We start from the raw sequence: 72,089 nt of genomic DNA, 5'->3' as shown, positions 1-72,089 counted from the left end.
CGCACTTAAATCGTGTTGCTGCCAATACGGCTCGTTGACGAAAGTGCGAGATGAGTTGAATTTTAGGTTGGATGTGTACTATATAACCAAAGGTACACGTATTAAACTTTTGTAAGAAAAACTAGGTTAGCTTACCTTCAATTTTAAGTACGTTTCGTTGTGAATAGTGTAAATTGAGCTGTTATAAAATACCAATGAAACAGAGACATCCTCTTATGGACACTCTATACGTAAGGAACAATTTATTATTGTTGTTTTGTGCTGAGAATGAATTTTAGTAGCAGTAATCGATCTAACAACTGCGCCAGACACTTGTCTTATATAGGCGTTTCAGACCGCAGCGCCGTATTTTGCCTCTCTGCATGTGTCTGTATTTGAATACACATGCCTATACCAGTTTCTCTGGCGCTTCAGTGTAGTACGAGAAGGTACCCAAAAAAACGGAATTATTTTTTAAAAGCAATATATTTTCAAGTTGTTTACAAAACAAGCTTATCCCCTTCAAAATACTTTCCATTAAGCCTAATTCATTTGTTCCACCGGTGCCTCCACTGTTCGAAACATTTTTTTGTAGTCATCTTTAGAATTGGCTGACAGCTCCTTCCCGTTTTATCCTTGATTTCTTCAACGTTGTCAGATCGCTGTCCTTTCATATACCCTTTCATGTGTGCAAAAATGAAAAAGTCGCATGGAGCCAGGTCAGGCGAGTAGGGTGTGTGGGGCAACGGAACCATGCCATTTTTAGCCAAAGACTGTCTAACAGAGATGGCTGTGTGCAGGTGCGTCGTCGTGATGGAAGAACCAGTCTCCTGTCTGGCACAAATCGGGTCTTTTTTGACGAACACTCTTGTGTAATCTTCTTAAAACTTCCAAATGAAAGGTTTGCTTGATGGTCTGACCTGGGAGAACAAACTTTTCGTCGATTCGGGCAGTTAATGGACGTGCAGAACAAGGTTTGTCATCAATCGACATGTCACCATTTTTAAATCGAGCAAACCACTCGTACACTTGAGTTTTCCCATAGCGTCGTCTTGGTGAGATGTTTTGAACATTAAAACAGTGCCACAGAATTTTTACCGACCAGAAAACAAAATTTCACAGCTGTACTTTGTTCACTTAAACTTGCCATCATAAAAAACGAAACAAGAACAAAACAATGCTTGCAAAAACAGTCACTGCAGATGAACAGAACAAGTCAGGTCGACAACACAGCCGACACTGAACTGGAAATGAGTTGCGCTATACACGCGTAGCGGCAGAGATGCGAATTACACAAGCTCCAGTGGCAATGTTATGGCGGTATTCTTATATTAACTGCATGCTGCTTGCCTTACTCGAATTGAGACAAGAAAAATGAGTCCACTATGGTAAAAAGAGAGGAATGTAGTTATCAGCACAAAATAAAGCAGGGGTAATGCACTAAAGGTCTAGTCCAGTGGTTTTCAGTTTGAAGTGGACACCTTCCCCCTCCCCTCCCCCCCTCCCCAACCCCTCCACCCCTCTTGGGTGACGGATTGGCGGGGGTGGACATGACAGATTGAGCACACAGGTATTTTGAAAAAAACAGAACCATGTGGTCAGACAAGACAAAAATTTTAAATCCTGATAACAGTTGGCGAACGCATTTTCTGTAGAGCTGCCAGCATCAGCTTTGCCTCGCGCGTCACGAAGTTACTGTTGCCCAAACATATTCTTCAATCTGAACTCTGCAACATTACGCCTGTTGTGCTTTGTAGAAGTAAAATAAAGATGTGGAAAGTATAGCCCAGATGTAAACAATACATTAAGTGTTTAAATAATTTGGAAACAGTTCACTAGCCAAGATCGCATACTGTACTATTTATCCCTGACTAACGTTTCAACAGGTAAGACTGTCATCCACAGAACTTTAAAAAACTTGTTGTTAAACATCCTGTTCCATTATGACGGTATCCCCACATACCATGTTGCCGTTCTAGTGGATATTATGTAGCACATTCCACACAGGTTTGTTAAAATGAAAATAAAAACCAGTTGGTCACGAATAAAAACGATACAATTAACAAGTACCTTGTGTAACTGGGGATGTCCACAATCATAACATTCCACAGATGTTTGTTAGGTGTTGAATTGCGTTACAGTCGACGTTTCTGCCCTTGTTTACATTTGCATGAGGAGTTAAATGCACAATGGATCCACATTCTTTGATATAAACAGTTCACTTCACTGAACTGTGTACCTCAAACAATGTGGATCCACTATGTACTGAATGCGATCTTCGCTATTAAATATTCTCCCAATTTGTTAGGATTCGCTTCTCCTTATCTCTAATTATGAGAAATTTCTATCGAAGTATTTAAGTACGATAGAAAGCCTTTCCTATTTCTGTCACCAAATCCTTTGAAACACTGCGTTGTTTTACTCTACATTTGATATCCCTCTTTTATTAAAGTACCGATTGCTGATTATTGTCAAACAAAATTTTCCGAAAGAAGGAAAAACGTTAATTAATAAACAAATAAAATAAACAAGCATAGGGATACATGAAATATTAGGGGACCGCTAAAGGGGGGAGCAAGTAGAAAATGTTGGGAACCACAATTAGTCCACACACACAAAGAGTCCACTCAGTAAATTATCGAAAATGTTGTATAAAAAATACATAACTTCGACAGAGCATTTAGTGACGTCCTAGAACTGTTATCAGACGCGGCTGGCACGCTTGCCTCGCGAGCAGGATGCTGGGAATCAGTGAAACAAGATGGCGACATTCTTGCAGATTTGTTCCGAAGTGGTGCAGTGGAGTGTCTTTAGATTTCTGTCAGATGGAGGGTTGAAACCAATCGAAATTCTCGGTCGGATGTGTAACCGGTGATGAAGATTCGCCATGCCCAGAGCGCTCTGTTGTGCAGTCAAAGAGAATGACATTGCGAGAGTTGATGAGTTGATACAGGAAATAGGCGTATTACGGTGAGCAACATTGCACATTAGTGTACTGATACACACCAAAAACAGAAACATTACCGTGCCTAATACGTTGTAGGGAAACTGTTGGCATTCAAAATAGCGTCCAGTCGACTCAAAGGAATCTTATACCTTTGTCCCCTGCAAAATAGTGGCAAGTTGAGGCAACGACGATGGAGGTGGAAAGCGAATACGTACCCGTCTCCCAAAAGCAGACCACAAAGGCTGAATAATTTTGAAGTCTGGGGGGATGCGACAGTTCATGCTTGTGTTCACAGAACTGTTCCTGGACGACTCGAGCTGTGTGTACAGGGGCTCTGTCGCCTTGGAACTGGGCATCACCACTGGGGAACAAACACCGTACCATGGGATGGACCTGATCGGCCAAAATGGTCACAAAATCTTTGGCAGTAATCTCACCACGCAGACTAACAATGGGTCCCATGGAATACCACGATATGGCCGCTAAAATCATCTTCGAACCCCCGCCATGTTTCACTCTTAGCAGCAAGAAGTCTGCATCGTAGGTTTGGGACGGCAAACACCAGACGTGAACTTGGCCAGAAGTTGGAAATAGTGTGAAACAAGACTCATCTGACCAAATGACACTCTTCCACTGCTCCACAGTCCAGGTTTTATGGCTTAGGCAATACATTTTCCTGTTACGAGAATTTGAATCTCTGATGAGTGGTCTTGGAATTACAGCTCGCCCTGTTCTGGAGCTTCTTTTGCGTTGCTCTGCTGCTGACAGGGCTCTCGAGTGTGACATTCAATTCTGCAGTGACTTTTGTAGCTGTCGTCCCCTTAGTTTTTGTCAAAACCCTCTTCAATGACTGTCTGTCACGATCACTCAACACGTGTCGTGACTTAGCGGATGATGTTTATCGGCTTTCCTTGTACGCGTTATAAATCTTCTATGCGGTCCCTTTTGAGACGCCAAACACTACGGCTACCTGGCTTACGGAAGCACGCACCACGAGGGTGCCAACAACTTTCTTTTGTGTTAGCAGAAGAGGCAACACCGTGTTACGAGTGGAGGCCGAAATGCACGCGTTTTAGCTCACGCAGGCTGGCGTGATGAGGGAAGAACTATACTGACGTGAGGTCTGGAACATGACAAGGAATGAGAATTCAGAAAGCGGACGTAATTAGTTTGATACTAAACTTTAATCCATTAATGATGAACGTCGCTCTTGAGGGTACATGATTCACAATAATATCTGTTCAGAATACATTCTCGAAGATAGTAATTATAGTAACTGAATATGGCGCCTTGCTAGGTCGTAGCAAATGACGTAGCTGAAGGCTATGCTAAACTATCGTCTCTGCAAATGAGAGCGTATGTAGACAGTGAACCATCGCTAGCAAAGTCGGCTGTACAACTGGGCGAGTGCTAGGCAGTCTCTCTAGACCTGCCGTGTGGCGGCGCTCGGTCTGCAATTACTGACAGTGGCGACACGCAGGGCCGACGTATACTAACGGACCACGGCCGATTTCAAGGCTACCACCTAGCAAGTGTGGTGTCTGGCGGTGACACCACACTTTCTCTTGTTCGAGTTCACTTGGTTTCGACATAATTCACTCACAGCTACACAGAACACCGTTCTGAACCACGACTCACACTTGCAACGTATTGAGGGTATTGCACAGGTGCCGTTCGAGCCCAAAGACAACAGCGCAATCTGCAGGCTTAGCTAGCATCTGCATTTATATTCAAGCATGTATTTATCGCTATGTTCGTCCACCCCACTCCCCTGTGTATTCTAAATAAGTAAATAAATAGAGAGCAGATACGTAGGGGGCTGAATACTTGTGATTTCTGCACTGAAAGATGAGTCTTTTCCAAGCACGTATTTGAGAGTTGTGTGGCCTCTTGCTTCCAGTTCAGCCAATTAATGTTTTCAAAATTTCTGTCACACTATGTCACCACTGAAGCAAATCTCTGACCATTTGTGCTACACTTCTCCCGTTGACAACACTGCCAAACGGGATAGCCATTCCTGATTCACTAAGGAACATAGTACTTTTTTTTAAATACACTGAAGCACCAAAGAAACTGGTATAGACATGCGTATTCAAATATAGAGATATGTAAACAGGCAGAATACGGCGCTGTCGTCGGCAGCGCACAAGTGTCTGGTGCAGTTGTTAGATCGGTTACTGCTGCTACAATGGCACGTTATCAAGATTTAAGTGAGTTTAAACGAGGTGTAGTCGGAGCATGAGCGATGGGACACAGCAAAAAAATTGTTCAAATGGCTCTGAGCACTATGGGACTTAACATCTGTGGTCATCAGTCCCCTAGAACTTAGAACTACTTAAACCTAACTAACCTAAGGACATCACACACATCCATGCCCGAGGCAGGATTCGAACCTGCGACCGTAGCAGTCGCGCGGTTCCGGACTGAGCGCCTAGAACCGCTAGACCACCGCGGCCGGCGGGACACAGCATCTCCGACGCAGCGATGAAGTGGGGATTTTCCCGTACGACCATTCCACGAGTGTAATGTAAATGTCAGGAAACAGGCAAAACATCAAATCTCCGACATCGCTGCGTCCGGAAAAAGATACTGCAGGAACGGGACCAACTACGACTGAAGACAATCTTTCAACGCGACAGAAGTGCGACCCTTCCACAGATTGCTGCAGTTTTCAATGCTAGGCCAACAACAAGTGTTGGCTGACACAACAATTCAATGAAAAATCATCGACATGGGCTTTCGGAGCCGAAGGCCCACTCGTGTACCCTTGATGACATCACGACACGAAGCATTACGCCTCGCCTGGGCCCGTCAACACCGACTGTTGATGGCTGGAAACGTGTTGTCTGGTCGGACGAGTCTCATTTCAGATTTTTTCGAGTGGATGGCCCTGTATGTGTATGGAGACAACCTCACGAATCCATGGACCCTGCATGTCAGCAGGAGAATGTTCAACTTGGTGGAGACTCTGAAATGGTGTGGAGCTTCTGCAGTTGGAGTGATGTGGGACCCCTGATATGTCTAGATACGACTCTGACAGGTGACACGTATGTAAGCATCTCGTCTGATCACCTGCATACATTCATGTCCATTGTGCATTCCGACGGACTTGCGCAATTCCAGTAGGACAATGCGACACCCCACACGTCCTAAATTCCTGCAGAGTTGCTCCAGGAACACTCTTCTGAGTTTAAACACTTCCGCAGGCAACCAGACTCCCCAGATATGAACATTATTGAGGACATCTGGGATGCCTTGCAACGTGCTGTTCAGAAGAGATCTCCACCCTCTCGTACTCTTACGGATTTAGGGACAGCCCTGCAGGATTCATGGTGTCAGTTCCCTCCAGCACTAATTCAGACATTAGTCGAGTCCATTTCACGTCGTGCTGCGACACTACTGCGTGTTTGCGGGGGTCCTACACGATATTAGACAGGTGTACCAGTTTATTTGGCCCTTCAGTGTATTTTAGCTTGCAAAAAGAACGTTTAGTTTTTCCAACAGATACTGCAGGATTGCTGTGCGTAGGCCTAAATCACGATAACTGGACAACAATCCTGCTTTGTACAAGTTTTTAAATCCTACCACCTAGCATGCTGTGACTAATAATTTTGTGAATGTTGATGACTGTTTAGAAATGCAGGACTGTTTCCTGATTAGCTTCTTAGGCTCTACAGCGCCTTTAAATTTAGATTATGGCTTAATTCCTTTCTTACACTGTTGTATACATCACCCACGACGGTGCTTCGTCGTAGTCTTGGCAGTAACGGTTACCCACAACCAGTCCCTATCGTTCTATATGTTCAGTTAACTGGTGTTAGTATCCTAATACAGATTCATATTGATTTGTTGAAGGAGGTAAATGATCCGCATGTCTGTACGTCACAATGATTTTCCAAAAAGTCTTTTGTTGTTTTAACGTAGCGAAAGGCTTCCCTAGACGGATCGATTTTACAAATTTTTTCCGCTTTTATTTTCCTCTTTTATTCTTCTTCATTTTCTCCTATAGTTTTTCTTTCTTGATTTGTGTCGCTATATCGCCCGTAGTTGCTTTACAATATTTTAACGTGTTTGCCCTATAAAAATGCCTGTTTTTGTCACCGAAAGAGTAATGGAAAATATGTACAATTCGTCTTGCTCTCTTAATCGAAACACAGTGTGATACAAAAGACTATTTACTCGCGGTATTTCATGCCTGGTTTCCGCTCAAATCAGGGAACGCCGCTTGTTTGCACGGTTTTGCGTTATTTATTCATTTGGCATTGTTGATTCTGCCCTTAACCCACACTGCTTTGAAGAATTGTGCATTTTTTATGTTACACATAACACAGTGTAGTACTATCATTCTTATTTGAACCCTTCTCATTACATATGTATTGTGTATTTTGTGTGGTGTTGCCAAATTTGCCAGTAGTTTTCTTTGATCTAAATCTTTTCTAATTGTCATCTGTGTGTTATTCCATTTAATTATTTTACTATGTATTTATTTAATGCCTAATGAAAATGAAGGAGTAGTGATGGATTAAAAAATGGAAGCTGTTAGTAGGTGGGGGAGGAGGAAAAGATGTGTGAACAGGAGTGCAAAGTAGTGGGGTGGAGAGGGAGTTGGAAGAGAAGGGTTAGGACATAAGATGAAATGAAAGGAGGAAGGGGGAGAACAGAGTGAGAGAGAACGAAGTGTGGAAATATCTTTTTATTATTTATATGTTTTTTCTGGTTATTTTATTAAGTGCCTGGTTCTCAATATTTATTTAGTAATTGAATAACTGTTTATTGTTTATTAATGGTTTGTGCATACGGAAGTTTTCTTGGTAGGGGAAGAGGCGTCTGTCTTCGCTTACCTTACAGAGCATCTTAAACAGGGATACCATGGACCAAGCGCTATAGAAAAGGATGTGAACTTAATAAAAATCAGTGAAGACAAACATCTTCTCCCTTTCCAACAAAATTTTCATGTATACAAAGCATTAACAGCTATTAAACGGCTACTCAGTGACCAAATAAATATTGCAAACCAGATATTGCATTAAATAATTTAAAAATCATATAGAAATAATTTAAATAATACTCTTTTCCATCCATCACTACCCTCACTCACTCTTCAAATGGTTCAAATGGCTCTGAGCACTATGGGACTTAACATCTGAGGTCATCAGTCCCCTAGAACTTAGAACTACTTAAACCTAACTAACCTAAGAACATCACACACATCCATGCCCGAGGCAGGATTCGAACCTGCGACGGTAGCTGTCGCGCTGCTCCAGACTGTAGCGCCTAGAACCGCTCGGCCATTTCGATCGGCCACTTAGATTTCCTTTACGCATTAAATAAATACATAGTAACGTAATTAAATGGAATAACACACAATAAAGCACAACAGAAAAAAAGAGTAGAACTGCTTTTGATCAAAGGAAAATTACTCACTAAGTTGGCAACACTAAGCATACGTAATCAGAGGGATAGAAATAAACAATGGTGTGCTATATTACGCTGTGTTTAAGATAAAACAATGCACAGTGTGGGAGTATGCCAGAAACAGCGTTGTCAAACGAAGAAATAACCCAAAAATGGGCTTTCCTGATGTGAGTGGAAAACCAGGCATGAAATGCAATAAGTAAAAATCAACCTCTTCTGTAACGAACTGTTTTTCGACCAAGAACGCAAATCAAGCTGTCAATGTCTTCCATTACAGAGCAATGATGATGTTTAATTTCAGTGAAACGATTTGTATTTCGTGACCTAAACACGCATTTTCTTATAGTTTCAAAGACGGACTTAAAATACCCTTAACATTTTTTTTTTCTTCTTTTCCGGAGGTACCTTACCCTCGGGGGCAATGCCCCTGTCGTCCCAGCTTAGTTACACCACTACTGTTATCTCTGGATAGTTTCCTTAGGTGTGCGGTAACTATTTTCCGCTGATCCTCTTAGAGTAAACAATATACGCGGTACATGACGCAGTTCTCAACAATACAGCAGTCTCTGCAGCAGGCCGAGCCGTTGCCTAGCGACAGTTCGAGACGCGACGACTGGCGAGCAAAACGAATGTGTTCGTCCCCAGTCGGCAGAATCACAAGAAACCCGTGAAATGCAGTAAGAAGAAGCGGGACGACAGCGGAAAGAAGGTAAGCCGACAACAAACATCTCGGTTCCGCCAATACAGCTGTCATGTCGATTACAGTTTTCTGCTCACGCGTAACAGAAATTCTCACAGGCCTATGTATGTTTAATGAAATTGGAGATTGTAGTAATTGCAGCTATATTCACGGTTATTTGATACTCCAAACCAGTCATCCAACTGTTTATGAAGATTCGTCTCTGGTAGTTTATTTTTTTTTTTTATTTTAAGACACGAATTTCGTACTTTTTAGTTATGCGTAGATCGGAACACTACAATAACGATACGTTCTCCGATGAAATTCCCGTACCAGGAGCTCCGGTATTCGCTCATATAGGTTGAATCTGACTAAATGGTTCGCATTGCTTACGTCACAACGATTTCCGTACTGCCGGCCGCGGTGGTCTAGCGGTTCTAGGCGCTGAGTCCGGAACCGCGTGACTGCTACGGTCGCAGGTTCGAATCCTGCCTCGGGCATGGATGTGTGTGATGTCCTTAGGTTAGTTAGCTTTAAGTAGTTCTAAGTTCTAGGGGACTGATGACCACAGATGTTAAGTCCCATAGTGCTCAGAGCCATTTTTGATTTTCTTACCGAATATGATCATTCTAATATAGGGAAACACTCCGGTAGACTGATTGATTTTGTAATTTTTTCATTTTAATTTTCCCGAGGTTTTCTTTCTGTTTATTTCCTAAGGCTACCAGGATCTCCTCATCCTACTGGGCCCCATAACATGTCCCGGTTGCTCCGACTTGTCAAGCCTCTGTAAAATTCAAGTACATGATGGTACTGAAAAACTGGCTGAGCGCGGGCAGGACTCGCGCACTGGGAGTTCCCTGCAAACTTAATTGTCATGTATACCGATAGGTCATCCACCCAAGAAATCGAGAATTTCGACGATTTTTGCCTGCTAATGATATAGATACTGGCAAGATATTGGTCCTGGGAATTCCATGTCTGTATCAAAACCTCCACAGTAGTTCCCGAGCCGGCCGGAGTGGTCGAGCGGTTCTACGCGCTACAGTCTGGAACAGCGCGGCCGCTACGAGCGCAGGTTCGAATCCTGCCTCGGGCATGGATGTTTGTGATGTCCTTAGGTTAGTTAGGTTTAAGTAGTTCTAATTTCTGGGGGACTGATGACCACAGCAGTTAAGTCCCATAGTGCTCAGAGCCATTTGAATTTGAAGTAGTTCCCGAGCCTAGCCCCGACGCACAAAAAGATGCGAACAGGTGACTTCAGTTGATACATGTAGAGAGAGAATATTTAATAAAATATTTTTATGTACTTATTAAAAATGACTACAACGTACATTTTTCATGTTTGTATGCAATAATATTTTTCTATTATGCATATGACGCATGATCAATACCAGAAAGATATTTCTGTTTGATGTAATCATTTTTTCCCTTACTTGTACTGTGAAACCTTGCTTCTCGTCTAATTTCATGATTCTACGTCACAGGAAGTACACCCCCCCGCCCCCCAGTAGGTTTTTTCAATGAGATTGCGAGTATCAGAATAGTGTCAGACAATGATTTTACCCACCGCCAAAGACCTCAGTATGTGACATAAATTTCATGAGTAAAAAAGGGTTCTGAACTGTCGGACAAATAGACGTATGGGCAGACAACAATATGATCTAACAAGGGTTCTGGTTTTACCAATTGAGGTACGAAACTCTAGAAACAATCTCTTTTTTGCCTTACAGTGATGTATCGTAAACCATCCCAGTTAATGATCACTAACCTTTGAACATAGAGTAAGTGACAGAGCAGAGTCATCTGAAAAAAACTTAACATGTCTGCAACACTTGATGTCGCAATAGAAGAGTAATGGCACAGCAATAAGTTTTCCTTTTGATTATGATCTTTCCTTTCTTTTGCGTAACTATATTATCCGACACTTTGTTACAATATCAGATCATAATAATATATGTTGTTGTTATCTTTCTTGTCTGAAATATTCAGGTAGTTCAGAAATTTAGGATTCATAACAAAAAATAAAAGGCGAAAGAAAAACTACACAGGGATTAAAAATGTAAAGACTGACATAAGGGACATAGAGAACATCCCACGTCGTGTGAAGTCTACAATCGAATAAAACAAGTTCACTGTTAACAGTCACTGCTTAATTCCGCAACCCGTTTCAATGGTTTAAACCTCCACCTTCAGGAGGAATTATGTGTACTGACATGACGTGTGTGTTGCGTTACGACTTTGGCTAACGTATGGCACTGTTTACAGTAGTCACAAGCTCCTTTTTTCTGCCGTAATATATCACAGGTATGTAATGCCACAAATTCTTCCCAACTTTGTGTTTTCTACATATTTCTCCTTTAGTGATTTCTGTTTTCCTTTTTATTTTGTATTATATCTTCTTGTTTCCTTGCTCAGAGATATTTCAAAAATACTTCTCATTTGTACTTTATAGCCTTCGTACCATCATTATCCCACATCCTCAGCCCTTACTTCCTATGTCATTTTGCTTTTCTGTCAAGACTTGTGTTAGAATGTATTGGAGAGCATCCATTTCATTTTTTTACGCTGTTCAAATGTTCAAATGTGTGTTAAATCTTATGGGACTTAACGGGTAAGGTCATCAGTCCCTAAGCTTACACACTACTTAACCTAAATTATCCTAAGGACAAACATACACACCCATGCCCGAGGGAGGACTCGAACCTCCGCCAGGACCAGCCGCACAGTCTGCAGCGCCTCAGACCGCTCGGCTAATCCCGCGCGGCTTTACGCTGTCTCTTATAGGTGATGTTTTCAGTAGCTCATCAAATTGTTTTTGGTGTAACCAAAGTATACTGATGTTGCGCAAAATGCTTACATGGAAGGCAAGTTCTTTAGTCAACTAATCTATTTTTATTCCATCCGGGTGTTATTCGTATGGACTTCGCTACAAGCTAGCGAACAGATTCATTTTCAGGACAACGAAACACTCTTGCATGTAATACCGTACCAGCCTCAGTGATTTTACAAGGAAAATAATCTACGAGGGTAATCCCAAAAGTAAGGCCTCCTATTTTTTTATATAAATACATAGACCTGTTTATTTCTGCAATGGTTTACATCAGTTTACAGCTTGAACATTTAGCTATTTTCAACATGATTATTTCTGTCGATGCATTTTTGTAGACGCTGTGGCAGTTTTTGTATGCCCATGTCATACCAGCTCGGCGCCAAGCTGTTCAGGAAGTTATGAACCTCTTCTTTCACCTCGTCGTCGGAGCTGAATCGCTGGCACCACAATTAACGCTGACAGGTACTGTGAGACTCTGAAAAAACTCAATCGGGCAATTCAGAACCGAAGAAGAGGAATGTTGAGCAAGGGCGTACACATTCTCCATGACAACGCTCGCCCACTCATCGCTCGGCAACCCGTTGCTCTCCTGCAACAACAGTTTCAGTGGAACATAATCATCCACCCACCCTATAGTCCTGACTTGGCGCCCAGTTACTATCACCTGTTCCCTAGGTTAAAAGAACATTTGAGCGGAAAGCGATTCAGCTCCGACCACGAGGTGAAAGCAAAGGTTCCTAACTTTCTGAACAGCATGGCGGCGAGATGGTCTGACATGGGCATACAAAAACTGCCACAGCGTCTACAAAAATGCGTCGACAGAAATGGTGACTATGTCGAAAAATAGCTAAATGTTCAAGCTGTAAACTGATGTAAACCATTGCAGAAATAAACAGGTACATGTACTTATAAAAAAATAGACCTTACTTTTGGGGTTACCCTCGTATTACTGGCCTGAGGTTCATGACTTCCCACATGAATTCGTGTCTCGCTTTACAGGAACATCATGTTCTTAGTTTTGGGTTGTTTATACACAGCGGTGGCCTGTGAATGAAGACTGCTAATTAAAGTTCTCGACTGTAACTGTGGTAAGGGACAGTCTATGGAGAAACAGAGTTATTGCGTGGAAAACGTGGAAAATTACGTGCTTTCTCCATATAAGTTGATAGGTACACGATAAACTAATATACGGCAGCTCGATTTGAAATTTCAGTTTGTCACTTATGACAACTTTCTCAAAGTGTTGTGTGGCGCATATAGTGTCGGTAGGTGTGTAGGAATATTTAAAACTTCCAATCCTGAGCGCTTATGAAATTATTAAACTCTTTAGCTCGGCTGGAACTACCCACGACAGGGGCTTAATATTTAAATCCCCGAATATGTGTCACGGAATACTGAACTGAAATATTCACTTATATCTACATCTGACCGCCTTAAAGTCGCTTCTTCCCAACGGAGAATTTGAAATTCAATTCCCATCAAGATTATACAACTTTCAAACAATAAATGTTCTTCAGTATTTCAAGAAATTATTTTCAAATGAATTTAAATGTTTCATTGTCTAATCATCATCGAATTAATACCCAGTTCCATTACTGCGTGATAGCAATTAGGATACTATTGAAAACAGTGCTGCCAAAGTAGAGTTACAAAACACAGTCTTCCGAAATGGCTTCACAAAAGAAGACGAAATAAATATTCCAGAATTCGAATCAACAACAGCTGCCAACATGAGTAACGTAGAAGTAAATATCCTCGGAGTAGTGAAGCAACTTAATCACTTAATAAAAGCATGTCTTCTGGTCCAGACTGTATACCAATTAGGTTCCTTTCCGAGTATGCTGATGCATTAGCTCCATACCTAACAATCATATACAACCGTTCGCTCGACGAAAGATCCGTACCCAAAGACTGGAAAGTTGCACAGGTCACACCAATATTCAAGAAAGGTAGTATGAGTAATCCACTAAATTACAAACCCATATCGTTAACGTCAATATGTAGCAGGATTTTGGAACGTATATTGTGTTCGAACATTATGACTTACCTCGAAGAAAACGGTCTATTGACACACAGTCAACATGGGCTTAGAAAACATCGTTCCTGTGAAACACAACTACCTCTTTATTCACATGAAGTGTTGAGTGCTATTGACAAGGGATTTCAGATCGATTCCGTATTTCTGGATTTCCGGAAGGCTTTTGACACTGTACCACACAAGCCGCTCGTATTGTAATTCCGTGCTTATGGAGTATCATCTCAGTTATGTGACTGGATTTGTGATTTCCTGTCAGAGAGGTCAGAGTTCGTAGTAACTGACGGAAAGTCATCGAGTAAAACAGAAGTGATTTCTGGCGTTCCGCAAGATAGTGTTATAGGCCCTTTGCTGTTCGTTATCTATATAAACGATTTTGGAGACAATCTGAGCAGCCGTCTTCGGTTGTTTGCAGATGACGCTGTCGTTTATCGACTAATAAAGTCATCATAAGATGAAAACAAACTGCAAAACGATTTAGAAAAAATATCTGAATAGTGCGAAAAGTGGCAATTGACCTTGAATAACGAAAAGTGTGAGGTCATCCACATGAGTGCTAAAAGGAACTCATTAAACTTCGGTTACACGATAAATCAATTTAATCTAAAAGCCGTAAATTCAACTAAATACCTAGGTATTACAATTACGAACAACTTAAATTGGAAGGAACATAGAGAAAATGTTGTGGGGAAGGCTAACCAAAGACCGCGTTTTATTGGCAGGACACTTTGAAAATGTAACATCTACTAAGGAAACTGCCTACACTACGCTTGTCCGTCCTCTTTTAGAATACTGCTGCGCGGGGTGGGATCCTTACCAGATAGGACTGACTGAGTATATCGAAAAAGTTCAAAGAAAGGCAGCACGGTTTGTACTATCGCGAAATATGAGAGAGAGTGTCACAGAAATGATACAGGATTTGGGCTGGAAATCGTTAAAAGAAAGGCGTTTTTCGTTGCGACGGAATCTTCTCACGAAATTCCAATCACCAACTTTCTCCTCTGAATGCGAAAATATTTTGTTGACACCGACCTACATTGGAGAAACGATCACCACGATAAAATAAGGGAAATAAGAGCTCCTACGGAAAGACATAGGTGTTCATTCTTTCCGCGCGCTATACGAGATTGGAATAGTAGAGAATTGTGAAGGTGGTTCGATGAACCCTCTTCCAACTACTTAAATGTGATTTGCAGAGTATCGATGTAGATGTAGATGTACTATCACGCTAGTATCTGCAGGCTACGAATCAGAACAGATAAATGCTGAAACACACTTCGGATCTGGTTTCAATCAAAAGTTAGGCTAAATGATGTGCGTCTTGTATTTCCCTATCTATCTTTCAAGCATTCAATCATTTCAAACAGTAAATTCTGTGAAGTGTCTGGCGTGGAGCAACAATAGTATTACATCAGTCAGCGAATTATACAGAGCAACGAGTGACGGGTACATCATTTTTTTTGACATCTCGGCAGCAGCATTTTCGTGTCGATGCTACCCTATGGCTGCCGTAGTAACGTGGACCCGTAGTCTACACGTAGTCCTGGCCAGCGCGGCCGTAGCAGTCGCGCTGTCCCAGACTGTAACGCCTAGAACAGACACATTTGAACATTTTTGTTACTATTTCTCCACTAGGCGCTCCACTTTTTAGAGTTAAGAGCTCCAGTCACTATCTCCAAATGACAATTTGTAAACTCAAATAAGGGCAGCGAAGTAAAATAAAAAATGACAGTTGATAAATAGATCCACAGCAACCGGAAGACCAACATGCGAAATAAAAACGCTACGAACGTATGCACCAACCTAATACTGTGTATCTGTACATAAAGTTGGCATACTTGTGAAATGACGATATACAATAACGTTGTTTTACTGTAAAATCTCTTATTCCTAATATTTTTTCGCACTGAGTCCAACCGTCACAACTCTACCGTATTTGTAAATAAACGTCATAAAAACGACCACGTACGGCGTGCACCGCAGAGGAACTTACACTACTGGCCACTAAAATTGCTACACCAAGAAGAAATGCAGATGATAAACGGGTATTCATTGGACAAACGTATTATACTAGAACTGACACGTGATCACATTTTCACGCAATTTGGGTGCATAGATCCTGATAAATCAGTACCCAGAACAACCACCTCTGGCCGTAATAACGGCCTTGATACGCCTGGGCATTGACTAAAGCAGAGCTTGGATGGCGTGTACAGGTACAGCTGCCCATGCAGCTTCAACACGATACCACAGTTCATCAAGAGTGGTGACTCGCATATTGTGACGAGCCACTTGCTCGGCCACCATTGACCAGACGTTTGCAATTGGTGAGAGATCTGGAGAATGTGCTGGCCAGGGCAGCAGTCGAACATTTTCTGTATCCAGAAAGGCCCGTACGGCACCTGAAACATGCGGTCGTGCAATATGCTGCTGAAATGTAGGGTTTCGCAGGGATCGAATAAAGGGCAGAGCCACGGGTCGTAACACATTTGAAATGTAACGTCCGCAGTTCAAAGTGCCGTCAGTGCGAACAAGAGGTGACCGAGACGTGTAACCAATGGCACCCCATACCATCACGCCGGGTGATACGCCAGTATGGCGATGACGAATACACGCTTCCAACGCGCGTTCACCGCGATGTCGCCAAACACGGATGTGACCATCATGATGCTATAAACAGAACCCGGATTCATCCGAAAAAATGACGTTTTGCCATTCGTGCACCCAGGTTCGTCGTCGAGTACACCATTGTAGGCGCTCCTGTCTGTGATGCAGCATCAAGGTAACCGCAGCCATGGTCTCCGAACTGATAGTCCATGCTGCTGCAAACGTCGTCGAACTGTTCGCGCAGATGGTTGTTGTCTTGCAAACGTCCCCATCTATTGACTCAGGGATCGGGACGTGGCTGCACGATCCGTTATAGCCATGCGGATAAGATGCCTGTCATCTCCACTGCTAGCGATACGAGGCCGTCGGGATCCAGCGCGGCGTTCAGTATTACCCACCTGAACCCATCGATTCCATATTCTGCTAACAGTCATTGGATCTCGACCAACGCGAGCAGCAATGTCGCGATACGATAAAACGCAGTCCGCAGCTCGTGGTCGTGCGGTAGCGTTCTCGCTTCCCACGGCCGGGTTCCCGGGTTCGATTCCCGGCGGGGTCAGAGATTTTCTCTGCCTCGTGATGAATGGGTGTTGTGTGATGTCCTTAGGTTAGTTAGGTTTAAGTAGTTCTAAGTTCTAGGGGACTGATGACCATAGATGTTAAGTCCCATAGTGCTCAGAGCCATTTGAACCATTTTTTTGATAAAACGAAATCGCGGTAGGCTACAATCCGACCTTTATTAAAGTGGGAAACGTGATGGTACGCATTGCTCCACCTTACACGAGGCATCACAACAACGCTTCACCAGGTAACTGCTGTTTGTGTACTAGAAATCGGCCGGAAACTTTCTTCATGTCAGCACGTAGTATATGTCGCCACCGGCGCCAACCATGTGTGTATGCTCTGAAAAGCTAATCATTTGCATATCACAGCATCTTCTTCCTGTCGGTTAAATTTCGCGTTGTAGCACATCTACGTGGTGTAGCAATTTTAATGGCCAGTAGTGTATTTCTCCACTAGGCGTTCCATTTTTTAGCGTTCAGAGCTCCAGTCAGTATCACCAAATGACAATTTGTAAACTCAAATAAGGACAGTGAAGTAAAATTAAAAAAATGAGAGTTGATAAATAAACCCACAGCAACCGGAATACCAACATGCGAAATAATAACGCTACGAACTTATGCACCAACCTAATACTGTGTATCTGTACATAAAGATGGCACACTTGTGAAATGACGACATACAGTAACGTTGTTTTACTGTGAAATCTCTTATTCCTAATATTTTTTCGGACTGAGTCCAACCGTCACAACTCTACCGTATTTGTAAATAAACATCATATAAACGACCATGGACGGTGCGTGCACCGCAGAGGAACTTATTACCGTCCAAGACTGTATAATCGTATTATCATGGATAAAAACAAACTCATTTATGAGATCACGTAATTAGAAGTATAACTGACATCTGTGTGAGAATCAGTGTGAACATCTTGAAACTGTAGCTCGTAGTATTTGTGCGTTCTTCTTTATTTTATAAATAAATTTGGTTAGCTATAGTTTCAAGTTGACTACTGAAATAATAATTTCTTGCTGATTTAAGGAAATTGAAGACTTGTAATGAATCGAAAGATAGTTTCATAAAATTTGAGATTAAATGGAGGATGTGCGCCGGCCGCGGTGGTCGTGCGGTTCTAGGCGCTCCAGTTCGGAGCCGCGCTGCTGCTACGGTCGCAGGTTCGAATCCTGCCTCGGGCATGGATGTGTGTGATGTCCTTAGGTTAGTTAGGTTTAATTAGTTCTAAGTTCTAGGGGACTGATGACCACAGCAGTTGAGTCACATAGTGCTCCGAGCCATTTGAACCATTTTTCTTGGAGGATGTGCTGAAGGAATTCTTATTTGGTTTGAGATAAGTCACAAATTTAAATACAACGTCGTATTAGGACGAAGATAAGAAAGATAGCTATTGTCAAAAGAGATTTGAACTAGTTTAACTTTTTATAAATTATTCAGCCCAACATTAAGATTCTTCTGCTTTGCGATAGTAGACTTTACTTTAGAAGACTGAGCTGTATTGTGCTGGCAAAGAGCAATACATTATATTCGATTTTTAATTCGTTTGGCAGTAGAGCAAGGTTATCATATCGCCAAATAAAGAAATATTTAGTTGCACATTTGGATATGTTAAGATTATGTTATACTTTTTCTAGAAAAGCTATTCTTGCTATATTGTATAGAAATTTATAAAATGTTATAGATCAAGTGCAATTAGTATACAATGTTACTTGCAATATTATGTACATAAAATTAAAAAATAAATAACAGTGTTTCCGGAATAAAATGAAAAAGATGAGCATTTTTAAGGTCCTCTTTAACAAGTCGGTCTCCTCTTTTGACAAAATCCTGGCTGCGTCCTTGCTACAATCTCTGTGTCTTCTCCTGACTCTCGTATATTCTTGCATCTTGATAAGCGCTGTTTGTGTGATTGTTTATTGCTCAACTTCACAAATAAATTAACCGGAGTGGGGCAGGAAAATTAATCGCTGACTTGACTTGCCGAAACGTATGATCTTGCCCCGTATTTCAGCAACTTCCTATTTCAAGCGCTTGCACGAGTTCCAAGTTCTCGTCCTCACCGCCCGGCAGCGCTACGTCCCCTGTTCGCAGCGCCTCACGGCGGACTGACGCGAAACCTTGTTGTCCTAGCGCTTTTGCTCCTGCGAATTTACGATCGTCATACGTCTTCCGGTAATTTCCATTATTCCACATACGTTTAAAGCCGATTCATGTTTTGCTGCAGATTGCTGTGCACGGCTTTTAACGCACTGAATTGATTTCGCTGTCTGGGACTTATCCATTCGTCCGTACTATCTTTTGAGTTATGAATATAGAGGAAAAAAAAAAGAAGAAGACCAGAGAAGAGGTGGAAAGCGTCTGAAAGGTAATCAAAACCCGACGGAACAGAAGCAACAGCTTGCTCCTGGAAGGAGAGATTAAGATACCCAACAGGATTTGCTTGATGAGAGATGAGTTAATATAAGAGCTCAAGAATTTTAATATGCAGACTTAAACGAGCAGAATGCTATAAACTGAACTGAAGAAAGAGCGTTGGAACTCTGAAAGAGAAGACGAAAAGCTCATTTTTTTCTATATTTAATCACACGTATACCTGCTCATAAAGTTTTATCTAGCAAACGTTACCTCATGCAACAAGACTCTGCACTTTATAGAAAGAGAGCAACGTTTAGTGCACAGTCTAGGCACATGGAATTAAATCGCAATATTGGTTGCCTAAATCACTTCAGGTAAATTGCGGGACTGTTCCTTGGAATTAGTAGTAGTCTATTTCCTTCTGCACGGGTGAGCAATTAGAGCTAGTACTACGTCACAAATAACCTCGACGTAGACGAGTCTATCTGGTGACTGTGGTAGACGTGAAAAAAAAAAAAAAAACAGAATCACCATTGAGGAACAAACATTGTACCATGACAAGAACATGATCAGCCAAAATGGTCACTGAATCCTTGACAGAAACGCAGCCTTGCAGAGTAACCATGAGGCCCATGGAATATCACTATATAGATACCCAAATCATCACCGAACCTGGTTGTGTTTCACTCTTGGCACATAAAGTCGGCCAGAAGTTGGGAAACGGAATGAAAGAAGACCCACCCGACCAAATGATATTCTTCCATTGGTCCATAGTCCAGGTTTTATGGCTTCGGCACCACCTTTAGCTGTTACGAGCATTTAGAGTGGTTTTGGAACTCTAGTTCGCCCTACAATTCCACACTTATGGACCTTCCTTAATCTTGTTTTGGTGTTGACAAGGTTCGCTAGTGCGACACTCAGTTCTGCAGTGACTTTTGCAGGTGTCATCCTCTTATTTTCGTCGCAGAGCTCTTCAACGACCGTCGTCACAATCAATCACAACACACTTTCATCCGCGTGGTGACATACGAATGATGTTATTACAACAGCCTTACCTAATTTAATTTCATATTCCTTGCTTCAAATATGCACCGCACTTCAAGATGTCTTTAACGCTCATTCATGGCTCCATGTTATTTCTGTGTCAAAATTTATACCATAGCAGCAGATCGCTACGAGTCCGCAAGCTCATGACTTCTCACTACTGGGAGATATCTACATCTACATCTATGTCTACAGATTACAGTTAAGTGCCTGGCAGAGGGTTCATCCAACCACCTTCAAGTTATTTCTCCATCGTTACGCTCTCAAACGGCACGCGGGAAAAACGAGCAATTGAGTCCTTCTGTGTAGCTCCGATTTCCCTTTTTTATCTCGTTGATAATTTGTTCCTATGTAGGTGGGAGCCAACAGAATATTTCCGCAATCGGAGAAAGTGGGCGACTGAAATATCACGAGAAGATCCCGCCGCAACGAGAAATGCCTTTGATTTAATGGCTACCAAGCCAATTCATTTGTCATGTCCGTAGCACTCTCTCCCATATTTCGCGGTAATACAAAACGTGCTGCCCTTCTTTGAACTTTTTCTATATCCTCCGTCAATCCTATCTGATGCGGATCGCACACCGCACAGCAGAACTCGCGAAGAGGGGAGACAAGCTAGGTGTAAGCAGTCTCTTTAGTAGATCTCTTGCACTTTTTAAATGTTCTGTCAATAAATCGCAGTCTTTGGTTTGCTTCCCTCACAACATTATCTATGTGATCGTTCCAACTTAAGTTTTTCGTAACTGTAATCCTTAAGTATTTAAAGTACAATAAAACGTTCGTTCCCCCTCTCACACTTTCAAATCCCGCAGAAACCACACTGCTTACCCTCTACCGCCGAAGTAAGCAGTCAGCTTGACTTATCTCATGGTCGAATTAACCAGTGTCAATTACAACTAAGGGCTTATTAAAGTATTACTGTTTTTGTAACTACTTTTGTTCATTACTGAGTGGGAATACTACACTGTTAAGCAGCTCTCAACGTTACTTGATGTTTATGGATTCGGCTGTTAGTTGATAGACACATACTGTTATAGAATATGGCTGCGAACCGCTGGCAGCACGAATAACCGCGGGCGACTTTTGACGACCGTTATTCTAATACGTTTTGATGCGTTAATAACAAGAATATCCGCATCCAAAAACCTCTGTTCTCATGAGAGGCCCTTTAGTTTCATGAATTTTGTTTTGATAATGTTTTTTCTGTCGTTAGGGAAGACATCCAGAATGAGACGTTCACTCTGCAGCGGAGAGTGCGCTGATATGAAACTTCCTGGCAGATTAAAACTGTGTGCCGGACCCAGACTCGAACTCGGGACCTTTGCCTTCCGCGGGCAACTGCTCTACCAACAGGGCTCCCCAAGCACGACTCGCGCCCCGTCCTCACAGTTTTAATCTGCCAGGAAGTTTCATATCACCGCACACTCCGCTGCAGAGTGAAAATCTCGTTCTGGAAACATTCCCCAGGCTGTGGCTAAGCCATGTCTCCGCAATATCCTTTCTTTCAGGAGTGCTAGTTCTGCGAGGTTCGCAGGAGAGCTTCTGTAAAGTTTGGAAGGTAGGAGACGAGGTACTGGCAGAAGTAAAGCTGTGAGGAGGGGGCGTGAGTCGTGCTTGGGTAGCTCTGTTGGTAGAGCACTTGCCCGCGAAAGGCAAAGGTCCCGAGTTCGAGTCTCGGTCCGGCACACAGTTTTAATATGCCAGGAAGTTTCAGGGAAAACATCCATTGCTCGTTTCTCAAGCCTCATATGTCCGATATGTTCATCTACATCTACATAGATACTCTGCAAATCACATTTAAGTGCTTGGCAGTGGGTTCATCGAACCACCTTCACAATTCTCTATTATTCTTTCTCGTATAGCGCGCGGAAAGAACGAACACCTATATCTTTCCATACGAGCTCTGATTTCCCTTGTTTTATCGTGGTGATCCTTTCTTCCTATGTAGGTCGGTGTCAACAAAATATTTTCGCATTCGGAGGAGAAAGTTAGTGATTGGAATTTCGTGAGAAGATTCCGTCGCAACGAAAAACGCCTTTCTTTTAATGATGTCCAGCCCCAAATCCTGTACCGTTTCAGTGACACTCACTTTCATATTTCGCGATAATACAAAACGTGTTGCCCTTCTCTGAACATTTTCGATGTACTCCGTCAATCCTGTCTGGTAAGGATCTCACACCGCGTAGCAGTATTCCAAAAGAGGACGGAGAAGCGTAGTGTAGGCAGTCTCCTTAGTAGATCTGTCACATTTTCTGAGTGTCCTGCCAATAAAAAATGGTTCAAATGGCTCTGAGCACTATGGGACTCAACATCTTAGGTCATAAGTCCCCTAGAACTTAGAACGACTTAAACCTAACTAACCTAAGGACATCACACACACCCATGCCCGAGGCAGGATTCGAACCTGCGACCGTAGCAGTCCCGCGATTCCGGACTGCAGCGCTAGAACCGCTAGACCACCGCGGCCGGCTCCTGCCAATAAAACGCAGTCTTTGGTTAGCCTTCCCCACAACACTTTCTATGTGTTCCTTCCAGTTTAAGTTGTTCGAAATTGTAATTCCTAGGTATTTAGTTGAATTTACCGCCTTTAGATTAGACAGATTTATCGTGTAACCGAAGTTTCAAATGTTCAAATGTGTGTCAAATCTTATGGGACTTAACTGCTAAGGTCATCAGTCCCTAAGCTTACACACTACTTAACCTAAATTATCCTAAGGACAAACACACACACCCATGCCCGAGGGAGGACTCGAACCTCCACCGGGACCAGCCGCACAGTCCATGACCGTAGCGCCCCAGACCGCTCGGCTAATCCCGCGCGGCGAAGTTTAAGGAATTGCTTTTAGCACTCATGTGGATGACCTCACACTTTTCGTTATTTAGGGTCAACTGCCAGCTTTCGCACCATTCAGATATCTTTTCTAAATCGTTTTGCAATTTGTTTTGATCTTCTCATGTTGATGATGTCGTCGGTCTTTCGGAGTTAGTCGCGTTGTCTGCAGTTTCGGTAGATTAGATGCTCGCTTCAAATCTGTCAAGCAAGAGAAAATGTACCACATTCGTGTTGTTCACTTATACCTCGCCTTGGCAGTTCTGCAGAATTGTTCCAGTTAATAACGTCGACAACATTCCTGAAGTGACATTCACTCGTTCCTGTCCGAGGCTGCGTTACTCATTTGCATTTCTAAGCAGACGGAAAGTCAGAAACCGGCAAATACTCGTAGCTAAGGGTCAGCTGCGATAACATCGACGAACAAACGGCGCCTGTGTTGTACGGAAATAACTCGCCGGCAGTATAATGGTGAGCGCGGCGGACGACTCGTCGGGATAACCGCGCCAGGTGGAGGAGGTAAAGGATACCAGCGGTCGCTTGTTTGCGCACTGCGCATGCGTGAAGGCTGCGGCCGTAAAGTCGATGTAATCGTGCGACAGTAGTTTTGATTTACAAGACGCGCTCCGGTGGTACTGCTGCGCGGCGGACACATAAATAGCGCAGGTTTTCTGGTCGCCGTTACTCGGAGGCAACTTGCGTCATGGGAACGCGCCGGAGAGCTTGCAGCCCGTTGAGCGTCATAGTTCTGCAGATCTACCGTGAACAGCCGGCATGAATTTCATTCTACCTTCGTTATCCTTTGACTTACGGCAAGAGTAGTAAATATTGCAGAACCGACGCTTTTGCTTCTGCGTAGCTCCTGGTGCAGTGGAGTGGCCCTGATTTATGTATGGCTTTGATGGGTAGTTATTACAGGTCTCACTGAGAAAAATAGCACAAGAGTTTGCATAAAGAACCTTTCGCTCTAATGCGGAGTGTGCCACGTTATTTTTTCCACTAGGTACGCAGGAGAATTTCTCTGTAATTTTTAACGTACGAGACGGGTAATAGAAGAAATAAAGTTGTGAGGGTCGGTAGGGATTTATGCCTCAATAGCTCAATTGGTAAGAGCACTGGTCGCGAAAGGCAAGTTACTGGGTTCGAGTCCCCGTCCGAGGACAATTTTAATCTACCAGGAAATTTCAGTTGACTTATGGACCTTGGGCATGCATTTGAAGTAACATCCATAACCAGACGTAATCTGAAATCCTGCGGGGAATATGGTACAACAGATAACCATCAACGCCAAGTATAACACGCACACACGACGCCGATGGTAGGAGAAGCACCAAACATGCTGAGATTACCACACAACTGGTGCTAACGAGAACCCGTCGATGGGAGAGAGACGGAGAGAGACAGAGAAGAATGTAAAAGAACTTTAGCGACTAGCTCTTCTTTCAAGAAAGCATTTCACACTGAGGTGACAAATGTCGTAGGAGACCTCCTAATATCTTGTCGGAACTCCTTTTGCCTATCGGAGCGCAGCATCTCGGCGTAGGATGGACTTAAGAAGTCCTGTGCAGAAACATTGAGCTCTGCTGCCTCTCTGGCCGTCCATAGAGTTGCCGGTGCAGCATTTTGTGCACGAAGTGACCTCCCGATTATGCCCTGTGAATGTTCGATGGGGTCCATGATGGGAGACCTTGGTGGCCAAATCACTCGTTCAAATTCACCAAAGTGTTTTTCAGACCAATCGCGACTAGTTGTGCCCCAGTGACATGGCTCATTGTCATTCATAAAAATTCCATTGTTGTTTGGGAACATGAAGTCCATGATGGCTGCTAGGTGGTCTCCAAGCAGCTGAACACAACAATTTCCAGTCAATGACGGTTCATCCCGTATAAACACAGCCCACACCGTTATGGACCTACCGCCAGCTTATAAAGTGCCTTGGCCACGCGGGATTAGCCGAGTGGTCTCAGGCGCTGCACTCATGGACTATGCTGCTGGTCCCGGCGGAGGTTCGAGTCCTCCCTCGGGCATGGGTGTGCGTGTTTGTCCTTAGGATAATTTAGGTTAAGTAGTGTGTAAGCTTAGGGACTGATGACCTTAGCAGTTGAGTCCCATAAGATTTCACACACATTTGAACATTTTTGAACAGTGCCTTGTTAACGAGTGGGGTCCATGACTTCGTGGGGTCTGCGCCACAATGGAACGCTACCATCGGCTCTTACCAACTGAAATCTGGACTCGTCTGAGCAGGCCACGGTTTTCCAGTGTCCAGGGTCCAACCGATATGGTCACGAGCCCAGGACAGGCACTGCAGGCGATGTCGTGCTGTCAGCCAATGCACTCGCGCTGCCACAGCTCCTTTACACAAAATTTCGCCGCAGTGTCCTGACGTATACGACCGTCGTACATATTGCATTAATTTCTGCTGTTATTTCGGGCGTTGTTGCTTGTCTGTTAGCACTGACAACTCTACGCAAACGAAGCTGCTCTCAGTCGTTAAGTGAAAGCATTTGGCCACTGTGTTGCCCATGGTGAGAGGTAACCCCTGAAATTTGGTATTCTTGGCACATTTTTGCCACTGTGGCTCTCTGAATATTGAATTCACTAACTATTTTCAAAATGGACTGTCCCTTGGTTGTAGCTCCAACTACTATTCTGCGTTCAAAGTCTGATAATTCCCGTGGTGCGGCCATCTTCACGTCGGAAACTTTTCCGCATAAATTACCTGCGAACAGATGACACCTTCGTCAATCCCTTGCCCTTTTGTTCCTTGTGTACGTGATGCTACCGCCATCTGTATATGTGCATATCGCTATCCCATGACTCTAGTCACGTGAGTGCATTTGCATATCTTTCGTCGGATGTCCTCCATCAGACGTCTTAAAACCTGGCAGTACAATTCACTACTGACGGTCTGGCCCCTGGGGACGAATTTGTGATGCACAGTGCTAATGTCGAAACATACGGTGAGCATGCACTCGGCCGCACGTCTTAGCCAATTAAAAAGCGAAACATTAAATTCCTGCGAGTGAAACGAGTAGCACTGTTTTGCTGTTTTTATCAAATATGTCGCGATTTCCGAGGCTGTGGTTAGCCATTAACTTAAGAACACAACTTAAATTCCTGCGAATGAAACGAGGCTCTGGTCGGATACACCACGATGTAAAACTAGTAGCTGGCAAGTCCCACAATAGAATGCGGGCAGTATTACTAGGCAGCTAACTGCACAGAAGGCGGCGTAGGGGAAGGGACAACGGTAGTGGTGGGGGTGTGGGGGTTTGGTGGTGGCTCTCTTGTGGACGGGACGATGCGGTACCGGTGAAGTAGTTCTACAGCTTCATACAAGCGCCTATCTCGCAGAACTTTATGCTATTGCCAGCGACTCTCCAAACGATTGTATTAACAGGTTATGTCAGTACGACTAATAATTCGACAAGTCAACCATTTATTATTAAAAACAAAACGGGCACAGGGTTATGCTGAAATTGAATCAAAGAGGGAGATTTTTTTTTCACCTGTCTTGTACAGCTTTTCTTCTTTTTCGTTGCCATGTTAAAATTAGCCCCTTTTCCCAAAACAAAGCGCTGTTTACGCAATTTCACCTCACTGACATGCTAATGAACTGCAACTTCGACAGAATCCTGAAACAGCCAACTATTAACCAAACAATTGAGGACAAGTGAAGGCCAATTACTTATGAAAAACTTATGCTCGGTATAGAAATACAGGTGTGATTATTTCATTTATGGTGTTACAAAATGCATGTTAATGATCATTTCACCAGCTATCAATAACCATCGAAGGATTACATTATTTCATTGAGAAAATCTGTAGTCACTCGTAAATCGCAGTAGATTTGCCAAAAATTCATTTCGGTATCTACAAATGTTTATGATTTGTGAAGAATGATGCCCGCATCTCGTGGTCGTGCGGTAGTGTTCTCGCTTCCCACGCCCGGGTTCCCGGGTTCGATTCCCGGCGGGGTCAGGGATTTTCTCTGCCTCGTGATGGCTGGGTGTTGTGTGCTGTCCTTAGGTTAGTTAGGTTTAAGTAGTTCTAAGTTCTAGGGGACTTATGACCACAGCAGTTGAGTCCCATAGTGCTCAGAGCCATTTGAACCATTTGAAGAATGATATGAATATTCCGCTTCAACTCGCGTTTGCGCAGACGATCGGGAGTGCACTACATACAATCCATTTTCTCGTGACTGGTGATAGAGATAGATCTCGTCTGCAGCTTAAACAAAAATTCAGTAAGTTACCTAGCCGGCTGAGGTAGCCGAGCGGTTCTAGGTGCTGCAGTCTGGAACTGCGCGACCGCTACGGTCGCAGGTTCGGATCCTGTCTCGGGCGTGGATGTGTGTGATGTCCTTAGGTTAGTTAGGTTTAAGTAGTTCTATGTTCTAGGGGACTGATGACCTCAGAAGTTAAGCCCCATAGTGCTCAGAGCCATTTGAATCATTTGAACCAATAAGTTAGCTGTATTTTGTATGCAGCAATACGTGGAACATCGCGCACCAAACGCAAACTTCTAGCCACCCCTCTTTTTCATTGCAAAGTATTCGAATTTAGCACACGATTTTACTAGACGTACACTCAAGAGCCAGAGAAACTGGTACACCTGCCTCATGTCAAGTAGAGTCCCCGCGGGCACGCTGAAGTGCCGCAATACGACGTGGCATGGACTCGACTAATGTCGGAAGTACTACTGGAAGGAATCCACACCATGAATCCTGCAGAGCCGTTCGTAAATCCGTAAGAGTACTTGGGGATGGAGATATTTTCTGAACACCACGTTGCAAGGCATCCCAGATGTGCTCAATAATGTTCATGTCTGCGCAGTTTGGTGGCCAGTGGAAGTGTTTAAACTCAGATGAGTGCTCCTGGAGCCACTCTGTAGCAATTTTGTACGTGTGGGGTGTCGCACTGTCCTGCTGCAATTGCCCAAGTCCGTCGGAATGCACAATGGACATCAATGGATACAGGTGATCAGACAGGATGCTTACATACATATCACCTAAATGGTTCAAATGGCTCTGAGCACTATCGGACTTAACATCTGTGGTCATCAGTCCCCTAGAACTTAGAACTACTTAAACCTAACTAACCTAAGGACAACACACAACACCTAGTCATCACGAGGCAGAGAAAATCCCTGACACCGCCGGGAATCGAACCCGGGAACCCGGGTGCGGGAAGCGAGAACGCTACTGCACGACCACGAGCTGCGGACACATGTCACCTGTCAGAGCCGTATCTACATGTATCAGGGGTCCCATATCACTCCAACTGCACACGCTCCACACCATTACACAGCATCCACCAGCTTGAACAGTCCCCTGCTGAAATGCAGGGTCCATCGATGGAGTCATGAGGTTGTCTCCATCCAGTACACGTCCATTCGCTCGATACAATTTGAAACAAGACTCGTCCGGCCAGGCAACATGTTTTCAGTCATCAACAGTCCAATGTCGATGTCGATAGGGTCAGGCGAGTCGTAAGGCTTTGTGTCGTGCAGTCATCAAGGCCACACGAGTGGGCCTTCGGCTCCGAAAACCCATATCGAAGATTTTTCGTTGAATGGTTCGCATGCTGACTCTTGTTGATGACCCAGTATTGAAATCTGTAGCAATTTGCGAAAGGGTTGCACTTTTGTCAAGTTGAATAATTCTCTTCTGTCATCGTTGGTCCCGTTGTTGCAGGTTGTCGGAGATTTGATGTTTTACCGGATTCCTGATATTCACTGTACTCTCGAGAAATGGTGGTACGGGAAAATCCCCCCCCCCCCCCCTCATCGCTACCTCGGAGATACTGTGTCTGATCGCTCGCGCGCCGACTATAACACCACGTTCAAACTCAGTTAAATCTTGATAACCTGTCATTGTAGCACCAGTAACCTATCTAACAAATGCGCCATACACTTGTTGTCTCATATAGGCGGTGTCGTCCGCAGCGCTGTATTCTGCCTGTTTATATATGTCTGTATTTGAATATACATGGCTATACCAGTTTTTTGGAGTTTCAGTGTATAAGGACCACAATAACTACGGCTGTTAACGCAATGACAGGCAGTTCATTATAAAGGTGACAAATGAGGCTCTCAGATGTGTAAGAATCACCTTTTTAATGAACAATTACTTTAAGATCGTTTGAGGAAAGTTGCAGTGCAACCGGTCTGCGCACTCCCTCCGTGCCCGTAGTGAAGCCGAGGCGGGCGGAGTCGTTATGGTCCAAGCTCACAGCTCAGTAGGCGATAAGCAAGGTGCCGCCCCTTCGGAACAGGGGGTTGGATCGGCCCAGCGCTGAGAACTAGAATGCGTTTCTACGCGCCGGCTAATAAGTAATCCTGCGCGAGCTATACCTGCGGCAATTACAAAACGGCCGGAAAGCCCACGTAACAATAGAAGTGTACAGCAACCGACCTCCCGACTCAGCAGCTTTAGTGGCAGAACAACTGAGAGGAAATTTGGAGTACATTTCACATAAATTTTCTTAGCAGGTTATAGTCTTAGGTGGAGATTTCAATTTACCAGATATAGACTGGGACACTCAAATGTTTAGGACGGGTGGTAGGGACAGAGCATCGAGTGACATTATTCTGAGTGCACTATCCAAAAATTACCTCGAGCAATTAAACAGAGAACCGACTCGTGGAGATAACATCTTGGACCTACTCATAACAAACAGACCCGAACTTTTCGACTCTGTAAGTGTAGAACAGGGAATCAGTGATCATAAGGCCGTTGCAGAATCCCTGAATATGGAAGTTAATAGGAATATAAAAAAGAGAGGAAGGTTTATCTGTTTAGCAAGAGTAATAGAAGGCAAATTTCAGACTACCTAACAGATCAAAACGAAAATTTCTGTTCCGACACTGACAATGTTGAGTGTTTATGGAAAAAGTTCAAGGCAATCGTAAAAAGCGTTTTAGACAGGTACGTGCCGAGTAAAACTGTGAGGGACGGGAAAAACCCACCGTGGTTCAACAACAAAGTTAGGAAACTACTGCGAAAGCAAAGAGAGCTTCACTCCAAGTTTAAACGCAGCCAAAACCTCTCAGACAAACAGAAGCTAAACGATGTCAAACTTAGCGTAAGGAGGGCTATGCGTGAAGCGTTCAGTGAATTCGAAAGTAAAATTCTATGTACCGACTTGACAGAAAATCCTAGTAAGTTCTGGTCTTACGTTAAATCAGTAAGTGGATCGAAACAGCATATCCAGACACTTCGGGATGATGAAGGCATTGAAACAGACGATGACACGCGTAAAGCTGAAATACTAAACACCTTTTTCCAAAGCTGTTTCACAGAGGAAGACCGCACTGCAGTTCCTTCTCTAAATCCTCGCACAAACGAAAAAATGGCTGACATCGAAATAAGTGTCCAAGGAATAGAAAAGCAACTGGAACCACTCAACAGAGGAAAGTCCACTGGACCTGACGGGATACCAATTCGATTCTACACAGAGTACGCAAAAGAACTTGCCCCCCTTCTAACAGCCGTGTACCGCAAGTCTCTAGAGGAACGGAAGGTTCCAAATGATTGGAAAAGAGCACAGGTAGTCCCGGTCTTCAAGAAGGGTCGTCAAGCAGATGCGCAGAACTATAGACCTATATCTCTGACGTCGATCTGTTGTAGAATTTTAGAACATGTTTTTTTTTCACGTATCATGTCGTTTTTGGAAACCCAGAATCTACTCTGTAGGAATCAACATGGATTCCGGAAACAGCGATCGTGTGAGACCCAACTCGCTTTATTTGTCCATGAGACCCAGAAAATATTAGATATAGGCTCCCAGGTAGATGCTATTTTCCTTGACTTCCGGAAGGCATTCGATACAGTTCCGCACTGTCGGCTGATAAACAGAGTAAGAGCCTACGGAATATCAGACCAGCTGTGTGGCTGGATTGAAGAGTTTTTAGCAAACAGAACACAGCATGTTGTTATCAATGGAGAGACGTGTACAGACGTTAAGGTAACCTCTGGCGTGCCACAGGGGAGTGTTATGGGACCATTTCTTTTCACAATATATATAAATGACCTAGTAGATAGTGTCGGAAGCTCCATGCGGCTTTTCGCGGATGATGCTGTAGTATACAGAGAAGTTGCAGCATTAGAAAATTGTAGCAAACTATAGGAAGATCTGCAGTGGATAGGCACTTGGTGCAGGGAGTAGCAACTGACCCTTAACATAGATAAATGTAATGTATTGCGAATACATAGAAAGAAGGATCCTTTATTGTATGATTATATGATAGCGGAACAAACACTGGTAGCAGTTACTTCTGTAAAATATCTGGGAGTATGCGTGCGGAACGATTTGAAATGGAATGATCATATAAAATTAATTGTTGGTAAGGCGGGCACCAGGTTGAGATTCATTGGGAGAGGACCTTAGAAAATGTAGTCCATCAACAAAGGAGGTGGCTTACAAAACACTCGTTCGACCTATACTTGAGTATTGCTCATCAGTGTGGGATCCGTACCAGATCGGGTTGACGGAGGAGATAGAGAAGATCCAAAGAAGAGCATCGCGTTTCGTCACAGGGTTATTTGGTAACCGTGATAGCGTTACGGAGATGTTTAGCAAACTCAAGTGGCAGACTCTGCAAGAGAGGCGCTCTGCATCGCGGTGTAGCTTGCTCGCCAGGTTTCGAGAGGGTGCGTTTCTGGATGAGGTATCGAATATATTGCTTCCCCCTACTTATACCTCCCGAGGAGATCACGAATGTAAAATTAGAGAGATTCGAGCGCGCACGGAGGCTTTCAGACAGTCGTTCTTCCCGCGAACCATACGCGACTGGAACAGAAAAGGGAGGTAATGACAGTGGCACGTGAAGTGCCCTCTGCCACCCACCGTTGGGTGGCTTGCGGAGTATAAATGTAGATGTAGATGTAGATGCACAATGACGTGACGGTGGTTAGCCGGCGCAGATACTTCCAGTTTGATGAAGCCTGAATGAGGAAGGATGATGTGGCCCTTATGCTGCAAGAACAGTCCACCAGAATCGAGATGGTAGTGCAAAAAGTGGACATCAATCATGAATCAGTTTTCAACATCTTGCACGACATTTTGAGAGTGACAAAGATCTATCGGCTGGGTTCAGTTACTCGCACCCATCCAAGAAGCCCGCCGATCTGTAACAGCAGCGGATCTATTGCTGGTTCTATGACGATGACCCTTTCTTTTTCAAAATACACTTTATTGAAAGCAACTGTACCATTCATGAATATAATACAGACATATTCACATCGGTTTTTGTACGTCGTCTGCTGGTCAGTTTGAAGTAAATTCAGCCATAAATTTTGGTTCAAAAGGTTCAAATGGCTCTAAGCACTATGGGACTTAACATCTGAGGTCATCAGTCGCCTAGACTTAGAACTACTTAAACCTAACTAACCTAAGGACATCACACACATCCATGCCCGAAGTAGGATTCGAACCTGCGACCGTAGCAGCAGCGCGGTCCCGGACTGAAGCGCCTAGAACCGCTCAGCCACAAGGGGCGCCAATAAATTTTGAACTCTTTATTAAGCTACCAGTTCTGATGTTACATTACATCGTCATTAGATCCCTGTATAAACAGAAATTTAATCAATTGTAACAATCAACAATAATGATGAGGACTATTATCTGATGAATGAACAATAGAATAAGACAAGCAAGTATTGCCAATTTGTCATGTAATACGTATGGGAATCAGTTACTTATAATAAGAAGATTAACAAAAATTAATTGCGTAAATCGATTTACGCAATGTGTCTCACCAATGTGGATCTAATAATTAGTAATACTGAAGTGGAATCTGTATAAAATAATTTAAAGTAATAGGGAACAAGTACACTGATGCGCAAATACATTATGACCATCTGCATAATACACCGTACTACTGGCCATTAAAATTGCTGCATCACGAAGGTGACGTGCTGCAAACGCGAAATTTAACCGACAGGAAGAAGATGCTGTTATATGCAAACGATTAGCTTTCCAGAGCATTCACACAAGGTTGGCGCCTGTGGCGACACCTACAACGTGCTGACATGAGGGAAGTGTCCAACCGATTTCTCATATACAAACAGCAGTTCACCGGCGTTGCCTGGTGAAACGTTGTTGTGATGCCTCGTGTAAGGAGGAGAAATGCGTACCATCACGTTTCCGATTTTGATAAAGGTCGGATTGCAGCCTATCGCGATTGCGGTTTATCATACCGCGAAATTGCTGATTGCGTTGGTCGAGATCCAATTACTGTTAGCAGAATATGGAATCGGTGGGTTCAGGAGGGTAATACGGAACGCCGTGCTGGATCCCAACGGCCTCGTATCACTAGCAGTCGAGATGGCAGGCATCTTATCCGTATGGCTGTAACGGATCGTGCAGCCACGTTTCGATCCCTGACTCAATAGATGGGGACGTTTGCAAGACAATAACCATCTGCACGAACAGTTCGACGACGTTTACAGCAGCATGGACTATTAGCTCGGAGGCCATGGCTGCGATTACTCTTGACGCTGCATCACAGACTGGAGCGCCTACAATGGTGTACTCAACGACGAACCTGGGTACACGAATGGCAAAACGTCATTTTTTCGGATGAATCCAGGTTCTCTTTACAGCATCATGATGGTCGCATCCGTGTTTGGCGACATCGCGGTGAACGCACATTGGAAGCGTGTATTTGTCATTGCCATACTGGCGTATCACCCGGCGTGATGGTATGGGGTGCCATTGGTTACACGTCTCGGTCACCTCTTGTTCGCACTGACGGCACTTTGAACTGTGGACGTTACATTTCAGATGTGTTACGACCCGTGGCTCTACCCTTCATTCGATCCCTGCGAAACCCTACATTTCAGCAGCTTATTGCACGACCGCATGTTGCAGGTACCGTACGGGCCTTTCTGGATACAGAAAATGTTCGACTGTTGCCCTGGCCAGCACATTCTCCAGATCTCTCACCAATTGAAAACGTCTGGTGAATGGTGGCCGTGCAGCTGGCTCGTCACAATACGCCGGTCACTACTCTTGATGAACTGTGGTATCGTGTTGAAGCTGCATGGGCAGCTGTACCTGTACACACCATCCAAGCTCTGTTTGACTCAATGGCCAGGCGTATCAAGGCCGTTATTACGGCCAGAGTTGGTTGTTCTGGGTACTGATTTCTCAGGATCTATGCACCCAAATTGCGTGAAAATGTAATCACATGTCAGTTCTAGTATAATATATTTGTCAAGTGAATACCCGTTTATCATCTGCATTTCTTCGTGGTTTAGCAATTTTAATGGCCAGTAGTCTAGCTTGTTTGGCCGTCCTTGGCACGAAATCGGACAGTTTGTTTGCAGGTCTGTGGAGATATGTGGAATTAGATGTCTATGTAATTCGTCTAAGTAATGGGGCGCTCATTTGCGTAAGCGGTGATGGCGCCCGATAGCGACGAAGATGAGTTCCACGGGATTTACATAAGGCGAATTGGGTCGCCGAGACATCAACGTGAGTTCGCTATATTGCTCCTCAAACGACGGTAGCTCGTTTCTGGCTCCGAAATATGGTCAGTTATACTGCTGAAAGATGAAGTCGCCGATGTGGAAGACATGAAGCATCAAGGGCTGTAGGAGATTCACAGCTGTCAGTGTGTCATCGATTACTACCACAGGTCGCATGCAAGAACAGTAGAATTTCGTCACCTGCGTAGCTTAATATTGCTCCCTCCAACTTGTGTCCGCGGCGCGCTGCATGTTTCGAGCCGCCGTTCACCTCGATGACGGCGTTTATGGAGACGACCGTCGCACTAGGATAGCAAAAACGTGATTCACCCGAAGAGCCGACACGTTTCCATTGATCGACGGTCGGATCCTGATGGTCCCGTGCCCACTGCAATCGTAACTGCGATGTCGTTGTGTCAACATGTGGACACGTAGGGGTGGTCCGCCGTGGAGCTCCATGTTCAAAAAAATGGCTCTGAGCACTATGGGACTTAACATCTATGGCCATCAGTCCCCTAGAACTTAGAACTACTTAAACCTAACTAACCTAAGGACATCACACAACACCCAGTCATCACGAGGCAGAGAAAATCCCTGACCCCGCCGGGAATCGAACCCGGGAACCCGGGCGTGGGAAGCGACAACGCTACCGCACGACCACGAGCTGCGGACGCCCCATGTTCAACAATGAACAATGAGCAGTGTGCTCCGAAATACTTGCGCGTGCAGCAACATAGTGTTCTTTCGGCATAGATGCCAATATCACCATGTATCCTAATTTCCAGAGCAGGCAAGCCTCCGAACCCTATGTTCTCTGAAGACTCGTGGACGTCCAAGCATTTAGCGCCTAGTGGTAGCTCCACTGTCCTTCTACCTCTTTCCGTAGATGTTCACGACAGTAGCACGTGAGCATTCGATCAGCTTCGGCGTTTTCGAGACACTCGTTCACAGGCTTCGCGTAATAATAATGTGCTCTTTGTCAAAGGCGCCAATCTCAACGGATTTCCCTATTTGCAGCCCATGTCATCTCTATGGTGATTCCTCGTCCGTGTCTGCTCCGCTTATATATATTTTTTACTGCACCATGTGCCCGCAACTCCAAGAGGCCGTATCCAACATCGCGGTGGACAGTGGTCACAATGTTTTGGCTTATCAGTGTATATTCATTAAGAGAATAAATCACGTGTGGGCAGGTAGGTCCAGATGAAGTTGAAATTGCTTCTACAGGAAGAACTGATCTATGTGTAGGGAGTAACACCATTATAAAACATAAAATAGGAAGGATGATGATGATGATGATGTTTGCATTATGGGGCGCTCAACTGCGCGGTTATCAGCGCCCGTACCAATTCCCAACTTTTGCTCAGTCCAATCTTGCCACGTGCATGAATTATGACGAAATGATGAGGACAACACAAACACCCAGTCATCTCGACGCAGGTGAAAATCCCTGACCCCGCCGGGAATCGAACCCGGATAAAATAGGAAGGAGTGGGAAAATGAAGCATGCACGTAGAATGGAAGAGTAAACTATAAAGAAGGCAGCAAAGTGGTCACAAAAGTTAAGAAAAGAATAAATCTGAAAACTACATCGAAACAAGACAACCATGAAGTAAAGTAAGTATCTGTTATAGATTTGTGGATAAATAATTACAAATATTGCTAGTAAAACGAAAAGTAATGCATAAGATTATAAACTTTTAAATACTGGGTAAAACTCAGTAATGTGTTTTATTGAAAAATGCTGAACTTAAGTATGGAATCAAAAGTTAGTGTGATCAATTACATCAATAAATAAAAATTTACGATTGAGTGTAACTATAATTTATATTTATATTGTATTTTGGAATTTGGCAGCTAATTAACAAATGAACATGCTATAGAGAATTATTATATGACATGTAGAACATGAACAAAGTCATACATCAACACAACCCTGAAAAAGCCATGACGTTTCGATCACCAAGAGTCAAAAAACTAAAATGTCAACTTGAAACATGTGAATATGTCATCATGTAACAATGAATAAATGTATCAATCTATATGATGAGAAAGCGCTAGGAAAGAACTAAGAAAAAAAATGTCTGTTATATTAACAGTTGAAGGAAAACAACCACAAGGCCCACAACACAGTATGACTAAAACACACGAAATATTAATAAAGCAAAAGAGCAAGAGTCAAAAGTCATGTGAAATTGAAAAAATGAAACGTATGGTACTGTAGTATCATGGTAGAACGTAGCCATGAAAGTATGCACTGAGTTAGTTTAGATTAAAGGAATAGTGATTGAGTAGCTAGAAAGGCAAAATGTAATGACAATTAAAAAGCTATCCATGTGTAGAAAGATCCTTAAATTCACCAGAAATATTGAAGTGAAGGCATGATACATTTGTAGATAATAATGTAACCAAACAATTAAGATAAAATGAAAGAAGTATGTGTCAGTTGAACAGAGCTTTATTCAGAACTTACCTTCTTCCATCCTGTATTATGTTATGTAAAGGTGTTATTCCCTAAGCATGGATGACTCATTTCATGCACGAGCAATTTTAATTTGATCTGTGATCTATCTCCTCATGCATGGTTTATTCACTTAATAAATATACTTTTTACCGAGTTATGATTTAATTCGTGATTTTATCTATTTATCTTTTACGTGTTTCTTAGGTATTTTTACATAGTGCAAGTTTGTTGCTGTTACCGTCGCGAACCATTACAAATTATTATATTATTACAGAGCTTAAACACTGTACATTGTATGAGAGTGGCCATTTACCATCCACTAACTTTCAGATGATATATGTTGACTGTTATTATTCTATACTTTCTGTATGACTTGGTATGGCAAGTTGAAAAAGAGAGAGGGGGAAGGTCATATATACATGTGTATGATAAACCCCTTTCCTCAAAAAGGTTTTTCTTCTTCATACCTCCTCTGTGTTACCACAGATGACTGACAAACCATGGATTAGTTAAAAGTCTTAACTGACACCGATCGCGGCAGACAACATGTCTATCCCCCGACACTGCCGAACCAGCACTCACATTTACGAATTAGGCATTGCACATTAAGTCTTAACTGGTATCGCGGCGGATAACATGTCCGTCCATCGAGACTGCCGAATCAGCTCTGATCTTAAAGCTGAACCAGTTCGCCCGGCATCCAAGTTAGACGCGATCCGAAGATCACACAAGTGCTTCGTCTGCCTTTTCGTTTAGAAGTTGTTTATTATTCTGCCTGTTATTAATACTTGTGAAATAATAGAATTATATTACGCTATTCAGAGATGCTTTAATCTGAAAGGAAAGTAAATACGCTGTTTAATTTTGCTAATATTAATAACAGAAGGTTATAAGTTTGGCGCACAATTTCCGAACGCAGCAGCCAATCACGGAGAAGGACCACAATTTAGGCAGTCTTTCTCACGGTACCCTCTGTCATCGATACCTCACACCACATTACGTAATCTTGCCATTGCTGCCTTCTCAACTGCTCTAAGAAGAGCTTCTTGTAGCGGAATATGAAGGCTGCAAAGCCAGAAATATTACATTTGGTACAACGTGTACTTGATCCCCATTACTTTTAATTATTTTATTTGGATTCCACTTTAATATTACTAATCATTACATCGAAATTGATGAGACACTGTGCTTAAATTGAATTTTAGCAATTATTTTATGTTTACTGCGCTATTGTGTAACTGATTCTTGTATGTATTATATGATCCATTGGCACATTCACCTGTCCCAACCTCTTGTTCATTCATCAAATAATTGTCTTCTTCATTATTATTGATTGTTACGCTTGATTACATTGCTGTTTATACAGGGGCCTGATGACGATGTAATGTAACACCAAAACTGTACTTAATAAATAGTTCAAAATTTGTGGCTGAACGTGTACTGATGTCTGCTTCGTATTTGTTATACGGCACATGAAAAGGCTTCCGTTTTTTTCTATTACATTGCGTTTCTTTCTTTTGTAGGCTAGAGCTGCAATAGATTATCATCTTGTTCTTCTTTTCCTTCTTCTTTTTTGTATTTATGGCATGGTCATGCTTTTAGCATGTTGCCAAAGCTTTGCGTGTGTTTGGCATCGTTTGTTTTCAGTAGTCCAGTAGTTCCTGCTCGGTGGAAACGTGAATGTACCAACGCCAAAAAAGGCGAAGGGTGAACCATCATAGAGCTAGGTGACACTGTTTTCTGAGTACGCTCATGAATGGCAAACGGTCAGGGGCAGAGCAGCGAACCCTCCTCAGGAGGTTACGGAACGCTATTTAGACCAGTGATGGTCAACCTGGTCCCTACCGCCAATCTAGTGGGCGTTCCTGCTTACATGGTGGGCGGTAGGTGATAGAGGCTTAAAACACATTCTCATTCGGTTTTCATGAAATTTTGACACAAAGTATTTGGTAAGTAATTACTATTATATGCTTTAAGCTGTTGTAGCACTGCTTTATAAGTTTCATAAAGTTACTTGACTGCTTTATAAATCACCAGTGGTATAGAACCGATGGATGGATGCAAAATATTATAACTAGCAGAAGTAAAAAAAAAAAAAGGGTGGTAGGTAATAAAGGTTGACTGTTCCGATCTAGACGAAGCTGTCCAAGGAGGTATTTCAGCTCCACAACAGTGTCTCAGCTCGCTGTGCACAGAACACGGCCCACACATTCTCTGGGCTGTCAAAGGCCCCCCTCGCCCCTCATACTCTCCCGTAATGGAACCCGTTGAAAACTCTTCCGAGATATTAGTAGCATGGTACTCTGCCTTACAGCAGGTCTTGTCATGGGTTAAACCTCTTCCAATTTTATCTGTCCATAGCCAGTCTTTTCATTTCTGAATATTTGTCTCCTTTTATACTGTCCAGAATTTGATATCTTCTTTTTCCTCTTCGCTCTTTTCCCTCCACCATTCCTTCTTTCAATAAACAGTCCATCTTCAAACAATGTCCAATCCAGTTCCGTTTTCTCCTTGTGATAACTTTCAGCATGTTTCTTTCTTCTCGAACTCTTCTTAATACTTCTTCATTCCTTACTCAGTCTTCCCATGTCACTTTTTCCATTCTTCTCTTCCACATCTCTAGTGCCTCCAATCTCCTTTCATCTTCCTTCCTCAATGTCCCGGTCTCCGCACCATATAGTGAAACGAAATGGCTCTGAGCACTATGGGACTCAACTGCTGTGGTCATAAGTCCCCCAGAACTTAGAACTACTTAAACCTAACTAACCTAAGGACAGCACACAACACCCAGCCATCACGAGGCAGAGAAAATCCCTGACCCCGCCGGGAATCGAACCCGGGAACCCGGGCGTGGGAAGCGAGAACGCTACCGCACGACCACGAGATGCGGGCTATAGTGAAACGCTCCAGATGTAACATTTGGCAAGTGTTTTCCTCAGATCTTTGTTTAGTGGTCCACAGAGTAATTTCTGTTTCCTTTTGAATCCTTCTTTTGCCATTGCAATTCTTTTCCAAATTTCTGTTGAGCAATACAGATCATCCATTATTACACTTCCCAAGTAATTGAAGTTATTCACTTGTTCTATTTCCTCTCCCCCTATTTTCTTACGGCATTTTCTTACCATTCTTTTCGTTTTCTTCTTAATTCCATATTCTTACAATTTTGTGTTTAGATCGTCTAACATTTGTTCCATCTCTCTTGCTCTCTCTGCCATCACAACCATGTCGTCTGCAAATCTTATACACTCCACTGTCCGACACCCTATACAAGCTCGTCTCCTTCCATTGCATGGCAGACCTTTCCAAAATGACGAAGAGGTGATTTTTTTTTTAGGTGACAGTGTTCCTGAATAGCTAAAATGCAGACTTCTGCAACCAACATCTCCACCAACTCATCTATCATTTGGATAAAATGCCTCGCGTTGGAGCAGGACTGGCTCCAGAATTTTGCTGCCTCATGTGGGATCATCAATCTCTGTACCCCCCCCCCCTCCAATATCCATCCCGCCCCATTCCCCCCCCCCCTTTCCTCCCCCCCTCTGAGCGTGCCCTTTCCTTACATTTTCAAACATAGTCAATCTTTCTCACAATGTCATTCATCCATGACGCCTTATTTTCACGTAGCATACTTACTCATACGTCTTTTTGGCCTGAATACGCCTTTAAGATCAGAGCCAAATATATGGCATCAGTCAGCCGGTGAAACAAAAACGAAACGTTTACAGCGTAATATATTTTGAGCTGTAACTCGAAAGTTAACTATCCAAACAAAATTAATTTACGTCACTCGCAGAGTATATAACTTAAATCTGCACAGTTTTTCTCGTTCCATGAGCAGAGGGGAGCGTGGGGTGCGAGCCCTCGAGCAACCAGCACACTAAGTACTGCGTTGTCGGCGGTAGCGTCGTCACTTCTGCAGTGCAAAGAGGAAGATCATAGGACAAAGGTTGAGTTACATATAAAAGATTTATTTGTTGAAAAAAATGGTTTGATGTGTCTGCAGTAAATAAAGAAGAAAGAGCTATGGTCGAATATGGAGAACGCTTGCTTTCCGACATGCCACGACTATCATTTATGGATCAAAACAAGCAATTCTGAAGACATTTCCATTTATTGAAGCAAAAAGTACCCGTTCTAGGCGAAAAAAAGCTGTTGGAAAGCAAACAGTGTCAAATACAACGGAACAGGATAAACAGTTGGTGCATTTTAGTTGCTTCAGCTCCAAAACAAGGTCTGACAGGTTTTTTCCGTATTATCTTAGATATTAATATCGATTGATTATGGTTTCAGCAGCGAGATAATAAAGGTAATAAGAGAAAACTTGAAAGAAGTTACAGAAAAAGCAGCAAAAATTAATCTAGAGGACCATCAGAAGAAGAAGTGCAATGTAAAATACGTTAACGGCAGAGCCAAAGCAGAGGAGTGGTGGGGGAAGGATACCATATATCTTTCCATGACTAAACGGCTCTCACTCAGTACATCTGGATTCAGTCGACTATGTCGTGTGATAGGCAGTGCATATTGTACCTATTCTTTCGCTGTGTACCGCAAAGTGTTTTTCTCAACGATAACTTTATACATGTTTACGGATTTGTTAGGCCATCATATGCTGACATTTATATTTGTTTCTTTTTTATGAAGGTTTTCGCTTCTGTAGGGGCTTTCACAATGACGTAGGTACATTTCAAGTGTTCTGCAGGCACATGGTAAAAATCGAGTTGCCAGAACTGCCAGCTGCAGTCTTTGTTATTTTGAAAGACACAACCAAAGTGAACGACACCAGCACTTCGTTTGTCATCTGTTTCACAATGTCATAGACAACTTCCATTGGGACACTGGATTTTATGAATAATTTGTATTTACAACTTATTCTCACACTTCTTCATTTACACAAATCTTTTATTGTCGTTTTTAGTTCGTCCTTTTGGAGTCATATTAAAATCTAAGATTTTGCCGTCCCCAAAAACTTGGCGCCTTCACGGGGGGGCACGGTTCATCTCCCCCTTCCCCCTTTCTCCCTAGCGCAAGCCCTGTGTTGGAGGGTGAAGAAGGTAGAAATGGACTGACACCATCAAAATGTATTACGGCCACAACCTTAATTTTCAAGGTGATTACTGTAAGTTTGCGACTACGCCTCGTAAACACTTTCAAGGTAATGACAAGGCTTCGATATATGCTGTCCGATAAATTGCGAGAAAAACAGAAGAGATTTCTTCCCACGTGCTCCACTATCGTTCTCACGATTTCTGCAACACCCTCCCACATACGTGCCCATAACAGGAAGGCGAGCTGCGCGTAATGGCGCGAATATTTTCCGCTCTCGCGAAGCGTGTCGGGCGCCACAGAACTCGCGCCGTTCGCCATTAACGGAGCAGGCATCGGAGTTAATTGGCCGATCTAGAGCCTTCACTCCACTAAGCTGATAGCCTCACTTGCTAATCCGTGAGTTGTGGCACCTCTCGCGTGGATGTCGTGCTCACACGCTGTAAACAATGTAAATTTGTCTCATAGCCCGCAATCACCCCTGCTTCCTAAATAAGCAGGCCCTGGAGTACCTCGCAGGTCGCTATTTATCTCTCCGCCCACGTGAAACAAGCAACAACACGCCGTGCAGAGAGCGTACGCGGTCCAGAGGTTTGTGTAACTCTGCATAAGTCGCCGGCGACAACTTTATTTTCGGGAGTGGACGCGTGGCAACGAGCAGATAGCGAGGGATTTATTTTAGTGGAAGAGCTGCCCGCTATGTCTTCAGTTAATTGTCCTCCTAGGAGGGCGTCTGCAGCCGATTGGCTCCCACGGCGCCTTGTCCTCAGGATCGTTCAGGAAAAAGAATGCTTGCCGCGCAGCTGTTACTGCTTGCTGGTGTTCAGACACATAAACACAGAGCCGCGCGGGTAGTTCTTTATGAAAAGCAAGCAGCAGAGCAACATCGTTATTTACCCCACAAGCAAGATCGTTATTTGCCCCACAGCACCCGGCTTCAGTGTAACGCATTCTCCTATCCTCCACACATTATCCTTCACGTTCCTCTCCAACTGATGTGCTATTGCTGGTTTGCTATTTCCTGAGCGACTCAAAAGTTCGATACGAAGGGAAAAGAATGCATACAATAGCTTTTGAATATGCTGACTGCAGTACACTTTGAAATTCTGAAGGTAGCGGCTGTAAAATACAGGGAACGAAGTGTTATCTACATCTCGTACAGAAACCAGTGGTAAGAGTCGAAAGACACTCAAAAGCAGTAGTTAAGAAGGGGCAGAAACAAAGTTGTAGTACTCTATTATTTTGAGGGAGTACAAATGAAAACATTGAGATTTCCCAAGGACACACTGATTCTATCATTTCCAGAAATACAGCAACCAACCACTGTTTTATGTATTTTTATTGATGCCAAAATGTGTTTCGACGTTTCACCCATCTTCAGTTGTCGTGAAATATGTAACACTCCAACTAAAGGTGGGTGAAAGCCTGAAACGCTTATTGGCATAAACATAAATACATAAAGAAGTGAGACCGAGCGAGGTGGCGCAGTGGTTAGACACTGGACTCGCATTCGGGAGGACGACGGTTCAATCCCGCGTCCGGCCATCCTGATTTAGGTTTTCCGTGATTTCCCTAAATCGCTCCAGGCAAATGCCGGGATGGTTCCTTTCAAAAGGCACGGCCGACTTCCTTCCCCGTCCTTCCCTTATCCGATGAGACCGATGACCTCGCTGTCTGGTCTCCTTCCCCAAAACAACCCAACCCCAACACCCAACATAAAGAAGTGAATGGTTGTTGTATTTCTTAAAACAATGTACTGCTTACACATGAACTCAGCAACCAATAAAATGGATAACTCACTGTAATACTGTGCGGGAGATGACATGGAAGAGCAGTTGAACAGAATGAGTAGCGTCTTGAAACGAACTTACATGATAAGCTTCAACAAAAGTAACGAAGGGTAAAGGAATGTAGTCGAAACAAAACAGGCTATGAGGAGAGAATTAGACAGGGAATGACACAATAAAAGTACAGAGTCTCAGTATTTGGGGAATAAAGTACCTGTGAAATGTGGACAGTAAGCTAGATGTACGAGGAGGTACCGTGTCGGACCATGGAGAAAAGAAATTCATGGCAGAACTTGACTAAAAGTATTGTGTACTACGTCATACACAATGGTAAGGAGAAGGAGGTTACGAAGTGGTGCAGTAGCTGTCATCGTTGGAGCGCTGGACTGGAGGCAGAAATAATTAGTGAACACATAAATACAGTAAACAGGAGTTTCACTTAACTTGTAGCTCTCTCCAAGCATTGAAGAAACTTTACAAAGAACAAACAGCAGTAAAGTTCAGTTATTATTAGAAACAAAGACCATCGTGCAGTATGAGACTACCGTTACTAATTCACGACCAAACTGTCGAAGGCTGACTAAGAAAGACTGGGCCGTGTAGCTGTCGCCGGCCATTCTATTTCTTGGTAGCTCCGCGGGCGCGCATCCTTGGATCCAAATGGCTCTGAGCACTATGGGACTCAACTTCCAGGGTCATCAGTCCCCTAGAACTTAGAACTACTTAAACCTAACTAACCTAAGGACATCACACACATCCATGCCCGAGGCAGGATTCGAACCTGCGACCGTAGCGGTCGCGCGGTTCCAGACTGCAGCGCCTAGAACCGCTCGGCCACCCCGGCCGGCTTCCTTGGATCCACCGGGCCCCCTTCGCGACCGCTATCAGCGCGTGTCTGTGGATTTGGGGTTGTGGGTGGTGATAGTGGGAGAGGGGTAATTACAGAGGAAAACCAAGGCATGACGACGATTAGTTATGCAGACATGAAAAGGCTTACACAGGATAGATTACCGTAGAGAGCTGCACCAAACTAGTCTTCCGTTACAATCGCAAGAACAATATGGAAAGGGAAGATAAGTGGATGGGGGCAACATGGGGGATCCGATAATGTGACAAGTATTTGACAGAGCACTGATAGATCTATGTCTAAAGAAGGCACTTGGAGTAGACACTCGTCCGCAGAATTATTGACATCCTTGAGAAAATCATATTCCAACTGGTATAGCGGATATGTCAGATAGACAAAAATACTGCCAGAAATCTGTTACGATTCCGGTACCAAGTAAAGAGCCTGACAGATCTATTACTGAGCCATAAGTTATATTAACTGCAAATGGGTGGAAAGCAACAGAAGAGAAGACGATCAGATAGGTTTGAAAGCTTTTGTAGTAAAGGCAGCAGAGGAACAACTAAGCAGCAAGACAATACCCAGTAAAAACTCTTGAATAAGACACGATAAAGGAGAAAATTTGAAAGCTCAGCATGTGAATCAGACAAAAGGGAATACAGAGTTTAGAAACGAGACTGACAGTCATGCAAAATGGCAAAGCAGGAAAATCTAGAGGAGAGACACAGATTTGTAGAAATACGCATGACAGTAGGAAAGACAAGCACTGTCAATAAGAAAATTAAAGAAACATTTATAGAAAAGAGCAGAGACTACAAGAACATCAGGTGATGAGATGGTAAGGCAGTACTAGGCTAAGAAGGAAAGGCTGAAAGGGTATACAAAGGAAACAGACTTGAAGACAACGTTGCAGGAAGAGAAGAAGTAGTGGATGAGGATATGAGAAATACGATACTTTGAGAAGAATTTGACATATCAATGAAAGGCAAAACTATACCACGCGAATTATTTACAGAATTTTGGAAAGGCCGGTAAGAGCCGACCTCGAGGAAGATCAGTTTGGGTCCGGTTCAATATGGTTCAAATGGCTCTGAGCACTATGGGACTTAACTTCTGAGGTCATCAGTCCCCTAGAACTTAGAACTACTTAAACCTAACTAACCTAAGGACATCACACACATCCATGCCCGAGGCAGGAATCGAGCCTGCGACCGTAGCCTGCGACTGTAGTGCCTAGAACCGCTCGGCCACTCTGGCCGACTTTGGGTCCGGAACATGTGAGGCAGTAGTGACCTGACATCTTATCTAGGAGGGTAATTCGAAAAGGAAGGTCCGATAGGGCGCGAAATGGAAACCACAGTAAAGTTCCAATGAAGCTTAGCCCACATGTGTTGGGCAGTGTCTCTAGTATGACCATAGACAGCGACACTCTGAGCCTATAGTGAGCGCGTAAATATTCCTGGAGCATGCCATCTCCCGTCAAGTATGGCTGACCGCTGAGAGATTTCGTGCAATGCCACATAACCTAAATGCCATGCACTTCCTTCTTCATGACAATTCTCGACCTCACACTGCATGGGCAATGAGGGCGTTCCCGCAGCGTTTTCGATGGGAATTATCACACACCATACAGACCAAACTTGGCTCCCCCTGAGGGTACTGGAAAGTTGATACAATGCTACGACAAATGTCGTAAGTTGGAGCGGCGACTGTGTTGAGAGTAGCTGGAAGGTGCAGCAAACTGTTGCAAATAAAACATTTTTGATTTTCACTGTTGTTTCCATTTCGTGATCATCGTTCCTTACTTTTCTAATAGCCATCGTACGAAGATAGGTACAAGATTACTTTTATAGCAATTGCAGATTCAGAGAAAGATGGTTGACTTACACCCTTGGTTATCCTGAAGGTACCAGGAATAAGATACTGAGAGCGAGAGACTATTGTTGTGTATGAGGCGGAACTGTGGGCCTCATGGAAAAAGGGTGAGCCGGCTGAGTCACACAATTTGACTCCTAGTCTGATCACGAGGTGTGGCCATTACTGCACGCTTTGATCACGTAGGCTGACGTGAGGATTAATGAACTATACTTGACGGGATGTATCTGGAACATCTTAGGTGATTAGAAGTTAGTAGACAGGAATACAGTTAAATACTTAGCTTTAATTCAGCATCGGCGATGAACGTCGATCTTGACTTTGTACAATAATATTTACAAGTGCAGTTATAGACTGACCTGCGAATACTGCTTTACAATTCTGATTGCTTCACACATATAGATCAATTGTCAATGCATAAACTGCATGTGGCGCCTGGCTAGGTCGTAGTTAGCACAGCCTTCAGCTAACGTCTCTGCAAATGAGATCTCTGAAGCTATAACAAGTGAACCATTCCTATCAAAGTCGGCTGTAGAACTGGGCAGTGCTCTAGCTTCTCTCGTAAGACCAGCCGAGTGGCGGCGCTCGGTCTGCTAGCGTCGACAGTGGCGACTCGCGAGTCCGATGTGTACTGACGGACCGCGGCCGGTTTGAAGCCTACAACCTAGTGTGGTGCCTTGCGGTGACACCACAATTATCTTCAACTTGTACTTACTTTCCGAATGGCCCTCGTACATTAGGAGATGAGAAGCTAGAAGTAGTAGATGAATTTGGTTTTTTGACCGCAATATACCTGACGATGTCCGAGGTAGAGAAGATACACGGCCTGCCAAAACAATTATTAAATATCCCGGGCTGTTATGCAGTGGTCATATCAATTTCTTTGAGAAACTCGAAGTGTCGTTCCCATCGGCCGGTGATATCTTCAAATGAGATTGTAGCTTCCGTGTACGTCCGGTACATACCTCGGCTCGCTACTGACTGCGCTACTTCAGTACAAGTTAGTTTTTGCGTGCTTGCGCGCAGAGGCGCGACGTCACATGTTTCCAAAACAGGAGCGCGCTTGGCCGTAGTTGGGTGCTGTCGTCCGCTTATTGTTCGTCTACGTAGATGCTCCGCGAACCACCGTAAGGTGCGTCGCGGAGAATACCTTGCACCACAATTAGTCATTTGCTTTCCTCTTCCTCTCGCAAACAGAGCAAGGTAAAAACGACTGTGTAAGTGCCTCCACATGAGCCCTAATTTCTCGTACCTTATCTTCACGATACTTGCGCGAAATGTATGTTGGCGGCAGTAGAATTATTCTGCAGTCAGCTTCAGTTGCTGGTTACCCGAATTTTCTCAGCAGTGTTCCTCGAAAAGTACGTCACCTTTCCTCCACGGATTCTCATCTGAGTTCCCAAAGCATCTCCGTAATACTTGCGTGTTGATCGGACTTACCGATAACAAATCTAAACTGTGTAACACCATAGCTCCAATGATGTACTGATTTATTTTGCTTTTGTTTTATTTAATGTTACACTGCTGTGCTTCTGTAAATGTGTGTGATTGAATCGATAACATAAAATTGTATACTGCTTTCTTTATACAAACTTTGATGTCATGGTTTGATTCTATGCTGTGTAGCATATCTTTCATTTAAACTCTTTGTTCCATTTGGAGGGAACAAAACTTACTATACATAAATGTAATTTCTGTGTGAATAGCTTTTTGTAGAAATGTCAATATGTGCAAATGTTCTGTTTTATTTAATGTATTTGGTTACTGTTATGTAAACTGCTGATCCTCACTTAGGGTTCTTAGTTAGTTTGTATGCAAAAGGTGTAGTGGTTCCCCTCGGGAACGGAACTGTGTAGCGCGCGCAAATTGTGGTTGACCTAGGTAGAAAAGGTGGAACTGATAGTCAGTCGGGGACGAGCTACGAGTCGGGGACGAGCTACGAGTCGGTGCACTGCCATGTAAAAGATGCATATTATGCTGGTTCCGAGAGAGGCTTTTCCTGTCGCTTTCAAATGCCTCGGAAGAATGGATAAATAGCTGGAAATATTCTGGGATTGATATCAATCCACCAAGAAATGACAGGGTCCAGCAATTCTACCTGCAATTCCACCTAACAACATGCAGTGGCCACCACATTGCGCAATCATTACATCGGAATACTGCAATGATGTACAGTGAAGGATCAGCTTAATGGATGTGTTAGTGTGCTCAAATATAAGGTAATTTATATCTGAATTTATGTACCTACCCTGATTTTTCTCCTCATCATAACACCTCTCAGGTTCCTCTCCGTTTGAGCTAAAGTGATATCCGAGTGTCCTTACTAAAAGAACATTAAAGCCCAGTATTTTGCTCATTAATGCGTCTTCAACATAGTAAAAAGAAAGTTAAAGTTAATGTGGCAAGAGAGTGAGTTAAAGTAAATGTTGTTTGCTGAAAATATTCCTATTAAAACTACTTATTAAAGTGCTATTGCCAACTTCAAAATTAAAAGTTCTTAAAACTGAGGCTTATAAAGTAAATGATCACATTGTTGTCTGTAGTAAATTCTAAAAGGTGAGTCAGTTTCTTGCAATTTTGTCAACATTGTGTTTCGCTGTAGTAAAAGTGGGAAACTGCAATAGTAGTTCATGATTGCTAAGTGTTTGTCTCTCTTGTGTATTAGAAGTGCATATTAATAGTAATGTTATAAAGACCATTCACTTTGTGTAAGCCCTGAAAATAATAGTGTGTTTCGGTATATGTTATAATTTTGCAAATAGTTTGTGCTGCTCTAACTGTTAGCTTCAATCTTAAAACATATGTGTGTGTCAGAGTTCATTGCACTTCGCTTGTGGTTAAGTCTAGGTTGTGTTTGTCCGTTATAGTTACTTATACCTACTTTCTTAAACGAGAACGTTAATCTTTCTCTTGCCTAATTAGGCTGGCGACCGTTTCCCTTATTCTATTAACAGTATAGCTAGGCAAAATTTTGTTTGTTACTATTCAAATATTTACGTAATTCTGACTTTCATTTCCGATAAGCCACCTCCGTTAGGAACAACACGGTCAACCTAGCAAAATTCCTCTCGGAGGGTAACACTGCCCTGTTGCTTTATACCATTATTAATCCAACAAAATAATTCTGTTTTGCAAATTGCCTCCAGTTTTGAGGTTATGGTATAGCAGTAGCAGACAGGAGTGTTATAACTGGTTCAATGTCTTTCTTTAATCCGACTTGGTAGGGATTCCAAATACTCGATCAGTACTCAAGAACAGGTGACACTAGCGTCTTATAGGCGTTTTCCTTTACAGACGAATCATACTTTCCCAAAATTCTCCCAATAACCGAAGTCGACGATTCTCCTTCCTGACCACAATCTTCACATGCTCGTTCCATGTCATATCGTTTTCCAGCGTTGCGTCCAGGTATTTAAACGACGTGATAGGATCAAGCAGGACACTACTAGTGTTGTATCCGAACCTTTCGGGTTTGTTTTTCCTATTCATCCGCATTAACTTACACTTTTTCTGTATTTAGAGATAACTGCCGTTCATCACACTAGAAATTCTGTCTAACTAATCTTGTATCCTCCTACAGTCACTCAACTTCGGCACCTTCCGTACACCACAGCCTCGACAGCAAACAACCACAGTCCTCTCACACTTACCTGGAGCCCAAAGGTGGAGGACTGGTGCACATCTTCGGCACCGGAATCCATTCAGTTTCACACGCTCCTCGTTACGATTGACATTATTGACGTTTCCAAAAATCTCTCTCGCCACTCTTCATTGCCTATCGTGGCGTACGCTCGTCGCAGCCGGGACATGTCTCGTCAAAATGAATTTAATGTTCCGTTTTTTCCTGGTTGCCATGTGTGGGTATTACCGTAGTGTAACAGTCGCTTCGTGGTACGACCACTACTGGAGTGGTGGGGAGTCTTTTCTCCTGTCTATCGAGGTGGCGTAGGTGCTTTTTCATTCGGGTGTTCCAGGTTCGATGGTGGACATTGACGTCGGAAATCGGACACGAAGACGCCAACAGCTGAGAAATACTGTTTATTTAATACAGGTGTAAGTAGCCTATTTTATAAAGCGAGAGTTCGAGGGGCGTTTGAAAATTACTTGCAATGTCCGAGAGATGGCAGCACCGGCGCATATCGAGGTGATGTTTAATTAGTAGGCTGGCCTGAGTGGCCGAGCGGTTCTAGGCGCTACAGTCTGGAACCGCGCTACCGTTACGGTCGCAGGTTCGAATCCTGCCTCGGGCATGGATGCGGGTGATGTCCTTAGGTTAGTTAGGTTTAAGTAGTTCTGAGTTCTAGAGGACTGATGACCTCAGAATTTAAGTCCAATAGTGCTCAGAGCCATTTTTAATTAGTAGCATCTTGGGAAAGAACGCACAGCAAGTTTCAGCCATATTGGTCAATTTATTTGTATTTGGCATTCGTGTGGATCAATGAAGTCGAATGATTGTCAAAAAATGGACGAAAAAGAATTTCGTGTAGTCATTAAACATGACTTTATGAAAGTCAAAACGCCTCAGGAGACTAAAGAGAAGCTTGATAAACATTACGGTGACTATGCACCTTCTATTAGAACAGTTTATAAGTGGTTTTAAAATTTTCGGAGTGGCCATATGGGCACAAGTAATGCTAAATTTTCTGGACGGCATGTGCAGGTTACGACTCCAGATATTGATAAAATCCATCATGATGGACGACAGAAGAGATAAGGTGCGTGAGATTGCTAGTGCTGTGGGCATCTCGAATGAAGGGGTACATAATATTTTGCATAAACATTTGGACATGAGAAAGCTATCCGAAAGATGGGTTCCGCAATTGCTCACGCTTGACCAAAAACGGAATCGTGTGAAGTGTTGCAAGGATGGTTTGCAGCTGTTCAGGAAGAATCCGCAGGACTTCAAGCGTCGTTTCGTCGCTGTGGATGAAACACGAATACATTACTATACTCCAGAGGCCAAACAACAATCTAAACAATGGGACACCAAGGGAGAATCTGCAGCAAAAGAAGTGAAGAACGTTCCTTCGGCCGGAAAGGTTATGGCGACTGTCTTTTGGAAATCGCAAGGGATAATCTTCATCGACTATCTGTAAAAGGGTAAAACTATTACAGGTGCATTTTATTCATCGTTAACGGACCGTTTGAAAACTGAGCCGCAAGAAAAACACCGGTGATTGGACAACAAAAAAGTCCTTTTCCATCACGACAATGCACCAGCACACACCTTAGCAGTTGTGGCTACAAAATTAATGGAAATAGGATTCCAACTCGTTTCATATCCCCCCTATTCTCCAGACTTGGCACGTTCGAACTACTATTTGTTCCCCAATCTGAAGAAATGGCTGGCGGGACAAAGATTTTTTTCAAACGAGGAGGTGACTGCAGCAACTTATAGCTATTTTGCAGACTTGGACAATTCCTATTATTCAGAAGGGATCAACAAATTAGAACAGCGTTGGACGAAGTGTATAAGTCTAACAGGAGACTATGTCGAAAAATAAAAAAAAGGTTTACCCCAAACACGGAGGTAGTTTTTATTTCGTTCGTGGTCAGAATCGATCAACTGACAAACTGAATGGTCGAATCCAACATGTCAAAACCTACCCTACAATGTTTCATGCGGTAAGAATACAACGAAAGAAATGCTCTATCAGTATTTTAGTTACTAATACTCACTTGAAGTATTTTTTTAATTGTTGAAGTTACTCGTTTGTCGCATGAACTGCTTACGACAGCGGGCTTGTGCGCGCCTTCTTGCCTAGAGCACTGGCGACTGTGACAGGATATAGAGCTGCGTAGTGTTAATATCCGGAGTGACACAGGCGGATATGAAGTATCTAAAATATAAAAAAAAAATATCTCGTACACTAATGTTTTGATTAAGAGGCAGTTAGTATCAACAGCTAAACTCTTGCATATATGATTCTTACAAAGGTGACTAGAAGAGAAAAATAAATCAGGGCAGTGCTTGTCGTTACATTATAGACGACTTCCATCAGTCGTGACTTTAATTTATTGACATGAAATATTTCTTACAAATACATCATTTTATAACAGCTCCTGTAGAAAATTATATATGATACTTTTTTAATAATGTATATTTTAGTAACAGAGAAACAGTTCCTTGTTTATTATTCATAATCGTCACAATAAAGAAGAGTCTCGTTTGAACGACGAAAACAAATATTTTCCTTACACCAGGCACAATTGACGAAGAAAAGAGCAATACGTTCAGTCACGTTACAGCAATTACTAGTTTTACTTATACAGAATTGCTGTGAAGTAATAAATGATCCTGGCCGTTGCTCTGTTTATTCTGCTGCCTATCGAGCATGAACAAAGCAATTTGTAAACTGTGCCGACGAATAGTTTTCTCCTGATAAACATCAAATGAGACGCAGCAATTGGAAATTATATTGTCTGATATTTTCCTTAAATGTTCTTTCCACTGTCGAAAAAATTCTTTATCGAGATTCACATTCGTTGTTGTGCGTGGAATCTGAATTGTATCAACGATCTTCTCATCTTTCTCCCGAAAGACAAAGGTATCGTTATGTCCAGACCAAGATTCCAACAAAAGCTATGAATTAATTTCGGCAACTGGTTAGATATCGTTCGAATTAAATGTTAAAAAATATTCTTTCCTATTTTTCTAGATTTTAATAGGTCGATTATATGATGTGTGCCACGGAACAGTGCTTTTTTTAATTTTTTGCCCTAATATGCCGTGACGCCCTTGAAGACTCATCACTGTCATTGTTGTATACGAATGTGTCATAGCATTAATCTATTGCACAACGGACTGTCTCTTTTCACCTCGAAATGATTAAACGCATTTGGCTCGCAGTTCTTTCAAGAAACCTACTGAAAGGAGTTACACACAGCAGATGTGGGGATGACACTAAGCTTCGTATTCACATCAGCTACGAATTAATGACACCTCCTCTCCACTTTAACTTTAAGTACACTTCGTTGCTCTGCGATTTCCTGTATTGTTGATTTCTTGGATCCGCTTAATCAGGTCAAAGAAGACTTCAGATCAGCAATATTCATCTCAATTGCGATTCGGAGGGCCCAGCCTCACAGTTCTTCAATGGAGCAGCTCTACAATGTTCACATATCAACAAAACTCCTGTAAAGAACTGTTGTTCATGTTATTTATTCGAGTTTATGCGTTTTATGTTGGGTACTGATGCGGTGTAACGGGACTTTCTGGCCACCATGTACAGTAAGTCTTTTGGATAGTTCTCCTTTCACAGTTTTGTTTCTTTTTGGCACGTATTTATTACTTCATGCAACCCTTTCTTCCATTTATGTGGGCACGGACGGATTTTACGAGGCAAAACTAGGTTTGCACATTGCGTAAAAATTAAGCGTTAAACAAATCATTATTAATTCCTTTTTAAGTCCATCACTACCGCAAAACTAACTGGTAGTTATTATGGATATTAAATGAATTGCAAATTTGAATGAACAGTAACTGCGGACAATTGTTTCAGAGAAACTGCCAACAAAAACTGAAACTCGATTTACCAATTACGACCGCACTGAGTTGTGTTATCTCTTTACAAATGCGCCGTCAACCATGGATATGTTCCTGACCTGTTGCTTCGATAGGATTGTACAAATCTTCAGACGCCTGGCGAACTACGAACTTGACAATTTTAAACATTTTTTTTTTAAAATACTTGCAGTGCATCTTAGAAGCTAAAATTTGACAGCTCCTTTCTTTCGGTGTATTCTTCCTGTATAAAAAAATTCAGGTCATGTTTGGGTATGTCGGACTGGACCATTCCCTTGTGAATATTACATGGAGGGTGCGGTGGGGACTGACTGGGTAACGTACCTGTTTATTTGTGTAGTGAGGTTGGCTGGTGGAAAACTGCTGTGTTATGTAGCCTGGTACATCATTATGTGAATTTAAATTGGGATTTTATTACAGAAGATATATCGAGTTGCCACCTGAATTGACTTACCATTTAATTACCTTGAATGTTTGCTTGGGAAGAGAGAATCAGCTTGCGAAATGATCTTAAATATACTTAAAAATCATACATGTTTGTGTTAATCTACTCTGAAGGATCCTGGATAGGGAATTGAGTAAATAGCGGCTGAGTCACTGAAAACCAGGAATGGCTTTAATCATACATATATTACTTGATTAACTCTTTAAAAGGGAGGCAAATGAACAAACGCATATTTAACAAAAAAAATCGTAACGTGCCATGAAGTATGGGAATGAATACTGTCGTTGAAAAGGTCCGAAATTAATACAAGAATAACACGATTATTTGAAATCGGGAGTCCCGTGGGACTCGCGCACACATTCAGACTGACCATTCATTACAGAGAAAGAGTTGTTGGATAATTTAATAAGGGAAACAAGATCCAAATTGAGTTAGGGAGAGACTAGCCTCGATAGAAAATTAATCCCAAATTTATAAATAAGATCACGTGAGACTGCAGTTAATAACAATGAATTGGAGCCACATCTTGTGAGTAATTCTTCCAAATGCTAGGAGCTACCGAAAATCATTAATAACCATGTGGCTACCCAAAAATTGATAAAATGTAATGGAAATTCAAAACAAGAAATATCACGAAGTCAAATAATAAAACTAAAAAATTACGTAAGCAAGGAAACAGATTTAGTTGCTAGTAAGGAATACTAAAGCACAATCTCACGAACAAAGCACGTGGTAACAGCTAGCAACCAAGCACAAAGAAAACTCACTCGAATCTGCACAAAACACAACGGCGTTTTCGTTAATATGATTACCGAATGCTAAAAACAAACACATTACTCAAATCAGTTATACGATGTGTTCAGTAATTTAGTCACACTCATAGAGCTACGTGACCTCGTGCCTCACAGTCACAAAGTTAAAGAGCACAAAGAAAACACTGCTATAAATTCCTAAAATCACGAAATTATTCTCTGTTGCTACCTACGCAATCTATTCTTGGTTATTCTGTAATAGCTGAAACCTACTTAAAATAAGTTAAGGAGTCAGTTAAGCTAAAACTTAGTCATTCACAAAATTATAACACTAAGGAGTAAAACTAGATGTTATCTGTTCGACAATTCCCAGAGCAGTGCGGCTGCTCGTTACTCACCCGCAGTCCCTACTGCAGCAGACCGGAAGCAGGCGAACAGGTAATATGCACATTCTGCTTGTGCCAACTTAACAAAAGCTACAGATCATAGCTCTGACCCAGAAGAGTTCCCTTTTGCTACACGCAAAAGTTGGCTAAGCTGTCCTTACTTTCAGAGAAACTTACCCCAAGTCCAAAAACCTGTAGAAACTCCAGCAGACGACAAACACGCTTCCAAGTAGATAACCAGCGGAATGCAACAAAGAAAAGGAGCACGTCCCGTCGACAACGAGCTCATTAGAGGCGGAGCACAAGCTCGGATTAAGGAGGATGCAGAAGGAAAGCGTCCGTGCTCTTTCGAAAAAACCATTCCGGCATTTGGCTTAAGCGATTTACGGAAAAACCTAAATCAGGATGGCTAGACTCGAGTTTGAACCGACACTCTTACTTTTCTACGCGGGTGAGTCAAATGAAAACCTTAAATTTGTAATAACAAATCGAAATTTCGCGCCGTTATCTTGTAAGTTGGTAAGCGTGCAAAAAACAGCGTGCAGAATGGCCTGTAGGTGGCAGCATAGTGCAGATGCACACATACCGTCGCAGTATCAGTATAAAAAGGGCCGCCCACTTGCGACTTACACCAGGGAAGAACAGTGTTCTGTTATTCGGTTTTTGCGTAGTGAAGGTGTGAAACCTATTGATATTCATCGACGAATGAAGGTTCAGTACGGTGATGCATGTTTGTCACAGCAGCAAGTCTCCGAATGGAGTAGGAAGTTCGCAAATGGTGTAACTTCAGTGGAAGATGCTCCTCGTCCAGGTCAGGCACAACGAGTTGTGACTCCACAGAACATTGCACCAGTTGAAGTTATATTGAAGGAAAACCGCCGAGTGACCCTGAATGACATTGCATCATGTTTATTGATTAGTCATGGGTCAGCACACCACACTGTGCATGATATGCTCCAGTTTCACAAACTGTCTGCAAGATGGGTACCACGGCAGCTGACTCCTGAAGTGAGAGAACGACGTGTTGATGCTTGTGAAGAGCTTCTTCGGCGCTTTGAACGAGAAGGTGATGGCTTCCTTGCAAGGACTGTTACTGGGGACGAAACCTGGGTTCACTTCTACAAACCAGAAACGAACAGAGCGAGCAAGGAATGGCGCCATTCCTCATCACCAAAACCAAAAAAAGTTTCGACCAGAACCATTAGCAGGGAAGGTAATGCTGACATTCTTTTGGGACGAAAAACCTATTATGTTGGAGCATTACATGCCTAGGGGGTCACTGTCACCTGTGCATTATACACAGATCTCCTAAAAATTCATCTGCGGCCTGCAATCAAATCAAAGCGACGTGGATTGCTGTCAGCAGGTGTCCTTTTGCAACATGACAATGCAAGGCCCCACACTGCCCGTACAACAGTTGCAACAATCACAGACCTGCAGTTTGAGTGTCTTCCTCATCCACCATACTCACCAGACCTTGCCCCAAGTGATTTCCATATGTTTGGACCACTCAAAGACGCAATGGGAGGCGAGAAGTTCCGTTGTAATGAAGAGGAACGCCACACTGTGCATGAGTGGTTGCGCGGACTACCAAAATAATTTTTTTTTTCTAAAGGAATTTATGCACTTTCTAAGCGCTGGAGGACTTTCATTGAGCGTGGGGGAGATTATTTTGAAAAGTGATACAACTTTTTACCACTTCTGCACAATAAGTAATATTTTAAAAAAATATTTAAGGTTTTCATTTGACTCACCCTCGTATATCAAATTAAATTTTTAATATATATTTAACTGATATGGAAGATGATTTAGATATGAAATACGATTCAGATATGGTAATTTAGTATTGAAAACTCACTGTGGCTGGCAGATACATCACTCAGTTGATCATTTTTCTCTCAGTCTGAATTTACAGGAGTACCGATATGTAAGCGACGTGCTGTTCAGAAATGTAAAAGTGGGAATCAACCTTGAAAGTAAATGATGCGACTCTGAGACGCTTCAACTGGAGAGTGAAACATTCGAGATTGTAATAGTATTTATCGCTAGATTGTAATCATATTTATCGCGTGGATAGGTTACGCATCATACTGTGATGTGGCACACTGAGCAATAGAATTTGAACTCCATAAAATGAAATCGAAAAGAAGATTAATTCACATCATTATTGGTGGCGAAGGATCCATCGAACCATTCACAAGAACAGAACACAGGGTTCAGCTGCGTAAAGAAAGACTGCAGAAGTCAATGTACTTACCTCATGATAAACAAAAGTGAAATGCTTTGCGTATAGATATCTTACTTCTTACGCTTATTGCCGTGATGAAGAAAGTACTGTGCTGTAACGCATTATTGTGCTACAGAAAAGGCTGTCTCATTGCAGCTATGCGACAAAAGTTACTACTAAAACATGTTTTCCTTTCCAGAAGAATTCAGAAAAACTGTGCATAGCGTCGTGATAAAATCGTGTAGCTGTCACATAAACTAACCACTGTGTCATCTGGTATCTCGCAGAAAGTACTTTAAATCCAGAATGTATGTTCAAGTAAACCAAAATGTTGCATTAAAATCTCATTAGCAGTATATGTTCTAAGTATGTAAGCCTGATAGTCGTTACGTAATCGTGCAATTAACAAGCAAGAATGTACAAATAACAACATTGTGTCATCTGTTCACTATAACAATGCATTCGTAATTTCTGTTTAAATAAGTTCTCTTGGTTCTTGACTGGATATTTAACTTCAAACATTGTTGCATGGTAACAGTTTCTTAAGTCTGACAAAGCATACTGGAAATGTGAAGTGAAAAGTTTTATGGCAAAGACAAAGTTAAAAAGCAGATTTTCTTTCAATAAACGGTTTTATATGTGAAATGTGGTGCAAGCCTTTACTCTTCCTAGTGCGCAGAGTTAACTTCAAAGCAATTAGCATGTTGTATACATCGGTAAGGAATCCTAAAATTTTTCTCAAGATTAGCGTCTATGTTATTTTTCTCTGAGACAACCGGCGCACGTGGCTGCCTGTGGCGCGAGTCATTGTCTGTCCCTTTGTTGGCGCGCGTTGTTATTAGCTTTAGGAGATCTAACTTCTATAAATTCACCTTGTCGAGAGTGCCCTGCTCTGTTTGAATCTCGCCAGTTCTGATGCAATTCAAGTCTGTCGTTACGTTTATATCGTCTGTCGTCATGTCGGTAGTTCCTGTAGTTTCTTTCTTGTCAGTTAAGTGGTGGAGAATTTCTCCCTGAATTATCACTGCACGGTGGACCGTTGCGTCTGAAGTTATTCTGTCTCCCATGATAATAATAGTTCTGCTTGCCATATTGTTTGTTTCTATGATTATCTCTGTTATATTCATTACTATGGAAATGCGATCTTTCTCTGTAACTATTACTCTGCCAGTGGTTGTCATATGGGTGGTGTCTGTTTTGGTCATGATTTGTGTTGTGAGAATAGCCTTGTCGTGTCCAGTTATTATTTCTTTCATCGCGGAATTGCGACGGATGTGACCTGTAATTGTTGTGTTCCTGTTTTCGCATTCCGCGATTGTCAGTGTCAATTTCTAATTCTTGTAAGAGTCCCTGAAAAGCTTCAATGTCGTCTTTGCAACGTCCTGCCAAAATAATATGTCATAAATGTTCAGGTAATTTGATTAACAAATGCGGATGAGTTCTTAGGGGCTGTATGGGTTTGACAGGTACTGATTCTTGTGCAACATGTCTTCAAAATATTTCACAAGACTGGAGAATTCAGATTGTTCGAAATGTTTCATCATTATGATGCTATGTTTTACTCGGTCTTGTGTAGCTTGAGGCCAATATGCTGAGAGGAAGGCATGATAAAATTCTCCTTCACTGTGACAATCGTGAATGACCGATCGCATTCTTTCAGCTGGTTCATTCTCTAAGTAGCCACACATAAATTCTAATCTGTGCTCTAATGACCAGTTGGGAGGAAAACAATAAGAGAATTGATGGAGCCACGCTTGTAGATGAATGTCGTTTCCAGAAATCTTAAATGTTTTGAATTTATGTGTAGTAATGAATAGCTTATAGTCAAAATCATCATGTCGGCGAGTAGCATATCGGTCATTGTTACGTTGTGTCGGCGGTTCCATCTCAAAATTCGGTGCACCTTGCCAATTTCTTTCATAATTTCCGAAATGCGCTGTGTTATTATTTTGTGGCTTTTCCGTATTTCTAAGTCCCTCTTCCCGTGTTGGAGCGCGAGTGTCCTCTGAAATATGTAATTTTTGTATTACTTGTGCCAACTGATCTTGTACTTCCTGGATTTCTCTTTTGTGTTGCGCATTAACTTGATTCTGATTTTGTTTTAATTTCTTAATTTGTTCATACTCTTCTGTGTCAGTGATGGCTACAGGTCTTGTGTCATTGGGATCATCCTCTACCTTTGCAGATAAGTTAGTGAACTGATCCGAAAGTTTGGCTACTTTCTCCGATAGTGTACTTATTTCCTCAGTGTGTTTTTCTGAGCCAAGTTTCCGAGTGTCCATTTGTGTTGAAATCGAATCTACTGTGTACTTTAAGTTTTCCTGAGTTTTTGCAAGTTGCGTAACCAAATCGGTAGATGCAACTGGGTCAACTTTAGCTTGCAAGGTCTCATAATTTTCATGAACAATGGTTTGCAGTTCTCTTATGGCTGCTTCGTGATTCTGTAATGTATTTTCATGCCGCGGGAAAAAAATAGGTTTGAAATGCTCACAAATTTGTGTTTTTACGTCATTACAGACTTCTTAGCATTTCGATTCGATTTTATGTAACTCAGTAGTTAAATCTTCACGTGTTTGTTCAAGCGCATGTTCCAAAGAGTCTAACTTTTGAAGCTTTTGTTCCATTCTGTCTAACTGTTGCTGTGTTTGTCTCTGGTGTTGTTGCATTGTGTCTAAATTTTGAAAATTTTGTTCCATTGTGTCTAACTTTTGAAGATTTTGTCTCATTTGTTTCTGATTTTGTTCAAGCGTTGTGTCTAACTTTTGTAGCCTTTGTCCCATTTGTTGCATTAACTGTAATAACAATGCACTGGTGTCTGGAACATGTTCCTCAGTGCTTTTCGGCAGTGAAGTTGCACCGGAAACATTCACATTTTGACAAGCAGAAAATGTGTCTTGACTTATTTGAGAAAACGGTGAGGACCCAAAACCTGAATCTGCAGTATTTGCAAGATTGTGTCCTGTCATTACAGATTCCTGAGGCGGGCTGTTGCCGACCGATCGATCGATAATGCTTCCCTGTTCAGTAATTGTTTCACTCTCTACACCATTATTTGCCGCGCGCTCCATTTCCCTATGCACAATTACCAAATTACTATGTTGAACATTAGTTAAATCATTACACGGTGGCGCTAACACACTGCTTTCGTCTTCACTGTCATTTCTCAGTTTACTTTGCAGCCTAGTATTACGTTTTTCACACGCCATAATTGTCACAATATTTCACATGATAACACAGAAAAGCACAATTTGAAGAGCAAAAATAAGAAAACACATTACCATAGCACTGAAAATAATATCTAGTTAATCGCAAGCGCAGCTGCGAAATACTTGGTGCAAATCTACATGCATGTCACAATTGTTTTACTGTACAACATGAAAGACTGCAACTACAAAGGAGATTCTCTCTACAATTACGCGCTAGCAATAAACAAAAGCTACACTAATCACACAAACTACAAGAAAGAATCAGAAGATTCCAGTGAGGTATCCTCGGCCAAGGGTCGACATATGAAACGTCCCCTTTGAACAATTATACAGGACTGTACTTAAACTGACACACAATATTTTTAGCGCAACGCAATCTGACTTTCAAAAATCCCTACAAAAGAATGGCCCTGACTAACATTAACCTATACCTTTCACAAATCACTTACCTCACAAAAATCTTCGTTACTCGAACTACTGCAATACAGCGAGCGCCACTACTGCCAGCTAAATAAAAGATTCAAACTACTGAAGGCACTAACTACTGATAGGCACAGTAAGCAAAAGAAAGATTTTGATAGAGAACAAACAATGTATTTACCTTAATATTGTTCAAAAGTCATATTATATATATATCCGTTCATGACATCCAGTCTTACAAATTTACTGTCTCTGATGGACACACGTCCAGATCATTCGCTCTCAAAAATCCGCCATCTCACTTCCCCACATCCACCACTGCTGGCGGCTCACCTCCAACTGCGCAACGCTACGCGCTGTTAACTTCCAGCTGCCCAACACTACAATGGCAGACAACAATGCAAACTAGCCACAGACTGCACACAGCACAGCCAGTGATTTTCATACAGAGCGCTACGTGGCGTTACCAATAAGAAAACCTAAACAGCCTACTTACATCGTTTGCTCTTATTAATTATGTCACACAATTTCAAAGCTGTTTCAAAGCATCAGAGATGACTATTAGCTTACTACTGTGGGTAGGGCAGCATACGACAAAAAATGTACTGCACACTCCAGGAGTACAAGAATATTTATTCGTCTCATAGCACAGCCAAACTGACCAAGGACTACGCGTTTCAGTGTGCAAAGATAGTGGAGTGAAATTAGATTACAGCAAAACGAAAAGCAAACACTTCCACAAGGCTTTAAGCTATGTAAAGAGCCTTTGAAAAAATTTACTCTTCTTGTAGCACGATTAAACTAACGTACGGACACGGGATCCAGTACACAAAGAATGTGCGATGAAATCAGTTAAATTGGTTATTTAAAGGAAGACAGTAAGCAGAAAAAAAGAACTGACCAGGTTACATCGCCGCTTGGTTAACAGCTGGCACAAGATTTCGCCGATTACTTTACGTTACGTTACAGTAAATGAAGTGCCACTTCCGCCTCAGTGCTGTTTATTAGATCCCACCAGATGCGCAGATTTTATCTTCCATCCTCAGACACTTCAACGTGGACAATTATAGTCACATGGCAATGTGTTTATAACTCTCGTCGTAATAATGGCTGAAGATCCAACATTAATCCTCCGTGACTGGTAGCTTCTAATGGGAGACATTATGATAGGTGAAATTTTATTTTTGTAATTAATAATTTCCTCGAAAAAAATCACAGAAGGATAAGCGTTAATACGTCAAGTGTACGAACGACCTCGCCAGCGTCCGTCTACGTAGGAGTATGTTGCCAATTCTGCATATGAGAAGTTAACGCACAAGAGTAATGTCGCGTGCGTGATACCCATCTTTAAGCCGTCCTCTCCCGAGACTTTAAATCCCATGTGACGTCACAGCGTGGAATTCCACATTCCACCACACTCCAGAGCGAGAAATAAAGAATGTGTCACCTGAGATTTTTGCCTCGTGGAGAGGAACGTGGCCAATAATGTGCAACATCGTTTAACCTCACAAGCTCAACATAGGTATTCGGTGGGTTTTCTTCTCATGGAATTTGTGGAATGAATATAAGCTGTTTCAACGCATTAGAAAATGGTGATTTCTCGAAAACGCGTCGTTTTAACTGCGATTTTCTATCATTAAATGACTGGAAGCTACATACCGGTAGGTAAAGACTCCCCGAATTGACATTTTTAGAGTTATAACTTGTTTTTTACGAAAGTATACAGTTTCAGTCCTATGGCACTATGACGGTCTATAAAAAGCTCGTATTTTTGGTACAGTTCGCATATTAAACAGTGGCCAGAAAGGAGCTTGAGGAGTCAGAGTCGAGAGCGTGCCTTGGCTTGGATCATCCAGAGAGGGGGGCTTCAGGAGAGGTGACGGTCAAGGGTGACGCCAAGTTACTTGAGGATGGGGGTGAGGGTGATAGGACAGCCATAGATAGTGACATAAAAATCAAGGAGGCGGAAGGAAGGGGTGGTTTTGCCTACAATGATTGCCTGGAAGGATTGACCTTGAGCAGCCACTGGTTACACCAAGTGGTGAACCTGCCAAGATGGGATTAGAGAAGGTGCTGGGAGCATTGCAGGGTGGGGGCGGGGGCAAGGAAGGTGGGCGACGTCATCGGCTTACTGGAGAAGGTGTAAGGCGGATGTAGGCGGCGGCATGTCCACCGTGTAAAGAAGGTAGAGAAGAGGGGAGAGGACGGAACCATGGGGCACACCAGTGGAGGGGTAGAAGGTGTAGGAATCCGCGTTATGGATGGTGACATAGGATGCGAATTTACATTGGACACTATACTTTAACTGTGTACAATGTAAAACCTAAGACAGGATGAAGATTCAATTCACTCTACTAATATGTAATTCAGAGAGTTTTACAGTATTATCTAGTGCTCATCTATGAGCAATTCGATGTTCAAGCCTCGCCTTCCACATATGCCTTCTGTCCCCCACACGGATCCTCTATGACCTCTTTCCTTTCCCCCAACTGCTCCTATTCCTCGAACATATCCGCATACTCTACACCTCCCGCCACCTTGATCCCCCTCACCCCCTGGTTGCTCATCTCCTCTCCCATCCCTGTCCCCTTCCAAGCCTTTACTGTTGTGTCTGCCCTACCCTGCATCTCTACACCCTTCATCTCCTTTCCCAAGGTGGCCTCCATCAACCCCCCCCCCCTCCCACATGATGGCCTCTCTCCCTCCATCTATCCCTCCTATCAACTCTGATCCTCACCCCCCCTCCTTTCCCCAGGCTCCCTCTTTCCCCCCATCCTGTTTTCTCCCAGCCAAACCTCTCCCTACCTCCCTTCTCCCAACCCCCTGAGTCCTTTTGTATTCCCCTCCTCTGCCTTCCCCACAGCCTGTCGCGTCTGCCCAGCACCCCCCACCCCTCTTATGGGTCCTCATTCCCCATCAGCTCCTTTCCCCCCTCCCCCCCCCTTCGCTTTTCCTCAACTTCCCCCCCCCCCCTTTTATTATTTTCATATCATCTGTCCAGTTTCCACCCACCTGCTCTCAGCTGTGGTATATCACATTTGCCAACCTTTTTAGTGCAGTGTTCCAGTGAATGTTCAGTGTTGTTCGTCTTTCTAGCGTTGCGAACAGAAACCATGCTGTCGCTGGGTGTGAATTTTATGTCTTTTGAGAACAGAAACCAGACTGTCTATTATTTTACCTGTCTGCTTGGTATGTATTTTATTCGTATCATCATCCCTTTGTTCTATGTTTTAAGTTTAACGATTTTTTCGCCATGTTACTATGTAACTCTCCGATTGTATCGCCTGTGTTTATTATTTATTCTCTTCATCTTTTTAAAACAAAGTCTGTAGGCTGAAGAGCGGCATAGTATGCTGCTGCCAGCCCGCCCCCTTCCGGAGGGGGAATCGAAATTCAATAAAGAAAAAAAAGCAGCAAACTGAAGCCTACATCGTTAACTGATCAGCGGGAGCTACGGCTGGACTCGCCTGGCAGTGAGCGCGGGGCGTGGGAAGTGGCCGGTGGCCGGGGCTGCTTCGCTCCCCGAGAGCGGCGTTATTTATGGCACGGCCGGCCTGTTCGCCCGCGTGTAATTGTCCTGGCAGGTGGCTGACGGTAGTGCCGCAGATAAATAGCAGTCCACGAGGCGCACGCGGAAAAACTCGCCTAAACGGTGGCTCGCGCCAGATGGCAGCTCCCTGCTGGGAAAACCGCCTCAGATTCACGACATTGCTGCGAGGTGCTTCACCCACCGCAATGCTCGCAGCCGTCCCTTACTGGAGTACCCCCTCTGGCATGTGGCCATCTGAAGAAACTAACATCCTTGATCTTTGTTATCGTTACTTCTCCTGATACATTTACTGTATAATCGCAGGAGTTCCATAAGACTTATGCAACGCACGAGGTATGATCAAAAAGTAGCAAGATTTTTTTGTTGTAGTTGTTGTGGTCTTCAGTCCTGAGACTGGTTTGATGCAGCTCTCCATGCTACTCTATCCTGTGCAAGCTGCTTCATCTTCCAGTACGTACTGCACCCTACATCCTTCTGAATCTGCTTAGTGTATTCATCTCTTGGTCTCCCTCTACGAATTTTACCCTCCACGCTGCCCTCCAATACTAAATTGGTGATTCCTTGATACCTCAGAACATGTCCTACCAACCGATCCCTTCTTCTAGTCAAGTCGTGTCACAAACTCCTCTTCTCCCCAATTCTATTGAATACCTCCTCATTAGTTATGTGATCTACCCATCTAATCTTCAGCATTCTTCTGTAGCACCACATTTCGAAAGCTTCTATTCTCTTCTTGTCTAAACTATTTATCGCCCATGTTCCACTCCCATACATGGCTACACTCCATACAAATACTTTCAGAAACGACTTCCCGACACTTAGAGATTCTTTTTTAAAGATTCTTAATTCATCGTCATCTACTTTATCGCCTACAAAGCAATTTCTCCCCAAATATAATACATTTGTGCCAGAACTTTTTCCAGTCTTGCAAGAACTTCTGGAACTTACTTACCGTAATGGTTTTCAGCTTCTTTAGCGGTTGTGTTTTTATCTCATCAATAGTGGCAAAACGATGTCCTTTCATGGCTCTCTTCAGGCTTCGGAATACAAAGAAGCCACAGGGGGCCAAGTCCAGCAAATACGATAGCTGAGGCAACATAACGGTTTTGTTTTTATGGGAAAAAATCACGAACGAGAATTCAGGTGTGAGCGGGATCATTACCGTCATGCAATTTCCACTAGTGGTTTTGCCGCGACTCTGGTCGTTTTCTTCGGACTGCTTAACGCAAACGGCGCATAATTTCCAGGTAATATTCCCACTGACCACACGACGATAAGAATGATGCACTGCCCGACTGTAATCGAAAAAAAGGCAGTGAGGAGAACCTTCACTTGTGACCGCATTCCTTGAATTGTTTTCGGTCTTGGCTCTTCAGGCAGTTCCCAGTGGGATCGTTGTCGAATCATTCAGCAATTCCTGAGCAATGCCCAACAATTTCGGAACAAACTTCACTACTATTCCTTTCATGCCCAAAACATCCTAAAAAAAATTGCTTGTCATGAGCCAAAGGATATGCGACATCATGAGCGACCTCTCTGATGTTGATTGGGCAGTTTTCCAGAACCATTTTCTTTACTTCATCCACATTAGCCGGCCGGAGTGGCCATGCGTTTCTAGGCGCTGCAGTCTGGAACCGCGCGACGGCTACGGTCGCAGGTTCGAATCCTGCCTCGGGCATGGATGTGTGTGATGTCCTTAGGTTAGTTAGGTTTAATTAGTTCTAAGTTCTAGGCGCCTGATGACCTCAGAAGTTAAGTCGCATAGTGCTCAGAGCCATTTGAACCATTTTTTTCATCCACATTGTCGCCAGTAAATGATATGGTAGGGCGTCCAGGGCCATCGTCTTGTTATAAGAGTACATAACCGCAGCGGACAAAAATTGAACAGCCTCAGACATTACCCTAATACCGTCTAACATCATACAAAGCCTTGGTAACGGTCTCTCTTCAGTGAGGACAAGCGTCCACAAGTTTGGTCAGGTACGTCTGATCCACTAAGTACTGGTAAGCTCGCTCTTGCATTGATAATAGTGGTTCATATGGGACCAAACTGCTAAGTTCATCCGTCCCTAGTCTTACACACTACTTAATCTAATTTAAACTAACTTACGCTAAGGACAACACTCATACCCATGCCCGACGGAGCAGTCGATCCTCCGACGAGAGGAGCCGCGCGAACCGTGGCAAGGCGCATGAGACCGAGCGGCTTCCCCTTTCGGCCATTGATAATGTATTTTAGTGAACTACATTATATAGAAACGCATCTAGCGTTTATAGGCCACTAGCGAACTCGACAGTGCTTCGCAATTGCTAAGTGTGTTTGGGAGTTGGATGCATGTCTTCTTCTTTCCCCTCTCTTTGTCCATTTGCTTCTCCTCCCCCCCCCCCTCTCTGTGACCATCACCTTCTTTCCCTCTCTGTCGTCCGTCTGCTGCTCCCCCTCAACCTCTCTCCACCTCCTCCTCTCCCTATCTTTGTCGACTTGGCAGAAAATCCTAAGAAATTTTGGTCTTATGTCAAAGCGGTAGGTGGATCAAAACAAAATGTCCAGACACTCTGTGACCAAAATGGTACTGAAACAGAGGATGACAGACTAAAGGCTGAAATACTAAATGTCTTTTTCCAAAGTTGTTTCACAGAGGAAGATTGCACTGTAGTTCCTTCTCTAGATTGTCGCACAGATGACAAAATGGTAGATATCGAAATAGACGACAGAGGGATAGAGAAACAATTAAAATCGCTCAAAAGAGGAAAGGCCTCTGGACCTGATGGGATACCAGTTCAATTTTACACAGAGTACGCGAATGAACTTGCCCCCCTTCTTGCAGCGGTGTACCGTAGGTCTCTAGAAGAGCGTAGCGTTCCAAAGGATTGGAATAGGGCACAGGTCATCCCCGTTTTCAAGAAGGGACGTCGAACAGATGTGCAGAACTATAGACCTATATCTCTAACGTCGATCAGCTGTAGAATTTTGGAACACGTATTGTGTTCGAGTATAATGACTTTTCTGGAGACTAGAAATACTCTGTAGGAATCAGCATGGGTTTCGAAAAAGACGGTCATGTGAAACCCAGCTCGCGCTATTCGTCCACGAGACTCAGAGAGCCATAGACACGGGTTCCCAGGTAGATGCCGTGTTTCTTGACTTCCGCAAGGCGTTCGATACAGTTCCCCACAGTCGTTTAATGAACAAAGTAAGAGCATATGGACTATCAGACCAATTGTGTGATTGGATTGAGGAGTTCCTAGATAACAGGACGCAGCATGTCATTCGCAATGGAGAGAAGTCTTCCGAAGTAAGAGTGATTTCAGGTGTGCCGCAGGGGAGTGTCATAGGACCGTTGCTATTCACAATATACATAAATGACCTGGTGGATGACATTGGAAGTTCACTGAGGCTTTTTGCAGATGATGCTGTGGTATATCGAGAGGTTGTAACAATGGAAAATTGTACTGAAATGCAGGAGGATCTGCAGCGAATTGACGCATGGTGCAGGGAATGGCAATTGAATCTCAATGTAGGCAAGTGTAATGTACTGCGAATACACAGAAAGATAGATCCTTTATCATTTAGCTACAAAATAGCAGGTCAGCAACTGGAAGCAGTTAATACCATAAATTATCTGGGAGTACGCATTAGGAGTGATTTAAAATGGAATGATCATATAATGTTGATCGTCGGTAAAGCAGATGCCAGACTGAGATTCATTGGAAGAATCCTAAGGAAATGCAATCCGAAAACAAAGGAAGTAGGTTACAGTACGCTTGTTCGCCCACTGCTTGAATACTGCTCAGCAGTGTGGGATCCGTACCAGATAGGGTTGATAGAAGATATAGAGAAGATCCAACGGAGAGCAGCGCGCTTCGTTACAGGATCGTTTAGTAATCTCGAAAGCGTTACGGAGATGATAGATAAACTCCAGTGGAAGACTCTGCAGGAGAGACGCTCAGTAGCTCGGTACGGGCTTTTGTCAAAGTTTCGAGAACATACCTTCACCGAAGAGTCAAGCAGTATATTGCTCCCTCCTACGTATATCTCGTGAAGAGACCATGAGGATAAAATCAGAGAGATTAGAGCCCACACAGAGGCATACCGACAATCCTTCTTTCCACGAACAATACGAGACTGGAATAGAAGGGAGAACCGATAGAGGTACTCAAGGTACCCTCCGCCACACACCGTCAGGTGGCTTGCGGAGTATGGATGTAGTTGTAGATGTAGATGTAGATCTCCTTCCTCTCCTACTCTTTGTTCCTTCCGCCCCCCCCCCCCCCCCTCTCTCTGCCCATTACTTCCTCTCCTTCTCTCTGACCTTGAGCCTTGTTTATTGTTATTGCGAGCGAAACCTCGATTGGGAATTGAAGTCGCTTAAAATAAATGGGTAAATCCGTTGGGGCCATTGGTACACGGGGTATGAGAGAGACCTCTCCTGCTGCTGGATCTGTGAGCAGGGTAGCTTCAATGACAGTATTTCGCATAGTTTTAATCTGCAAATGGATACCATAACAAAGTTTTGGACGATTCAGGTTTTGTAGCAGTATCCTAATCATTTAAGTCGACAGCCAAAAATTCAACTTCCTTTTTTTGTTTTGTTTTAAACCGAGTGCAAGGAAGAAAAACAGGAGCCCACAGTCTTATTTACAATTTTTGCTTCAGATTATATATATAAGGAGAAAGAATATATATCGAAGAGACACTCTCCCTAATGGTTTAAATGCACTACTGACGTAGCTAAAACTATCTTCAAGAAACAAAACTAAATAGCACATTTTTACAGCACAGCATAGCACAACACTTACCTCTCGTTTTTAACAGAAAAGCTGTAAAATGTGGTTTAAAAATGTATAGGCTACTTCTGTGCAAACATTTGAAGCAAGTCGGTGAAGAACTTTCCGAGATTTTTACTAACAAAGATTTCTCCATGTTTAGCATTATACAGGGTATAGAAAAATTGTCACGAAATTTTAACCCTGGATAGTTGATGCCAGTAGGAACCAAAACTACTAATGTTGTGTAGGTCGACAAGGCACAATTTTTAAACTACGGAAACCGGGTGCCACGAGCTCCGTTTGGCCGCGGGATTGCCCTGATGCCGGATGCTCTGGACAACGCATCACTGCGAATGCTTTGCCTGCCGGAGATCGCGATGGAAGGTCTCCAAGGCGGCCAACATCCTCGGTGTGAACCGACAACCGTAGCGCTGCCCGTCAACCTACGAACGTCATCAGGGCAATCCCACCGCCAATCGGAGCGCATGGCGCCAACTTACCGTTGTTTTAAAATGGTGCGTTGTCGACCTACACAATACTAGTAGTTTTGGTTCCTACTGGCATCAACTATACAGGGTAAAAATTTCGTGACACAATTTTTCTCCACCCTGTATATATTTATATACTATACGCATAAAAATCTATATAGCTCAAGTACGTCCAACTATTTATGGGAGTATCGTGTACAAATTTTTAGTTACAACGTTAAACAACAACTTGTCTTTATATTTTAGTATATTTTACATGTAATTTATAGACCATTACTATTAAAATTATGCATCCGATGTGAGTCTGGACGTTTATCAGAAACTATCATGTAAAAATCTGAAATAAATCGGCCTAGAATTTTTCGAGAATTCCGCTACTAAAAACGAACATGTTACCTATGTGCGTTCGAGAACTTCATTAGACTGCCGTGTACTAATCAGAAGTAAAGCTGAAAGAACTTTTCGAGATTTTTGACAAAAACGTTAAACTACGACTCGTCTACATGAAGTAATGTAGACGAAAAGGTTGAAATGGCTCTAAGCACTATGTGACTTAACATCTGAGGTCATCAGTCCCTTAGAACTACTTAAACCTAACTAACCTAAGGACATCACACACATCCATGCCCGAGGCAGTATTCGAACCTGCGGCCGTAGCGGTCGCGCGATTCCAGACTGTAGCGCCTAGAACCGCTCGGCCACCACGGCCGGCCTAGACGAAAAGGCATTCGACCGTGTGAGAAGAAGGGATTTGTGGGAGATTCTGGATAAGAGGGGATCACCACACTATTAATTAATATTCTTAAAAGTCTGTGTAATCGTACAAAGATAGTCACAGAAACCAATAAAAATGAGAAAACAAGCCGGCCGCTGTGGACGAGCGGTTCTAGGCGCTTCGGTCTGGAACCGCGCTGCTGCTACGGTCGCACGTTCGAATCCTGCCTCGGCCATGGATGTGTGTGATGTGCTTAGGTTAGGTAGGTTTAAGTAGTTCTGAGTCTAGGGGACTGATGACCCCAGATGTTAAGTCCCAAAGTGCTTGGAGCCATTTGAACCATTTGAGTAAACAAATATCAGCAAGGACCCATGTATGGTCTGCATTCCGTTTAATATTTGTGTTAACAACGTCCTACGAGAATCGATGGATGAGCACTATAGTTTTAGAGTAGAACGTGAGATAAGTCTAAGCATTCCTTTATTTACGGACGTCCTCAGCTCGTGGTGGTGCGGTAGCATTCTCGCTTCCCGCGCCAGGGTTCCCGGGCTCGATTCCCGGCGGTGTCAGGGATTTTCTCTGCCTCGTGATGACTGGGTGTTGTGTGATGTCCTTAGGTTGGTTAGGTTTAAGTAGTTCTACGGGACTGCTGAGCATAGATGTTAAATCCCATAGCGCTCAGAGCCATTTGAATCATTTTTTTTATTTACGGACGAGCAAGTAATATTTGTGTGGGGTCGTGCCCACTCATCTCGTTTAGGGTGCCTAAAGGATTCCGCGTTCTCGGAATGCTATACAATAATTCAATCAAAT

Source organism: Schistocerca cancellata, chromosome 6 (assembly GCF_023864275.1).
Source record: "Schistocerca cancellata isolate TAMUIC-IGC-003103 chromosome 6, iqSchCanc2.1, whole genome shotgun sequence".
NCBI lineage: Eukaryota > Metazoa > Arthropoda > Insecta > Orthoptera > Acrididae > Schistocerca > Schistocerca cancellata.
This window is presented reverse-complemented; position numbering follows the sequence as displayed.